Here is a 72089-nt window from a genome sequence, read left to right as displayed (position 1 = left end):
AAGACAGAGGCAAATAAGTGATCAAAATATGTAGAAGGCCAAGATTTGAGGAGCTTCTTGGGCAATGAGTATGTAGTTACGTTTTCACAGATGTGCTTGTGGACATGACCCTGCTAGAATAGAGGTCTCTGGCCCATAGTCAAATAAAAAGCTATTTCTTTGGGAAGCTGTCGAACAGGCTCCCAAAAGGAGCAGTCCTCTTTTGTGGACATAATAACAAGCATTAATTCAAGTTTATGTTCAACATAATAAAAAGGAAAGATAAAAATCAAGAGTATGCTATAGAATAAATGACTCTATTAAACCAGGTGGTGTCACAGCCAAAAGCCAAAAAATACAGTCAAAAATACAGATATGTAAAATCATATTTCTCCCAAAGAAAAGGCACTGCAGCAAGGAATGTATAAATTATAAGAATCTTAACTAAGAAGCCACTTATCTTTTGACCGAGAACTCAAAGAAAAGTTGAAGATGTGCTACCATTGCAAAGTTAAGTAAAATACATTGAGTGCACTGAATGCAGGGACATCTTTCATGCCTTAAGGCACAGACTGCCCTGATAGTGCCAGGATTACGGTGTCAGATGCAGTAAAATTTGAAAGCACATAATGCATTCACACTTGTATTTTTTGCTATGCATTTCTATAAATGTAATAAAATTGTCTAGTTCTGTCTTGTTTTTTAGTCATTCTAGATAAACCATCTAACTTGTATCCATTTCAAGTACTTATCTATAAACAGAATGGTAGTTGATTTTATGTGAGCAAATATTGCTCTTTTTCCTATGGCAAAACACCTAAGGTTGTAACATGTTTTCTGGGAGAGTCATTTCCAACTTTACAGAGAAACTCTGTAACAAAGAAGAAAAAACAGAAAGAGGAAGTAATTCAAAGCACCTCTGTGTTCTGTGTGGTATTTAGATGGTATTTTACTTTTGTTCTATAATACTTTAATTTTTTTGTCTCTAGGAAATTTCGTTTCAGCCTTGAACACAAAAGGGTCCACATGTGTGGAGAGGCAACCGTCAAGTAAGTTTACCATGACCTGGTCAAACTGTATTCAGTCATTTAAGGTGAAATAGGATTGTCCAATGAGATGGATAGGAACTGTTTTCTCAGCCCTCCATATAGGATTTATAGAGCTTTGGTACTCAAAGTCATAGATTCATGCTAGTATTTGAAATATAAGCATGTAATCCCACCCTCAGAAAGTATTATTTCTTAGAAGTGTTCACTGACAACAGTAAATAAAACGGAGGAGAGTCAACTATATATATTATGATGTAAAAGAAACAAAAATGATATCATTTGTGGGGGAGTAGTAAAATAATCTCTCAATAAAAAGTAGCCCTCTGTGTGAAAATACAATGACAGTCTTTGAAACTAATATTGCAAGAGTAAAAGGTCCTGTGATCTCACCCTTAGTACATATTAGTAGCTCCTTGGAGCTTCTTGGGCAAGGAGACATTCAAGAATATGCTAGATGACCACTCAGCAGGTATTTTATAAACTGACTCAGGCATATTTAATGATTAGGTATCAGGAATAAAGAACCTTCAAAATTTCTATCTCTTGAGAGATTATGATTTCATGACTATTCAAGTTATTTACCAATAATCTTTTATAATTACCATCTAAATTTGAATACCCTATTTTCTTCCAAACAAATCTTTGAAATAAAATGGCAAATTGAGACAACTGAATACCTAATGTCCTCGCCCATGAAAAATAAACATGTATGTCTTTATTTCCTTGATGGCTGTTTCAGTTCTCTCAATTCAGCTTCTGTTTCTGAATTTCCTCTAAGAAGATTCTTGGTCACAGAGTCAGTTGGTGACTCATCTCATCCATTCTTCAAAAAAAAAAAAAAAAAAAGTGGTTTGCCGTTGTGTATCACAATTTTTTTCTCTATTTTTATATTTTTATTTGCCTTTTCATTTTAAACTTACTGAGCTTTCCTTCAATTAAAAAAATGTGTTTAACCTGTTCAAGGAATAACAGGTCCATTTTTTTTTCCTCAAAAGTTCTCCCTTATAACCTCTGGACCTTCTGATATTATTTTCTTAAGAGATTCTGAACATAGGTCCTGGACTCTTTTTATAAAATGATATTTTAAAGACTCATAGACTATTAGAACTAGAAAGTAGAATTTAGCCCAAATACCACATGAAGAACTCAACACTTAGAAAACTTAAATGGCTTAGTTAAGACAAAATCTAGTAAAGAAAGAACTAGAACTCAAACTTCTTCATCTCTATTACAATATTCTTTCTAGAACACAATACTGCCCTCTATGATATACAATAATACCATTTGAACTTTTGAGAAATAAGTACTTGAATAATGTATTCCCTAGATTTGCAATCTATAATTATGTATTAAATACCAAATATAGCTCTCTTATCATTGTGAACAAAAAAATTGGATATCTTGCATGTGTAAATCATCGCAATGGGATTTAAGAGCTGCATGGAGACATGATCTATAATAAAACACTGTTTGAACCACTACAAAATAGGTACCTTACACTTCAAGATAACCACTGATGCAATATCGTAAGTCAATGCCTAACTGATTCTTACAGATAATGACTCAATGTTCAGAAGAGAAAGAAAACTCATGGAGTACAGTGATTAGAATGGATTCCATGGAGAAGTAGGTCTTGAAGGATGCATAAGATTTAAATTTTTTTCTTATTGCCAAATAATAAATAACAGAAACATAAAAATGCATAAAATTTAAAAAATTAAGGCAGATATCATGTAACTATCATCCTACCTGCCTCCTAATGAACGTTTATGTTCATTCCTTCAACCCTACCTTAGAGATGACTTCCCTATTAAATATGATGGCAGTCACATTCTTGCTTTGCTTTATGTATATATTTATAGTTTTGCTATTTGAGTGTGCCTCCCTAAACAGTGTATTTTAATTTTGCCTGTTTGGGGATTTTTTTTTTTTAATTGGAAACTGGCAGTATGCATTCTTCTCTATCTGACTTCTTTTGCTCAACGTTGTGGTTTTACTATTCCCCCGTGAAATCCATGGAACTTCTTTATTTACTTTCAGTGCTGTATTCTATTACATAATTATATCATTTATTTTATTTATTTATTTTTTTGGTGCTCATTCTTTATTTTCTTTTTTTTTTCCTTTTTTTAATATCATTTATTAAGTCATTGTTTCTTCGATGTGTTTTTGAGTTGCTTCCAGGTTTTTGGCTATTAGGAACAATGCTACTTAGAACATTTTTGTGTTTGAATCCTGGCCCACATAATCACATTTAAGAATTTAATTGCTGGGTCATCATTTATGTGCATATTTAACCTTACAAGATAATGCTAATTTTATACCCAGTGGCTTAATAACGTTCTTTCTTACCTGCTGGGCAAGTTCTTCTGTGGTTCCACATCCTTATTGATGTTTGGTGTTGTCAGATTTAAAAATTTTAAACAATCTGGTGCATATGTAGGGGTTTCTCGTTGTGGTTTTCATTTGTATTTTGTTGATTGCTAGGAAAGTTAAGCACTTTTTCATATGGTTATAGGTCATTTGGATTCTTTCCCTTGTGAGATGGCTGTTCAGGTATTTTGTCTATATTTTTTTGAGTTGTACTTTGAAAAATTTATTTGTAGGAGTTCTTTACATAGAGTAAAAATAAGCCCTTTTTGTACTGTAGATACGTTTTAGGGTCTATGAATTGCCTTTTCTTTCTCTTAATGGGGTCTTTTGGTGAAGAGACAATTTTAATTTTAATATAGTCTCACTTATCAATCTTTTCCAACCTGGTTAACGTTTTTTGGAAACACAGGGTTTTTACAGGCTGTAATGAGGGCATTCCAGCCTGGTGAATGGCATAGACAAAATCATGAAACTAGGAGAGCTCACGTTATGTTTGCATAGAAGAGTAGAAGAAAAATCTGGGGTTGGTCTTAAAGTCCCCAACTGTCATGTTAAAATGTCTAAATGTATCCCTTAGGCCTTTGCCCAAAGGAGTGTCAGGGGAAACTTCTGAAATGGGAAGATCCATGATCAGAGGAATGCTTTCAAGAGATAAACCCTATGGTATTCGAGTTTTAATTAGAAGGAAGAGACATTTGGGACAGGGAAAGCAGTTCATGCGACTGGAAAAAGGCAGAAGACTCAGAGACTGCTCAGATGGAACCCTCAAGGTTTATGACACAAAGCAACTAGAACCCTAATGTATTGAGGGTGTTTACACTGAAGGGCATAAGTTGTTTGCTACGTAACTGTGAGGTTTAGAAAGCCTCTGACACATGGGTGTTATGTAGTCTAGGTGGATATGAGGCAGGAAAGAAAGAAAAACATGAACAAACACACAAAGGCATAAACAAATGAGATGACTTATGAGTAAAAACAGACTGCATAAAGTCCAAGAGGTACATAAGATTAGATAACTATGGTGAGGCCAGAAAATGGAAAGATTCCAGGGTTTTAATAAGCTAGATAAAGCTACACTGTGGTAATGAAGGATCCTGAAATTCCAGTGGCTTAACATGACAAGTTTATTTCTTGCTCACATAAAATGTACTGCAGGTGCAGAAGATACTCCAGGGCAACTCTCCTCTATGACTCAGCTATCAGGTCTGCTTTGATCCTGTGGCTCTACCATCCCACTAAGAGGGCTCTTCAGCAACTCTCACACCAAACAAAAGGAGTATTGGAGGGTCCTGGCAACTAAACGCCGTGGCTCAAAAGTGAGATAACCAACTAGTCTTGCTAACTACAAGGGGACAAAAAGTGTAATCCTCTGATGCGCACAAAAAGGAGAATCACAGGTGAAAACTAGAAGAGAATTTATATTTCACATGATAGACAAAAGGGAGCCATCTGGAACCTGGAGGGAGAAGGATGAAATCATGTGCAGCTAGCATTCCATGAGGGCCCATTAGATGCCAGGATGTTTTTACACACTCTCTTTTTTAATCCTCATAATAATCCCGCGACTGAAGCGTTACGTCTTAACACATAAAGAAGCTAAGGATCAGACAAGTTAAGAAACATGCCAAGCTCACAGAGCTAGTAAATGGAAAAACTGGGATTTCACCTGCCTTTCCAGCTCTGTCTTCTTTCCACAACACTATTCTGTCATCACCAAGGTCATAAATATTCATTGGGTAGAAACACCTACAGGCTATTTCGGGAAAGGTTGTGGAAGTTCTCTGCCTGTGATGCGATAAAATCTATAGTAAAGTGTTAGAATGGGTGCATACAGTGCTCAAATATATGACTATTCAGGGAAAACAATTTTTTTTAAAGTTAGTATCCGAATGAATAGGGGAGAAAATAGTGGTGCTAAAAAGATTATTTCTATCTTATCATCCATCTTCTTGGGATAGTAAGAAGACACCATTTAAAGAGAAATGGAGGCTGAAAATAAGTACATGCTTGTAGCAAAAATCATAAATTTAGTTGCAGATATTTGAGGGAAATGAAACATCTAAATATGAATATCTAAGAATATGTATGGATCTGGATTTTTGGAGACAGACATTGAAGATATTAATTTGAGCTCTCCTTTATAAATAAATAGTTAATATTAATGAAGTATTTTAATATTATTTAAATAACCTTTTCAACAATTAGATTACTTATAAAAATCGCTATAATTACATGCATATTAAGTAGTTCTTCATTTCCCCAAAATATTCCTTATGTGTAAAAATATCGTCCTACATATATACACTGACAAACGTAAGGTAGATAGCTAGTGGGAAGCAGCCGCATGGCACAGGGATATCGGCTCGGTGCTTTGTGACCGCCTGGAGGGGTGGGATAAGGAGGGTGGGAGGGAGGGAGACGCAAGAGGGAAGACATATGGGAACGTATGTATATGTATAAGTGATTCACTCTGTTATAAAGCAGAAACTGACACACCATTGTAAAGCAATTATACCCCAATAAAGATGTTAAAAAAATAAATAAATAAAAAATAAACTAAAAAATATATATATCATCCTAAGATCCTACAATGAACTCTACTAATCCCCAACTGAAAAGATTCTATGACTCCCATTGCCCATGGAATAAAATCCAAATGCAAATCAATTAAGAAATAGGATATGTAACCTTCTAATATCTAGCCATCCTACCTTGCTTTTGCTGACACCACTGCCCTCTACACATCCTCCAAGCTGGTCAAACTGTCTTCCTCTCAGGATGAATGTGCCATGGAGTATTTGAATGAGTAATCTGAGATCCTTCATTGGACCCATAATGATAAAACACAAATTTAGCTACAGTACTAGTCATTTATATATTTTGATTTTACCTTAATGGTTACAAACTATGAGCAGTAAGTTGTAAACAGCACATGAAAATTTACTATCAGACAAACACAAGTTCACTTTATGTGAATAGACATCTTTTAGGTAATAATGACTATTCCTGACTCATTCAGACTAAAGATTTGTACTATACATGTGAACTGGCATTGCCCTCCCCTCCCCCAGCTAAAGGGCAAACAGAGTCAATTATTATATTATCAATCAAAACTGTTAATTTAGCCCCAAACACGCAGATCAGAAATCTTTAGTCAGTGGGAAGATATTCTGTGATTTGGGAAATCTATGTACTGTCTGACTACAAGACCATTTCTTCCAACTGTGCTTATCCTAAAAAGCAATTTTTATATTTCTTGTAGGCATATGTATGAACCCCTTGGAATTGATGTACACAGTGACAGGAGTTTTGTACATTCACTTTGCTGTTGAGTGATAGAAAGATTTCCCTCTTTGCCTGAGAACACAGTTGGTCCTCTAATGGATAACCAATTTGAAAAGTAAGTGAAGGATTCTCTTTCTATGGTTACTTTTTCTAGAACATCAATCACTCAGTACTAATGAGTGATCTGTTGAAACTGTTCTCCTTCCTTCAGGTAATAACATTTGCTACTTGGGGTTGTATTTATTTGTCTTCTAAGACAAATAAGCTTCCATTCTTTCATCGTGAATATTTACACAGCCACACTCTTGGACGTCTGGCAGACCTTTCGAACTCCACCTAACTGATATTTTGAATTTCTGATGTTTCTCCTGGAACCTACTCCAACTTGCCTGAAGAATGGCAACTCCATCCTGCAACTGCTCAGGCCAAAAACCTGACTTGTCCTGACTCTTGCTTTCTATCATAGCTCCACATCCAGTCTAGCAGGAAATCCTGTGGCCTCTAGCTTTAAAATAGACCCACCTTTTGACCACTTTAGATCTGGGCCATTTTTATGCCACTTAACTGATCTCCTTGCTTTTACCCTGGCTTCCCTTACAGACTATTCTAAAGCCAGCAGGCAGAGTGACCACGGCCGCTCTATACAATAGAAATGAGACCACGTCGTATCCAACTTCCTGCAGTGGCTCCCCCATTTCACTCAAAGCAAAGCCAAGGACTTAACCAAGACCTACACAATCTGACCTCTGGTTTCCTCTGTCACCATTGTCTCCTTTTTCTCTTCTCTTCAGTCACTCTTCTCTGGCTACATGGGCCTTCTGGTTATTCACCGCATATCCCAGGCATGGTTTCCCTTGGGACCTTGGCGACTGACTGCTCCCCCTGCCTGCAATGCTCTTCTTTCGAATAAACATATGACTTAAAAGGGTTACATAAACATGCAAGTACAAATATTTTATTAACTACAAGGTATTATATAAATATAAGGTTCTTTACTACTATTATTTTAAAAACAAATATCTGTTGGCATTAGGTCTTATTTCTTTAGAATGAATTTGATTTACCTATACGTTGAAATCTACCTAAATTACCACGTGTACTACACAGCTTTAATCATAGCACTGGTAAAATCATAATCTCTGAGACACTAATCTTTTAGGTATATGCCATGACTCTCAGTCAGATAATAATTGCCTTTTCTTAGTGCTCGCTATGAGCTCGGCCCTGGATTTAAAATGCTTTATTTGATTTAATCTTCATCTCAATTCTTTGAGATAGGAAATATTTTTTTTCCCAATTTAACAGATGAGGAAATTGAGTCCCCAAAGATTAAGTAACATAGTTGGAAGCCCATAATCAGTAAATGTGTCAGTACTCAAAGCTAGGACTGTCTGACTCCAAAGTCTTATACGGTGCTCCTTATACCTCACATCAGAGCTGGAAAGACATCACTGTGAATTTATACAGATTTATCTGATATATAATTCTCTTGAAAGTACTTGAACTATTTTGGATGCCAAAGTGATTTAAAGATGGGAGAAAATGATTCCATGCTCTTAACACAATAGCTACCCTGTTTCCATTTAGCAGTCAAGCAACTATGGAAAATTTCTGATATACAGTACAACATATGAAAACAAAGTGCCAAAGTAAATTAAAAAATTGAAAGAAAGAAACATGAAACATGTTTGGGCGGACCAGGAGAGTTCAGTTAAGAGTAAGGAATTCTAGAATGCTATAAGAAAATCAAAACACAGAAGGACCAGGTACTTCTTTTTTCCTGTAAGAAACGAGCTCTGATGAAGCTGGACCACATGATAGCAAATCCAAGCACATGGACCATCTAAAGGCAGATTCATGCTGCTATGTTTCTAGTTACCAAGCAAACAAATGGCCACATTATAGTTCAGCAAAAGAAGAGCTTTCTCCATTCTTTTCCTTTGCCTGGCATGTGAAAAGACAGCAAGTAGCTTTTGAGCCAAATGGGAGATACAAATGCATAGCAATGCCATGTGTGTTTTTCTATTTCTGGTCAAGAGAGTGCACATGCTGATTGAGAAGATACCAACAGATAACAGCTGTAAATAGTTACCCTAAATTAGTGTGTGTTAAGATCAAAGAAGAGAAGTTGTCATCTGGCTCAAGTGCTGAGGCCCTCACAGATGAGGGAATAGGTTGTTAGTTTATTACTTCTTACTGGAAAACACTGTTGACCAACTACCCAGTAACAAACATATCTATTCCACTTGTTCGAAGCCTTTTTAGAAATCATTAACTCAAAACATCTTTGTAATTGGTACACATCTGCAGACCATAATGTAGCTGGAACATAATGGTTATAAAGAAAGAATGATCAAGTACCAAAATGGAAGAGTACACCTTAAAATCTAGACATTATAAATATAATGCCATGTCTTATCCTTTGGATGGCCAGGGAAAATACACTTGTCTATTCACTGAATAAACTTCAGGCTTTGCTGAATTGTTTTTCATTTTTAAAAAAATCTCTAATGATAGGATAGGACATTAAAAAATAATTATAATCATGCTTGCTTTCCATCCACACAGAAGCAAATTGTTCATAGTGCTAGAGGGGAAAAAAAGACAAAATGATTAAAGTGGTTAAGGGTTCTTACATCTTGGTGATAAAATATTTAACCTCTCTCTGGCCATCAGAACTCTAACTTAGCGTGTTCTTCAAGTATGCCAAAGGTTAGCTTGGAATCTGGGAACAAACAATTGTTTTCCAAAGGGAAGACACTGTCTTAGTCTAGATTCCACGGGCACATGCTGAAATCTTCTGCTCATTTCTTTAATTTTATTCAACAAATATTTAATAAAGGCCTACTGTGCACTAGGCAATATTCTAGGCACTGCAATGAATAAGACAGAGAAAGCCCCTGCTCTCAAGGATCTTACATTTTTGTGGGGAAAGGGAACTCATAAAGGGATAAATAAGATGATACAATTATAAAACAAGACAATACTGAGATTGACTAAAGGGAGGAGGAATGTATATATTATTCAGGATGGACTAGGTTTGCTTCACTAACAAATAACCCCAAAGTCTGAACTGTGTTAAAAAAAAAAAATAAGGATTTATTTTTCCCTCACGATACATGTCATCATGGTTCATTGTGGGGCTCAGTTGCCTGTCCTCTCTCAGGGATGCAGAATGAGGGTGGCTTCACTGTTGAATGCCACCAACAGCAGTGACACGGGTAAGGATATGCAGCAAATTGTATGCTACCTTCTAAAGGCTTCCACCAGCAGAGTCAGGTCATATGCTGTCATATTTCATTGGCCAAAGCAATTCACATGGCTGCAACTAACGTTAAGGAGGTAGAAAAGGCAACCCTACTGCATGACTGGCAGGATGAGAACCAGAAGTATTGGTGAAGAGCAGTAATGATTGTCACAGTCCACTTTAATCAGGCTTATCACAGAAGGCTTCTCTGAAGTAATGGTATTTAAACAAAGACCTGAATGAGGAGCCAGTCATAAATAGATCAGTAAAGAGTAAGTGCACAGTGTCAGGAAGAAACAACTTTAGTGTGTTGGAGGAAAAGAGGTCAAGGATGGTGAGGCTGGATAATAACATATACTCTTTCCAGAGACACCACTACTTGGAAACTTTCCTAAGAAAATATTCATAAACAAATGCAGACATTCAGTAATATGTCACTATGTTGTTTCACAAGACGGAATACACTCAAGCCTTTTAATTAAACTATGTCATTAAAATGTTTAATCACATGAGAATATTTTACAATATGTGATAAGCCAAAATATTTGACCTACATTATTTTTTGTCTCATTTAAAAGAGCAATATTTAGTTTCAGGAGAATTCACACTCATATTCTGTTCTGTAATTTCAAATTGGTACAGAACCCTGGAAAGCAATTTGTTATCCAAAGACATAAAAATATATGTAACATTTGCATCAATTAACTATACCTCTGGGAATTTGTCCTAAGGGAATAATCAAGGATACGTTTGAAGATTAAACTATTAAAATGTTTATTGAAGTATTGCTTGTAAAAACAAAAGGCAATAAAAAATTAAGTGTCCAACATTGCATATTTTTGAAAATCAATTGTGTACGTCCACAAATTAGAATTCTATACAGCCAGTAATCATGATGGTGCAGAAATACACCTATTGATATGGAAAGATAATTATAATCTATTGTTATGCTTTACAAGTAGGTTACAGAATATCCTATAGAATGCATAAGCTATTTCACAAAAAACTGTATATTTGTGTGTCTATATAGAGAGATTTTGAAAGATCATTCAGCAAGATATTAACAACGGTTATTTCTGGGTTGCTGAGATTTTGAATGTCTTACATTCCTTTTTTATTGTATTTCCTATTTTTTTGGTAATAAGCATTTATTTCTCTTATTAACAAGAATGTTCATTTTTAAGAAAATAATTACACAACACATTAATAAAAACTATTGTATATAGAGCACATTTTTGTAACAATTTTTTAACAACAACTGTATGTATTTATGGGTGTGTTTGTTATTAATTTGTGGTTCTAACCACTCATACACCACATACACACACACACATATATATATAGATGTATACAAACAAATGTAAAAATACATATAATTTTGCTGAGCAGGAAAAATTTTTTGTTCGGGTTTTTCTGTACCTTAAAAGTTTACTGTAATAGTCATGTTACTTTTATGATATGAATTTTTATTAAAAAATATTAAATAGGTCTTACCTCTCTGCTCCTCCCATTTTCTACATGATTTTCCCTGAAAATCCCTCACACAATGCAGGGTTTAATTCTCCCAAAGCCACAACCCTCTCATTTTGACTCTCCTCCACCTTACGGGGATTAATTTCAATAGAGATGATCTATGGAGCTTAAAAAGATATTCTAGTTTTCTCTCACCATTATGTAATCACCTTTTGGCAACTGTACTTAAGTCTGATACCACAATAAAATTCTCACAGTTCGTTGATTTGTTAAACTCTAACTAGAGCATAAAAAGCAATAAATCCTGAAAACAAGTCTGTCAAACTTTAAATTATGGGTTAACATGTATTTATTGAGAACCTATTTTATGATGAGGTCTGTGAGATATACTTAGGTTCTGCTTTTCAAGAGTTTATAGACCAATTTGTAGTTATAGAATAATAAAGGGCATCACTGTATGTTAGAACACTTTTTAACTGACCAACGTCTAAACTCTGTTCTGTCTGTGGAGAAACTCCTTTTTGGTGAGTCTTGGTGGGAGGCAAGGGGATCAGATCTTTTCTCTCCTTAGCCCTTGAAAGACAGCTATGGCTTAAGAGTGTGGCAGAGATTCACTGAATACTTCTACCTAGAACTTTGACAATGAACATCTGATCAAAGAGAGAAAGAGAGAGAGTCAGAGCTGGGGAGAGGGAGGGAGGGAGGGAAGCGGGGAGAGAGAGAGAGAGAGAGAGAGAATTTACCAACGGCAACAGCTTACAATGTCCAGGTACAACAGTGCCCAGCCATAATGTTCTAACCCAACTGTCCAGCAAACCCTTGCTTGTGCTTCCTGCTGTGTAGCCTTTCTTACTTCTGATCTACATTTTTAAGCCTTGCTGTCAATACGTTTTTTTGATTATGTGAGCTACCCAATATAGTTCTGCATCAATTAGCTAGAATCTGTTTCTGTTGCTTGCAATCAATCAACTTGACTGATACAATAGTATATAATTACAGGCTCTGTAATGATGATATTGGTTTACGTTTATTGGAGGCTTAATATAATGTTTCTTTTTTTTACATTCTCTATCAGATTGAATCTTCCCAAGAAACCTATTAAGTAGATATCCTTATTTTTATTTTGGCAAGGAAAACCTGAAGATTGATTAGTTAACCTGCCAAACATAGCTGGCAGTCGATGGAAATGAGATTTGAATCTAGGAAGTTTGACTTCAGAGCCCAGGCCCTTGAACACTACACAGCACTGATCCTTCTTCATTATGTAGTTGGGGTCATCCATGTGGTATCAATCTGAGAAGGTGAAAGAGATCTTAGATTTATATCATAGAGATGGAGGAAGAATTTCCATTCATAGGAGAGCAAAATTTCTGGAGTAAACATGATGCATTTTGGGGTCATGGAGGCAGCAGGTGTCTATTAAAACTAAGATTGGTTTGGTGGCATAAAACCAGACCATAGAGAGCTGTGAACATCACAGTTTGAAAGTGGCTGTCTTAATAGAATGATAGAGAGTGTCTAAGCTTTGAAAATGGCATGAAAAATGCTATTTAATTTAACTGATTAAAAGACAATTGAGCTCAAAATGTATAAAATGGATCATTTTTAGGTGTTGCATTACCAAAATTTTGTAAAAGAAAACCAAAATGCATAGCGTTGTAGTTGGTGATTATTATCGGTGATACACGTGGAAGGTCATAACTTTACCTGTTCATTGGGTGAAGGCAAATGAACTAATATGTGTCATAATCACGGAACACAAAGATCTAACAAGTCCTTGGACCTCACCTACCCTGTAACCTCCTCCCACAACAGTCACTTTAAAGGGCTGGCTTGATGCCTTTAATAGGCCTTTGAGTTTTGTTCTAATTATATTAGAGTTAATTGACTATTCCAGAGAATGCTTAGCTCATGGTCATCATTATTAATATTTATTGAAGTTTTCCCTCTGGACTTTCAAGGGTATAATGATGTACTCTCTCAGAACACAGAGATGAAAAGACTCATTTTATTTTTTTCCTCACATCTTATATACAGTTATCTCTAGATTCCTTCCACTACTGCCAGTGTTATATCCCTTTTAGAAAAGATATAAGGAAAACTATATTCAGTGAAAAATTATGTTTCTATCATGTCGTAAGACAGAGGGACTGCTTTGGCAAAAATACCACCACTGCAAGAGTTATTTTGCTGGACCATGTTGCAACCGGGCTCAAAGCCCATTGGGCAGATTCACTGGACAGAGGTATAAAAAACCTCTCAGACTTTGAAACAATCCAACTCTATGTACCAGAATGTGGAGAGAACTTGGTTCATCTCTGAGTTGCTCTAAAGAAGTTTACAGATACTCTTAGGAGACCCCGTGGTAAAGAAAGTGTCTCTACAAATCATTCTTACAAATGAGGAACATACATCAGGCAGTACAGCCAGATGACAATCTGTTCTATGTAATCATCTTAATCACTGTCAAGGAAAAGTGTCCACACAAAGGTCATAAACTTCTCAAATGCCTGACAGGAAAAGGTCAGTAATGTAAATGAGCGGAACGGGCTGAGTAGGCAAACCGGAGATGGCAAAGATCAACGGAGGTAACCACACAGAGCTTCAGCTAAGTGTTGTCACGTGGAAAGGCCACCCTAGTGTTACTGGATCTTCCGATTTTTCAAGAGAAGTCAGAAGTCCAGAGTTTTATGTAAAGTATTTTGACTTCTAAAGGCTAGCAGACAATTAGTATTTTTTTAAATGTTGTGAGCCAAACTAAGTATCTATGGAATCGGAAATCAGCCTGGGGCTGCCAAATTAAGACCACTAATCTATAGACACACATAAAATCAGATGAGGTATTTCCTCTCAAATCTTCCTCAAACAGAAGTCACACTTGGTCTTTTCTCTTTAGACTGGAAATCAGTTGTCACCTCCCGATAATATACTAAGGGAAATTTCACCTACTCCAAGGTCCTCTCTCAAAGCATGCTGGCCAAGTGGATTCTAGCCAAACTATCAGTCTTAGAAACATGTCACTGAGGAAGGATCTTAAACCACAGTATCAGAGAGGCAATATAAAATACAAAACAACTTTAAGTTTGGACTCAGGGAAGTCTATGTTTAAATTCTAGAGTTGCTTCACCTTTAGTTCCTATGTTTTCTCTCTGAGTTTGCGTATTCTCATCCATCGTTTGAGCCTGGTACCACTGGTAAGGATTAAGTAGGGGAAAACATATGTAAAATACCTACAACATGTGTAATTTATCTTATAGAAGATTCTGAAAAGCTGCTAGTTCCTTGCCCACTACGAATGCTGAGGGACAGATGAAAAATCTAAGAGTTGGAAATAGAGACAGCTTGTATTTAGCCTTCTTATCAAGTGGCAGTATTCACTGAGATTATAAATGCTATTAATTATTCTTAAAAACTAATGTTACTTGAGGACAGGCTTTTATTTCCCTCATATAAAGGTCTAAAGGGAGGCACTCTAGAATGGCTAATGGCAGCTCTGTTCCATAATCTCTTCAGGGACCTGGGCTCTTTCCAGTCACCATTCTGCCATAGCTGGGCTATGACACTTGTCCACATAGTCCAAGATGGCAGCATCTGCTTTGCAGGCAGCATGAAGGAGGAGAGGCAGAAGAGAGGGGGAACAAAAGGGGTATAATCGTTGTCTCTTAAGGGAGGTTCCCCCGAACTCTTATAGGAGAGTCTGCCTATATTACATTAGCCAGAACTTAGAAACATGACAACATTTTGTTGCAAAGCAGTCTGGGATATGTAGTCTGTATTCTGAGTGGCCATATGCTATGCTAAAATTTATTACTATGGTGAAAGGGAAGATGAGTTATTGGGGGGAAAATTGTAGTTTGTGCTTCAGAGACCTTTCTACCTCAGGAGGACAAAAGGATAACTTCACATATTTCCAGTCTTATCTTACTGATTGTCCTCATCACAAGCAAATAAACTGCCTATTCCACCTTTCTGTTCTATTTCTTTTCATTGTTTTGGAAGAAATGAATGAGGGGGTTGCATAAATGGAGGGCTTGGGTATCCATGTTCAAATGCAAATGCTTTTCCCAAACTTTCTTGTCCATCTTTTGTTATTTTCATGAGTGCCTCATTATTTCCAGCAACAAATTTAAGATGTATAATTAATGGGGAAAAAGAATTTGTTTTCTTTAGAAAATTAATTTTTGAAGCAGTATTGCTAGTTTTTTCAGCTTTAATGTATTCTAAAGTTCTCATGGTGAGTGTGAAAATAGAGGCAAGTCCTTCTCCGGAGAAGCCTGGAGCACAATTAGATTAAGAAGTAAAGTATATGATGCCTCATAGGAGTTTAATACATGTGTGATGAATGAGTGGGAAGAGAGGAGAAGAGAAGGGACGTGAGAAAAGGAAAAGAAGAAAAAGGAAGGAGATGACAGAGAAAACAGAAGGGAGGAAAGGAAAAAATGCCTCTAACAATACCATTATCTCTTCTTTCACTCCCCAAAAATCCAGCCAAGAGACTAGAAATACTTTCTTCTTCATGAAGCAGGAATGCAATGGCTACTTATTGTCAAGCTCTTCCTCAGATGGAGCTCAAATCCACATCCATACAATTTCCACTTACACTTGTTCTACCCTGCCCTCTCCAGAACCAGAAACTTAATTTCCACGGCATGCATTTTAGGCAAGTACTATCTGACTAGTACAAGGATCGCTCCACTGGTACGTATGTGGTTTTTAAGTGGTGATAATGCTTGCGTATTTTACAATAGAGACAATAATGCGTGCACAAGTGGCTAAATTAGGTTCAAAGGATGAAAATGAATCATAGGAAAGCTCCCTGCCTCTTGAGAACTCACACAGCGGTTGAAGAGTCAGGTTATGAAAACAAATAACAATATGTTACGTTATGCAAAGATCCAAAAAAGAAAGTATATAAAAATAACTTGATTTTGGCAAAGGGGTTCATAAAGTTGAAACTCTTCCCTGAAATGTCAGGTCAATGTTAGGGATCTTAATCACTGCTCTCCAAACCTCTTATGACTGCAAAATCAGGTCGAGATTTCCATTGCGCACTCAAATTGTCAGTGCAGGATGAAGGGAAGTGGGTTTGGAGAAACTATTTCAGGAATAGGTATGAATATAATTTACACTCAGGCATTTGTTCTAACAAGAAAAAGCAGACATTTTGAAACTATGCTTTATTTATGTGCACTATAGCCAAGAGTAAATTACACTGAAAGTGAACAACATACAGGGGTGGCCAGAGCTATTTACTGCTTTGTCACGAAGAGATATTAAAACAGAGTTGCTGGTAAGTTTCAACAAACCAGCTAAGGCCACAGTTAATGTGAAAGTAAATCATACACTTTTCTAATTTAGATCATCAAAGTGGACCCCTAAAATAATAAGCTAGCCTTTGAAATCTCTTACCTGCAACATTTAGGATTTATAAACTTATTATTATTCTTTCTAGATTTGCTAAATATGCATTCCTTCTTGGAAGTGCTCCCCACGCATGTGCAATTTTCATTTTAAATAAACTGTTTAGAGTAATGCATTTTCTAGACATGTAAATATGTTGTGGGAAAAGAAAATAAAATATGCCTATCGACCCAGGTAGCAAAAAAGATTCATGACCAATGATTATATATAGACAAACTTCAAGCCATCAAAAGACATCATTAATGTCTACAGGTAAATCCAAAGTTTCCAAGGACCCAAAAATTTGGCTCCTCTTACTTTTATGTCTTAGGAAAACAGAGGTCACTACCAGTTGGGGAAGAGATATCTGACTGTGATTCACTCATTTTTTACAAAGGAAATGCAAAATCTGGATATTAAGAGAAATAACAAAAGCATAACACAGTTACCCTACAGAAGCTATTGTATCTCTGAATTTACAGACAACCATTAGAAAAGGCTTTCTTCTTTCTCCTAATATTGACCTACCTTTTTTTCTATCAGCCTGTCCTTCTGACAACCACATGTCTATGTACAATAGACAGGCACACGGACAGCCCTGTGTAATAGTTGTGTACATATATTCAGTCATTCAATTAAAACATTCTCTCACATGTGTATATACACAAAGGAAAGCAGTAAAAACTAGACATAATCCTTCCTCTCTTCCGAATGGTTATAATTATCCATTCCTTCTGAATTCCATTAAAAAATTGTCAAATATGAGTGAATAAACCCAGAATATGTTTCTAGTCTCAAAGCATAGGTCTCACAGAATGGCACAATGTAGCTAAAACATTCAGTCTTCTTAGAAAAATATACTTTTAACATAAAATTCATGATAAAAATGGGTAGATCTTTGTGTTAAAGTTCATTGTAGAGATTATTTTTCCAGGCCAACTGCTCACATTTTCCAAATGAATCTGCTTTGAGAAGCCCTGGAGAAATTCAGATTGACTCAATCTCATAAAATTGGTTGTTTTGTTTTGACTTTGCTGGGCTGACAGGCAGCAAAGGCCTGATTTCAACTGCCTTCTCAATAAAATTAGAAAAGCAGTCAGGCATCACTTCACTTTGATTTGGACTATCCCGCTACCTGTTCCTAATTGTTAAGTTATCTATTTAGTTCAGTAGGGATGTGTTTGTTTGTGACTTCTGTCCATCCAGTGGTCACCCTAAAGTGTACTCTTTTGTTGACAAGACATTTTACTTTATAAAACTTACTCTATTTTCTGTGCCAAAAAATTCTATTTGAAACAGAGCCAACATCTCATTCCAGGAAGAGGGAAGGATATTAAGAGTTTCCATGGCAATCAGTTGATGTAACTAAATTAGGCAGGAAACCTCTTCAGAATGCAAAGTAGTGTTGCAAAACAGAGGGATTTGAAATAGCCAGGAAGTGTGTCACAGAAAGAAATGGAGATATGAATACCTCCATAATGTAAACTCTCTAACCTTAAAATAAACAACTGAAAACTCGCCTTTGTCCTGTAAAAATAAACTCCCAAACAACTGTCATCTCTAATCAAATCCTTTGTTCCAGCTGGTTTTAGTTTTTTAACTCTTATCTCTTGAGATCAACATCATGTAAGAATATAAATCCAGGTGTTTATGTAGCTAGGGAAAAAATATCTTTTACGTTACTGACGTTAAATTTAGTTTCTATACCCACTAGTGATGAAATTGTACAAACTTGATAGTTCACCAGTGAGATCAGAAGGAACAATTGGAATTTATTTTAATATATAAAGAAAGAAGAAATAAGTAGATTCCTTAGTTTAGAGAAAGGAATTGAACTTTTAAAAATAGGACTCTTCGTGGCAATTTAGATTATTGATGGTTTAAAAATATCATTCTGCTTCCTGGAGCAGAGTGAAAAGAAATGAGTCTTGAAATTCCAGAAAACAGAAGACATGGAATAAACGAGCGGTGCTTCACCTCCTGGTCAACTGCCAACACTTTACAATAGTTTGCTTGGAAATATAGTAGTGACCTGTAACAGTATTTATTTTCAGGATCTTCAGACCATCTAAATGATCTGAAGCCGTTTTTGTCTCTTTAAGAAAGGGGTTCTCTTTTCTGAATGAATGACCTTTTTTTGTCTCTTGATGAAGAGGTTTGTTGGAGGAAACATTTCTAAAGCAGATTTTCAATAAAAAAATTTCAAACTATTCCTAAAAATCCATGAATCACTGGTTAATCTAATTTTTAGCTTAATTCAGTACTTGTTTTAAGTAGAATCATAGGATCTCTTTTGATAACATATAAAATAAACTTAAGAATACACATTATAGAAGAGGAAGGTTTTATAGATTTTTACCTCCAATATCCTGGCCTTAATTTCAATGTGAGCTTTAAATCGTGACCGCAATGCTTACTGTGTATAATATAAACATTTTCACACCGACTGACTTATGGAAATTTCCTAGCATCATTGGGCTCAATTTTCCCAAAATTTTTAGGACTAGAAACAGCTTTGTACAAGCACAACTTCGTATAAAGGTGGTGCATCTTCATCACACACACACACACACATGCACACACACACACACACACACACACACAGAATTATACATACAGAGAGAACACAGCATGTGTACGTGCCAGTACACAGCATGTGCCAGAGAGATGTCCACTTGAGAACATTATCAGAAATTTGATTCTTCTTGTCACTGGCCATTGGGTCCCACCACCACCATCTTTCCCACATCTTTTTCCCAATTCCATTACATTCCCCAAATCACTAATCTCACTGGTGACAAGACATAACAAGATCTCTTTATTTTATTTTATTTATTTATTTATTTTTGCGGTACGCGGGCCTCTCACTGCTGTGGCCTCTCCCGTTGCGGAGCACAGGCTCCGGACGCGCAGGCTCAGTGGCCATGGCTCACGGGCCCAGCCGCTTCGCGGCATGTGGGATCTTCCCGGACCAGGGCACGAACCCGTGTCCCCTGCATCGGCAGGCGGACTCTCAACCACTGCGCCACCAGGGAAGCCCAACAAGATCTCTTTAAACACAATTTCTTAAAAATCTACTTTAACTTGGGAAGTGTTCTTCTGTAAACCAGGAAGAAAAAGCAGCAGGAAGTTGTCTTAGTTTGGGTTTGCAGATGAAGACAGGAATTTGAGTGCAAGAGCTTTATTTGGGAAGTGATCCCAGGAAGAAGAGTAAAGGAAATGAAAAGGGAAAGAAGACAATGCAGGGTATGTGAATGAGCAGATGACTACGGTGGGAATCTGGCCTCATTCCTACTGAGATCTTCCAAGCTGTGCAGAACATTCCTTAGAACTGTCCCAGCAATAGGACGAAAGCTGGGGTTTTTATCCACCAGCTCCCATTCCTTATTAGTTGAGGGTCATTCCTGAGGTATTAATGCTCTCACATCCCCGGCCTGTACCTCCTGGACCTACCACATTCTATGGTCAGAGAATGCTCTCAGGCACAGAGACAGAGGATACTTCATTTATCCTGAACAGCTGAGTGGCTCAGAGGGTCTTAAGTGCTAAACTTCAAGTGTTTTCTGGTGTTGACTAGCCACAGTGTGGTGTCTAGAAAGTCTAGCAAAGCAGATCAAGTCTTACTTCAGTAGCACTGCATAAAGAGTGCCTCTTCTTACCTGGTCCCTGGGGACAATCAAATTTGGCCCATAATAATAAACAGAGGTCTTCCCGACCCAAACGTCTGAATGTATTTGAAGGGTGTTCTTTAACTTTAAGTTATACATAAAGGCAACAAAATGCAAGGAGACACAATGCAGAATGAGAGCTGTATGATTTTTCTGGTATTGTTAACTTGAACATAAATATGTATGCAAAAATTTGAATGAATGTAGGGTGCAGTCATGCTATTAATGTCTAAATTCTTTCATTAAAGGAATTAGTGAAACTGGTTTTGCTCTCACTCTGGTCCTTTCTGTTGTCTCTTGGTTCTTGCTTTCTAACTCTGTCTTCACCTGAACACACATTACATGGTGCTTGTGTTCCTCCATGGGACCGCATCAGAATGACTGTTTCTTTTGATGCAAAGCTCTTAATAATAACCTCAGAGAAATCTGTTTCCATTTGTTACTGCTGAAAAAATACAGTCTTTTCAACACTATTCCTAAAGAGACTGCTTCTCTTTGCATTTTTTTTTTCAAAATACTTGCTTGTCTATTTTACCTTAAGAATAACAATGCTTTATTCACATAGCATTGCAACTCCCAACTCTGTCTTTCTGACAAACCCCAAGATGCGTCATTGAGAAGAATTTTTTCCTACTTTGGCTTTCAATGGAGAAGGGAATTTTCCAACACTTTACCTCTGGGGTATTTCCTACGAGTCACTAATCTGTAATCTAATGATGCCCTGGGAGTTAGTTGCCTGGGGGTTTACTATTTAACAACTTCATGCTCACTGATTTGTAGGTTAGGCTAGCATTAAAGAAAAGTCGTTGAAGAAATGGTCTTATTTATTTTGGCCCACCTAAGACCAGGACTTGAACATTACCAAAAAAATACTATCTGAGATTAGCACACAAAAAAGCAGCACACAGTGCAAGACAAGAAGTTAGGGCTTGAAGCCCAAGTTTGTGACTTCCTAGTGATTGACCCAAGGCATGTTGGTAACTTCTAACTACCTTGCCTTATCTAACAAGTGCAGTACTGTCACCTTTGTCACAAGGTGTGTGGTGGCTCTACACTGGACAGCCTACACAAAGTGTGTCCCATTGCATCATATTATGGCTCTCAGCAAACATTAACTCCCTTTCCCCTTCCTCCAAAGTTTCATTTGAGAAAAATATGAGCTTAGGGAGTAGAAGACAAATGTTCAGTTGAATAGGAATGGAATTGAGTGCTTTTCCTTATTGGGATAAATCACTGAAAATTTATCTTCATGCCACATTCTATTTGGAGGGCGATGTACATTTCCTTTTCTAAATACCATTAATCAGCACATCCTTGCTTGTTTCTAAATAAATGAATCTTAAATTTCCCTTTACATAGTAATAAGACAGGTAGCTGACACAAATCCAAATCGGGTTGAAGGCTTAAAGGATATATTAATCAGGCTTGAGATTACTAGAAGGGAGAATAAAGAAAACTGTAAATAAATTGCTCTGAAATAAAATGACCCACCATGCGTTGCAATTGGAAAATCTAGGAAAAACATAAATTTAGCATTGTTTAATTACTAGCAACTGCACTGCTCTCTTTTCATGAATCCTCTACTAGATTTGCCACATAAGATGAAAGACAAAATATTATATGCTTGGCAATGTAAATACTGTCAGATGGAAAGCATGCCTCCCCCTTCTCTTTGGGTGTTGTATTCCATGGCTTGACTAACTGACTATGTTTGGGCATGAACAACTTAATCAGCTCATCTCTGTACTACCCAGCCTGGAAGAATTAATTAGAAGATCATACTAATATTTTTAGTTTTTAGGAGAAACAATTAATATAGAGAACTGATGGAGGAGTTTTGCAATACAGTTGTAGGAGAGGGGGAGTCAAGGGAGAACAACAATTCTCCCCGCTATGTTACAAGCAAATTCACCAGGCTTGGAAGGACTAAGTAATTTGACTGAAGTCACAAACTAGCAAGAGACAAAAGCAGAGTTTTAACAAGGTCTGTCAGGTTTCAAGAAAAAGCAGTCTAAATGTATTGAGAGCCTATCACATACCAGTCACTGTGCTCAGGAATTTACCTGAATTATCAAGACCCTTCACAACAGTTCTGTATCGTAGGTATTCTTATTCTGCTTTCATAAGTAAAAAACTGTGGCCTACCCATAGCCCCAAAACTAGTTACACTGCAAGCCTAAATTAAAATTCAAATATGTTGGTTGTGAAAGTCTATGTTTCCATTCACTATAATATATTGCTGCCTAGGAAGTACCTATGTGTGTGTGTGTATATATATATATATATATATATATTCATATTCTAGAGCTATCAGCAGCTCAAAAAATGTTGATTATCTCATCCCTCAATGGCTTCAATATTTCAACTGTGTGGACGTTTCTGTCTTGAATTTATTCTGAATCCCTCAATGTAGATGGGTAATGAATAATTAATTTGTGACCAAGTAATGACAGAAGTCCTGCCTTTTTACCAAAATAATAGGAAATAATGAAGAAAGCAACTATAGCCATTTAGTTCCAATTCTGATTTTTACTAATGGATGATGACTATGATACCATCCATGCAAATGCAATAACCAATCAACAGCATATAGTGTACACAAGTAACTTATAGAAAAGGAGTAGCCTAACTAAGATCACAGACAAGGAAATAGATATGCACATATGTGAACATAATTCAAATTTTAAGCTTTAATTTCCATTGCTCAGCTGTATGGCTTACTACAGCCAGGTAGCTAATTTAGAAAAAGTATGACTTACTAAGGCAAAAACATTAAAAGAACATGCAACATAGAAAAATTTTTTTTAACAATTTAAAGATGTGCAACACTATATAGCGACAGGGTTAGTTTCAAAGTAATCATTCCTCACTCTGGCTGATTTTAAATCCTGAACTTGGAGTCTGAAGATGTGAACTCCCTATTAAAATCAATAATCTTCCAGAAGTTGTTTAACTATAATCCTATTACTAACATTAAAAATAGAAAAGAAGTGTTATGAGCAGTGACACATATGTTTACCACTATGTAGCAGGACTGGGATGAGGCTGATGTCAGGTGGTCAAAGTAGTCCATTTGTCTAGGATTATTTTATTACCATAAATACATATAGAAATAATTCCTTCCTGTAAAGCAATTTATTAATATATTTGTGTTAATATATTTTAAAACAACTAAGCAATTTTCCCTCATTTTGTATTTATCATGCTCTTTTCTCCAAAACTTTGGTCATACTCTACATTATTAAACCATTCCTTTTATATCATCATTCTAATGTATCTTTGAATAGGATATTTTAAATAAATTTTAGAATAAGAACAATTGTTTACACTATGAAACGGGCATAATGTCTGCCAATCTAAGGGGTAACTTGATCAAATTAAAAAATTTTTGAGGAGAGGGCAGACAGCAGAGGCAAGAAGAACTACAGTCCTGCAGCCTGTGGAACAAAAACCACATTCACAGAAAGATAGACAAAATAAAAAGCAGAGGACTATGTACCGGAGGAAGGAACAAGATAAAACCCCAGAAAAACAGCTAAATGAAGTGGGGACAGGCAACCTTCCAGAAAAATAATTCAGAATAATGATAGTGAAGATGGTCCAGGATCTCAGAAAAAGAATGGAGGCAAAGATCGAGAAGATGCAAGAAATGTTTAACAAAGACCTAGAAGAATTAAAGAACAAACAGAGATGAACAATACACTAACTGAAATGAAAAATACACTAGAAGGAATCAATAGCAGAATAACTGAGGCAGAAGAATGGATAAGTGACCTAGTGAAATTCACTGCCTTGGAACAAAATAAATAAAAAAGAATGAAAAGAAATGAAGACAGCCTAAGAGACCTCTGGGACAACATTAAATGCACCAACATTCTCATTATAGGGGTCCCAGAAGAAGAGAGAGAGAAAGGACCCGAGAAAATATTTGAAGAGATTATAGTTGAATAATCTATATTATCTAGGGAAAACTTCCCTAACACGGGAAAGGAAACAGCCACCCAAGGCCAGGAAGTGCAGAGAGTCCCAGGAAGGAAAAACCCAAGGAGAAACATGCCAAGACACATAGTAATCAAACTGACAAAAACTAAACACAAAGAAAAATTATTAAAAGTAAAAAGGGAAAAATGACAAATAATATACAAGGGAACTCCCATAAGGTTAACAGCTGATTTCTCAGCAGAAATTCTGCAAGCCGGAACAGAGAGGTATGATATATTTACAGTGATGAAACGGAAGAACCTACAACCAAGAATACTCTAACCAGCAAGGATCTCATTCAGATTCGACAGAGAAATCAAAAGTTTTACAGACAAGCAAAGGCTAAGAGAATTCAGCACCACCAAACCAGCTCTACAACAAATGTCGTAAAGGAACTTCTCTAATTGGAAACAAGAGAAGAAAAGGACCTACTAAAACAAACCCAAAACAATTAAGAAAATGGTAATAGGAACATACATATCGATAATTACCTTAAATGTGAATTGATTAAATGCTCCGACCAAAACACACAGGCTCGCTGAATAGATACAAAAACAAGACCCATATATATGCTGTCTACAAGAGACCCACTTCAGACCTAAGGACACATACAGACTGAAAGTGAGGGGACGGAAAAAGATATTTCATGCAAATGGAAATCAAAGAAAGATGGAGTAGCAATACTCATATCAGATAAAATAGACTTTAAAATAAAGAATATTACAAGAAACAAGGAAGGACACTACATAATGACCAAGGGATCAATCCAAGAAGGTATAACAATTGTAAATATATATGCACCCAACATAGGAGCACCTCAATACATAAGTCAAATGCTAACAGCTATAAAAGAGCAAATTGACAGTAACAATAATAGTGGGGGAATTTAACACCTCACATACACCAATGGACAGATCATCCAGACAGAAAAGTTAATAAGGAAACAGAAGCTTTAAATGACAAAATAGACTAGATAGATTTAATTGATATTTATAGAACATTCCATCTGAAAACAGCAGATTATACTTTCTTCTCAAGTGCACATGGAACATTCTCCAGGATAGATCACATCTTGGGTCACAAATCAAGCCTTGGTGAATTTAAGAAAACTGAAATCATATCAACCATCTTTTCTGACCACAACAGTGTGAGATTAGAAATTACAGGAAAAAAACCATAAAAAACACAGACACATGGAGGCTAAACAATACATTACTAAATAACCAAGAGATCACTGAATAAATTAAAAGGGAAATCAAAAAATACGTAGAGACAAATGACAATTAAAACATGACAATCCAAAAGCTATGTGATGCAGCAAAAGCAGTTCTAAGAGGGAAGTTTGTGGCAATACAAGCCTACCTCAAGAAACAAGAAAAATCTCAAATAAACAATCTAACCTTACACCTAAAGCAACTAGAGAAAGAAGAACAAACAAAACCCAAAGTTAGTAGAAGGAAAGAAATCATAAAGATCAGGGCAGAAATAAATGAAATAGAAACAAAGAAAACAAGAGCAAAGATCAATAAAACTAAAAGCTGGTTCTTTGAGAAGATTAAAAAAATTGATAAACCCTTATCAAGACTCAACAAGAAAAAGAGGGAGAGGACTCAAATCAATAAAATTAGAAATGAAAAAGGAGAAGTTACAAAGGACACCACAGAAATAAAAAGCATCCTAAGAGACTATTACAGGCAACTCTATGCCAATAAAATGGACAATCTGGAAGAAATGGACAAATTCTTAGAAAGATATAACCTTCCAAGACTGAACCAGGAAGAAACAGAGAACATGAACAGACCAATCACAAGTAATGAAATTGAAACTGTGATTTTAAATCTTCCAACAAACAGAAGTCCAGGGCCAGATGGCTTCACAGGTGAATTCTACCAAACATTTAGAGAAGAGCTAACACCCATCCTTCTCAAACTCTTCCAAAAATTTGCAGAGGAAGGAACACTCCCAAACTCATTCTACGAGGCCATGATACCAAAACCAGACAAAGATGTCACAAAGAAAGAAAACTACAGGCCAATATCACTGATGAACATAGATGCAGAAATCCTCAACAAAATACTAGCAAACAGAATCCAACAGCACATTAAAAGGACCATACAACATGATCAAGTGGGATTTATCCCAGGGATGCAAGGATTCTTCAATATACACAAATCAATCAATGTGATACACCATAATAACAAACTGAAGAATAAAAACCATATGATCATCTCAATAAAAGCAGAAAAAGCTTTTGATAAAATTCAACACCCATTTATGATAAAAACTGTCCAGAAAGTGGGCATCGAGGGAAACTACGTCAACATAATAAAGGCCATATATGACAAACCCACAGCAAACATCATTCTCAATGGTGAAAAACTGAAAGCATTTCCTCGAAGATCAGGAACAAGAAAAGAATGTCCACTCTTGCCACTATTATTCAACATCGTTTTGGAAGTCCTAGCCACAGAAGTCAGAGAAGAAAAAGGAATAAAAGAATACAAATTGGAAAAGAAGAAGTAAAACTGTCACCATTTGAAAATCACATGATACTATACATAGATAATCCTAAAGATGCCACCAGAAAACTACTAGAGCTAATCAGTGAATTTGGTAAATTTGCAGGATACAAAATTAATGCACAGAAATCTCTTGCATTCCTATACACTAACAACAGAAGATCAGAAAGAGAAATTAAGGAAACACTCTCATTCACCATTGCAACAAAAAGAATAAAATACCTAGGAATAAACCCACCTAAGGAGGTAAAAGACCTGTATGCAGAAAACTATAAGACACTCATGAAAGAAATCAAAGATGACACAAATAGATGGAGACATATACCATGTTCTTGGATTGGAAGAATCAATATTATGAAAATGACTATATTACCCAAAGCAATCTACAGATTCAATGCAATCCTTATCAAGTTACCAATGGCACTTTTTACAGAACTAGAACAAAAAATCTTAAAATTTGTATGGAGACAGAAAAGACCCTGAATAGCCAAAGCAATCTTGAGGGAAAGAAACAGAGCAGGAGGAATCAAGCTCCTGGACTTCAGACTATATTACAAAGCTACAGTAATCAAGACAATATGACACTGGCACAAAAACAGAAATACAGATCAATGGAACAGCATAGAAAGCCCAGAGATAAATCCACACACCTATGGTCAACTAATCTATGACAAAGGAGGCAAGGATACACAATGGAGAAAAGATAGGCTCTTCAATAAGTGGTGCTGGGAAAACTCGACAGCTACATGTAAAAGTATGAAATTAGAACACTCCCTAACACCATACACAAAAATAAACTAAAAATGGATTACAGACATAAATGTAAGACTGGACACTATAAAACTCTTAGAGGAAAACATAAGAAGAACACGATTTGACAAAAATCACAGCAAGATCTTTTTTGACCCACCTCCTAGAGTAATGGAAATAAAAATAAACAAATGGGACCTAATGACACTTAAAAGCTTTTGCACAGCAAAGGAAACTATAAACAACATGAAAAGACCACCCTATTCAAATACTTGGACTAAGAAATTGATACATACAAACATGACTAAAGCTCTCATTCAGTGGTCATCAGGGAAGTAAACTGGGAAGACTCACCTGTCTTTGGGTGTTTTTCTGACTCAAAAAAAGGGCATCAAAATATGGTGTCCTGGCTTCCGTGGTGGCACAGCGGTTGAGAGTCCGCCTGCCAATGCAGGGGACATGGGTTCGTGACCCAGTCCGGGAAGATCCCACATGCCGCAGAGCGGCTGGGCCCGTGAGCCATGGCCGCTGAGCCTGCGCGTCCGGAGACTGTGCTCCACGACGGGAGAGGACACAACAGTGAGAGGCCCGCGTACCGCAAAAAAAAAAAAAAAAAATGGTGTCCTTGTTAAGTATTTGGTCATGGTCTCCACTTGACCTTAGTTCCATTTAAGTACTGTTTCCCCATCTAAGTAACCTGTGTCTAAAAACTTAAAGGATCTTCACTTTAAAAAATAAAAAGTTTTGAGTTTACTTTATGCAACCTCTCACTTTAAATAGTGGGGCTCAAATTTAAGTATAATTTACATAATTTTCCCTGCTATTTCCCAGAAACCCAAATTTTACCTCTGGAGGACAAAATAAATTGATGTTGAGCAATATATTCTAATGTTTTTGGTTTTATAGTGGATTTTAAGACAGTAGGAAAGTAAACGTACAGCCACATCCAGAGTCTGAATTAATGTCTTCCCTTTTAGGAGTAAACCAGAATTGATCCTAACACACTAAGAATAAAGAGCTACCCTCTTGATAACCATAAATTAAGTTCCTCATATTTTCTATAGTGTTTTAGAATTTCAAAACATTTTCCACATTATGTTTCAAAAATCCCATCTTATCCTCAAAATAAACCAATGAAGTAAGGATTATCTTTTTAACAGATGAGGAAACTGAGGTTCACATGATACACGTCTTGCCTCAACTCTCACAGTTGACAAAGTGGATTGAATTTTCACGCTTGATCTACCTTTCAGTTACACTCATTTTCTCTCTAATCATATTTGGTAGGAGGAGCTCCCAGCATAGGTTGGAGCCAGCATTTAAGGCTAATACTCTAATTTTAAACAACAGGAAAATCACAGAGAGACCATTGCTTACAGTTTGTAACATATATATCTTAATCGTTTTAATATAATTAATATGATGAAAAATGATAAAGAAAAACAAGATAATTTTCATGCCAAAAAAAGTATGTAGCTCAACCACCTAACAGCTCAATGCCAATCAGAACCTGACAAAAATAGAGTTGAAAAGTAGACAGATTCCTACAAGGGCCATCAGGGTACAGTGCTACAGTATCAAAAATTGTAGCCATCTCACTGCTCATTAGGCATTTACTATATCTTATAGATAATCATAGTATTTCAAATTGATTCTTGATTATCAAGATGCAGCATAGGACAAGGATTATGAATCCAGGTTTTAAGCTTTGGACAATTAACTTCTTTAAGACTCATTATGAGTGTGCTCCTTTATAAAGTTGGGACAACCAAGGGAGAAAGGTGTTTGTGAAAATTAAATGTATGTAATCTAACCAAGGAGGTGAAAGACTCTGAAAACTATAAAACATTGATGAAGGAAATTGAAGATGATATATAGAAATGGAAAGATATCTGTGCTTTTGGATTAGAAGAATTAATATTGTTAAAATGGCCATACTACCCAAAGCAATCTACAGATTTAATGCAACCCCTATCAAAATACTCACGACATTTTTCACAGAACTAGAATAATCCTCAAATTTATATGGAACCATAAGACTCCGAATTGCCAAAGCAATCTTGATAAAAAAGAACAAATCTGGAGGTATAACTCCCCTAGACTTCAGACTATACTATAAAACTATAGTAATCAAAACAGCATGGTATTGGCACCAAAAACAAACTCATAGATCACTGGAACATAATAGCCCCAAAATAAAATCACACATCTGTGGTCAATTAATCTATGACAAAGGAGGTAAGAATATACAATGGAGTAAAGACAGCCTTTTCAATAAGTGGTGCTGGGAAAACTGGACTGCTACATGTAAAACAATGAGATTAGAACATCCCCTCACATCACATGTAAAAATAAATTAAAAGTGGTTTAAGGACCTAAATGTAAGACCTGAAACCATAAAACTCCCAGAAGAGAACATAGGCAGAACACGTTTTGACATAAACCATTTTTCTGGATCAGTCTCCTAAGGCAAAAGAAATAAAACTGAAAATAAACAAATGGAACATAATCAAAAGCTTTTGTACAGCAAAGGAAACCATTGACAAAACTAAAAGACAACAGGCAGAATGGGAGAAAATATTTGAAAATGATGGAACCAGTGAGAGGTTAATATTCAAAATATAGAAACAACCCATACAACTCAAAATCAAAAAAATAAAAACAAACAACCCAATTAAAAATTGGACAGAAGACCTGAATAGACATTTTTCCAAAGAAGACATACAGACAGCTAACAGTCACATGAAAAGATGTTCAACGTTGCTAATTACTGGAGAAATGCAAATCAAAACAATGAGGTACCATGTAACGCTTGTCAGAACGGTTGTCATCAAAAGGCCTACAAATAACTAATGTTAGAGAGGGTGTGGAGAAAAAGGAACCCTTGTACACTGTTGGAGGGAATGTAAATTGGTGCAGCCACTATGGAAAACAGTATGGAGAGTCCTCAAAATTGTGAATCACTATGCTCTACACCTGAAACTTACATAATATTGTACATCAACTTTATCTCAATTAAAAAAAAAAGAGTAGGTAAAAAGAGAAGATGGAAGAAGGAGGAAAGCATAAAGCATAGAATGGTCATCAGATGGTCGTGGAAGAGAACAGAGAGAAAATGAATGGAGTTAAGCCCGCACATCCTAATGGGAAGATCTTCACTTGGTTTTCCAATAACCAAGGTTCCAATGAATTAACTTGCAGATCTTCAAGTCTACTTGATTGAGATTGGGCATTTGCTACACTGTAAGCTTCTTTAGTTTCTGTTCACTTCCATTGAAAACAAGAGGAAAGGGAAGTGGCTGACACAGCCACTCTTCCCAACTCTAGTCACATCAGCTGGGGCCAAAGAGGGGAATGAGAGAAGTTTTCTGATTTTTCCTTAGCAACAGACTTAGTGTCAGCAGTTTTCTCTCTAATCTCATTCTCTTAGCATACACCCCTCTCTTCCTGTACCGTTTCAGATGCAGGGAAACGTTTGCCTTCGGTGCCCTAAAATTTAAATAACTTACGACAACATAAATAACAGATACTGGTTTTCACAGAAGCAGTTTAAATTTGCACATCAGACCAACTTCTCAAAATTATAATTCCCTTGGCTAATGTTACAGAAGAAACTTTGGAGGTGGAGGAGAACAAGAGATGGGAGAATTGGACAGAACACCGAATGTGGAGAAAATGCTCTCAGATTCCTAGAGGTCCAGGGAGGGCATTAAGTCCTCAGAACTTCTACGAAAACGTGGTCAGTGTCCATTCTCGAAGGGAAAAGTTGCAGGAAACCTCATCCATCGGAAACCTTGAAATCCTGCCAGGAGGTTGGCATCTACCCTGTGCAGGGACAGGAGCAGTGTTCTGATCCCTCCCCTTCCCCAGCAGAGCTACCCAGTCTGTTACATGAATGGGGCTGTTTTCTTCAGGAGACAAGTCACAGCTGAGGACCGGGATTCCAAAGTCAGGACTGTCCCTATAACTGTCTACACAGTTGTCCCTCAGTAACCATGGGGGATTTGTTCCAGGAGTCCCCGGGGATACCCATATCCAGGGATGCTCAAGTCCCTGATATAAAATGGCAGTAGTACAATGAATACGGTTGCCCCTCCTTATCCATGAGGGGTGGGGAAGGGGTGTGTGGGAGGGTGGTGAGGGCCAACGGGATATCCCACAGAAAACCTAAAATGCAGTGGTGGTGTTTTCCTAAACACTACCCCAGAGCAAGATTCTGCAGTACAGTGAAGAGAAAATGACTCTATAGTTTGGTTGATTAAGACTTTGCCTCAGTCATATTTCAGTCATACTTCCTTTTGGAGACATGGAAGTCTTTAGGGTAATACTCTATTTACAATATAAATCTAATTTTCCTTATTAGCTATTTGGTTTTTTCTTGACAAATTAACATTTGATAGACTTGATAATTCTATTTAGAGACTTTGTTATGGGAAAAACAACCCTCCACAAATGACTAAATTCCCTATGCTTACCTCAGACATAATTATTTGATAGAAAGTACAGATTGCTTTGGTATTGTGGTAAATGGGATTAAGGTTTGTAGGATTCACTCTCTCATTAACAAGAAAATAGCAGAGGGCAAATGGGTTGAATCAAAGGCTCTTTTGAAATATTGAGTGCCCAGGAAATATCTGTCCTGCTGTACTGAAAATTTCCTTTTTGGCTTTTCTTTGCAGACCTCAATTCTACAGAGATGTATTCTGATACAGAAAAATAGCACTGTTTTTATTATCTCAGACTACATCTCTAAGCAGGGCTGAACAGAAAGAATTCTAATGCCACTTCCTGTCTCCCTGCGTTAGCTCTAATACTTTGGCAATGACCACAAAATAGATGGTGTAGATTATAAAGCGCTAGCTAGTGTAGGCCAGTGGATCCTGTTTCAGTTTGAAACAGCAAAACGCCACTAATCCGATTAAGAAAGTTCAGCTTCCCAGGTCACTGAAAGAAAATGTCTCTCAGGAGAGATTTGGACGTGATAGAATTAAGGCGTGATTCTCTCCAGTACATTTTGTGGACCTCTTAGTCAGGAAAATAATTAGAGATCATCAGAAACCCATATATATGTGCAAATGTGTTTACAAGAAATTTGATAGAGCATTGGCTTCCCCACTGTCTTATGAACAAACTAAGAGCACTTCCCCATACATATCTTTATGCATGGTTTTCCTACTCTCTTGGCTTTTCTGGTTAAAAACATATGCTACTGCTTAACCCAGATCCTACCTCTTTTGTGAAACTTTTCCTAGTCTAAGTTTTTAAATTTATCTTAATCCCTACACTAGCCACTCATACCATTGTTTAGCTTATCATTTGCTAACTTGTATTCATTCATTCATTCACTTATCCAGTCAACACATATGTATTCAAACTTATACTGTGCTGGTCATTATATTACTTCCAGGGTATACAATGGTGATCAAAACAGAGGCAGTACTATAGAGCTTAAATTGTGAAAAGTTCTAGCCAAACAAACAAACCAACAAAACACAACACCAGGCGGTTGTAGAGGAAGTGACATGGGAGAGGTAATTTCATTAGGTGATCAGGTAAGGCTGGTGGTAATGAACATCTGTCACTAGGGGCTGCCCAACATCTCGTGAACACCCTCCTTATACTGTGATAGTTTTCTGCATTGTGAAAAGAGCGCTCTTAAGGTGGAAACAAAAACCCTCCCATATAGGACAAAATACTGTCATGCATCTTTAGATTCCTTCACCTGCTTCCTTCCTTCAGAAGGTGCTACCCACTTCTGGAGTATGTCATCCCTGAGAGGAAGCTCTGGCCCACATGGTCCACATCCCTCAGATGTTAAAAGTTTCTCCCCTAAATTGCCCCTCCATTTACTTAGATGAAATGCCACAGTGCCAGAAGTGAGACCTGGCTTCCTGAATGGTCACCAGTGGGCTGAATTATATAACTTGGAAGCATGAGGAAACTAGCCTATCATGAGATTGACCTTGGCCAATAGGGAATGGATATGGGAAGAAGCTCCACATAAATTTTTCCTCCTTTTTCCTTTCTAAGGACTACCCTGAATCAGTTCCTCTTTTCACTTGCTCTGGAGAAGAACGAAATGTCAATGGACACATATACTGAGCTACTACTATAGCAGGAACCAACACAGAAATGCATCATAGCACTGTGCTCTGCCTCCACTTTTTCCCCACCTTCATTTCTGGATTTGTGCTTCTCAAATAAAGTGTTAGCATGGTAATCCTTGTCCCAGGCTTTGCTTTCTGGAGGACCTGGTCTAAAAGTCTTACATCTCCCATGCTCCTTTGCAGCTATGGATGGATCTATGTCCAGGTTTCATTAATCAGAGGTACCTGAGATTTGGATGCAGATAGAAAGAATATGAGTGAGTGACCATTAGTGGTAACATCTTTTAGTATGTGCTGTGGGAATAGTAGTATCATAGAGCTTCTGGAATCTAGATCCAAGGCCATGACTGACCGCTGCCAATCTGGGACAGTAGCAGCTGCGATGTTTTTGCTAGAAAAGTCCCGTGATGCATTGTGTATGATCTTAGCTATATCATCAGCCTTTGTAATCATTCATCTTAGTTCCCTGCTCCTCCTGAATATTCTGTACTCTGATATTTTATGATAAATATTTCTGTTTAAATTAAATACTGTGAATTCTTTTCTCTGCAACTAGTAATCCTGACCAATAGAACGTTGGTTCTCTGAACACCTATTCTCAATCTTCTCTTTTCCTTGCTATCCTCAAAAAGAGAGACTAAGAAGTGAAATATCTAAATTTCTAGTCTCCTTTACAACTGAGGATATACTTGGGATATAATGCTGGCTTACGAGAGAGAGGGGAAAATTCATGAGCAGGACTTTGCTTCCTGAATAAAAAAAAACGTGCCTTCAAACTTTCCTCTCATTCCTGCCTTAAAGACAAAAGTTATACCTCCTGCTGGGGGAGTCATCTTGCAACCATGAGATGACACAAGAATACAGACAGAGGCAAAACACTCACACATACAGTTTTTCAGAGTTACAAAGGTCTAAAAAAGAACCTATACCAAAACAAATGTATAATGGAGTGAGTATTTATTTTAATAAGTGAGATTACCCACATCCACAAAGAAGAGGATATGGCAATAACCTCTAGACAATGCGCTATGCTGTATTTGAGATAAGGTCTAAGAAAAATGTCAGCCCAGTAGAGCACTCTCTAAAATCTCCAGAAATTTACAAATTACTGAAATTTCCCATAAATTTCAAGTTAAAGATCTCTAGTCTCCAGGTAGTAGGTAATAAACCTCAAGATTTCACTTCAGACCTCATTTATACAACTCACAAACATCAGATGTACTCTCTTAGCCAAGATAGCAAGTAGTGGGCTTCCCTGGTGGCGCAGTGGTTGAGAGTCCGCCTGCCAATGCAGGGGACGCAGGTTCGTGCCCCGGTCCGGGAAGATCCCACATACCGCGGAGCGGCTGGGCCTATGAGCCATGGCCGCTGGGCCTGCGCGTCCGGAGCCTGTGCTCCGCAACGGGAGAGGCCACAACATTGAGAGGCCCGCGTACCACAAAAAAAAAAAAAAAAAAAAAAAAGATAGCAAGTAGTGAGAGAGGTATTTTCTTCTCTTATATGGGAGGAGGAAGTATGGCTGCCTGTTGTCAACAAATTCATGGAGCAGTGGACCAGAATCAAGCCATAGGCTGACATCATTAATCTCAGCAGTTTCCTGAGGCACTGAAGACTTGAAGTCCAGGTTCTCCCAAATGAGGCTCTGCCATAAGAATGAATCAGTACACTCCATATAAAAGTGCTGTCCATTAGTATCATATGTCTGTATAACTAGAATACATTTGAATTACTGATTATTTATTAATATTTGTCAGCCAAACTTCTTTTAAATTAATATTTCTTTGGAGATCAGTCACCCATATTATATTTCTTGCCTTTTCACTTTCCTTGAATAATGCATGAGCAGAATAGTGAAACATTTATTTTTAATTCAATTTCCCACTATCTACATTTAGGAGAAGGAATAAAGCAGGAGAAAAGAAATTTTTTCACTTGCTACCTTCGAGGTTTTCCCCTCTAGCGTTCTCCGAAAATAAGTTCGTTCACTCCACAGACACCAGAGAGAAAACAAATTCTTGTCATTAAGACAAGAAAATCTGGTAATAAAATTAATCTTGAAAACATACTTATGGTTATATTGATTAACACAGTCCAAGAACCAAAATTCCATTTGGCCTGGCCCCTAAAGCCAATGTCTGGAAAAAAAATAATAACTGAAGTTGTAATTCATGTTTTCTAGTACGGTAGAGCATTTTTAAAAACAGTTTATGCTAATTACATTCAGATGCATCAACATTATGATATTATTAAAAGTGAGAGGAAGAAGACAAGTCAAATCCCATTATCACAAATGAGGTTTTATGTTTCTATGCTAGAACAGTTAGCTTCTTCATTAGACATAACTGTAAATTCAGTGATGAGCTAAATTCCAGGACGGAGATGGAGCCTATCATTGAAATTACTGAGGCAGTGATATCCCACTGAACTATCTATGTACCGAATATGGGCTATGAAAATTAAGTATCAGGGTTCACAACTAAAATATAGTATGTCATATTGAATAACTAATGAGTTATATAAAATGTAGACTAGTAGAAAGCATAGATGTAGTAACATACTCTATTTATGCATTGTAGCAAAAAGCAATAATAGAATAATATCAATAAAACCTGTATCTCACACTACTGAAAAATATCAATAGAGATGAGTTTGCACAGAGATACAGGCATACACTCAAGCAGAGCCCTTTTTGAGAAGGGCTGAAACTAAATTCCTCCATTTTGTCCTGCCTCTTTAAGGCTCATTCAGTTCTGAATGAATCTGTGCCACCTAGATATTCATCATGCACTTATGTAAAAACAAAAGATTACTAGGTTTCCACATAGAGTCTGTGAGTCTTGGCCTTAAGTTCTGTTTTTAACTATGTAAGGCAGTTGTTAGAAAGTCTTTTATTATTAAGTTATATTGTATTAGGATGATTTGCCAGCTGCACTAGGACTATGCATGTGATACAAACACTACAGGCATGAAGCTGTATAGTGAGGTATACTGTGCAATAGAGACTCTACCTGGAAAGAGGAGAAAGAAGATTTAGGGCGTGGTAGGACTTGATCTGGATCTTGAAGGGTAGTTAGGATGTAAAAAGGCCTAGCAAAGACAAACTCGGCCAATTTGTTTAACTAGATTAATATATACAATGGAATATTACTCAGCCATTAAAAAGAATGAAATAATGTCATTTGCAGCAACATGGATGGACCTAGAGATTATTATACTAAGTGAAATAAGCCAGACAAAGACAAATATCATATGATATCACATATATGTGAAATCTTAAAAAAAAAAAAAGATACAAATGAACTCATTTACAGAACAGAAACAAACCACAGACAAAGAAAACAAACTTATGGTTACCAAAGGGGAAATGTTGGGGGGGGGCATAAATTAGGAGTTTGGGATTAACATATACACACTACTATATATAAAAAAGATAACCCATGAGGACCTATATATAGCACAGAGAACTATACTCAATATTTTGTAGTAACCTATAAGGGAAAAGAATCTGAAAAAGAATAGATAAATATGTATATGTATAACTGAGTCACTGTGCTGTGCACCTGAAACTAGCATAACATTGTAAATCAACTATACTTCAATAGAAAAAAATAGAAAAAAAAGAGATTCAGAAAGTAAAATAAGAAATCTAATATAGATAATAAAACACGATGATAAATTTAAATTCTATTGAGGTTTAACTTATTAGTGTAAATGTGATTTTGTGATAGCATGACGTCTTTATATATTTTATTTGTCTCCAGTTATCTTTATTTAATTTTCAAAGCACTTCTGTTTTCTGGACAATTTTTCTGTAAAAACACTTCCTAAACACCTTTAGTAATTTCGACCTTTTTTGTTAATGAATTTTAAAATTCACACATCTTGCTAAATCATCAGAGCCACACACATAGAGTGTATTTATGATCCCTTACAAAACTTCTTTTACTGAATCAAATTCCACACACTACCTAAAGGACATTATAATAATAGTCATATGAATATTATTATATTTGTACCTATTAGGGAAAAGCTATAGCTTATATACTTTATATGTATACTATACATACCTGCTATATTACACCATATCTCTTTTTATAATAAAGATACAATACAAAGGAAATGTTTCTCTCAGGGTTCAGCATAATAGAAATGCTGAACAAAAGATTTTCTTTCATTTTATAATCACAGCAAATCTAAATACAGATCAATGTTCCTCTCTTCTTTTAGAAAAGAATGGAAGAAAGGCTAAGTAGATTATAGACCATTATCTCAATAAGTGGCAGATGGTCAAAATATTTCACCCTACCTTATCATATTAGAGTAAGTTCAAATTCCACCCAGTTAAACTCTACAAAGAGAATGCACTCCAAATCACTAGCTGCAGAATTATCCTCACTGAATATGTGAAAACCTCATTTTCTTCCCCTGGTTCTTCAAAAGATCTAGAATCTACTTTATTAATAACCACATATATAAATTGTCAAATTAATTAAGTTGACATGCATCTCCTTGTAAATCATCTATTACAGGATACTGGAAAACCATCAGTAATCTTTTATCAAACCATGTACGAGGACCTATTGGAAAAATAATTCTGAGACTTCTAGTACCAACTGATAATCCATTTTTAGAAATTTAAAAGCTAATTATTTATGCATTAATTTTTGAGATATCCTCTCTATTTAGATGTTCTGCCTCTCTGTTTCAGTCCATGACTCATTTGAATAAGCTAGTAAGCTAAGAAGACTAGCAGGAGAACTGTTTTGCCCAAAGATCCAGTAAGACCTACAGGAAAATGATGTTTGGAGGGCATAGAACTTTGCAGCTGGCCCCGACAGCCTCAGTCCTCAAGTGAGATTTTCAGACTAACAAACCTAGACCTGGTACTTTGGCTGGGAGTAATGAAAAGACTTGATTTGGGATTTGGAGGATGGCTACCTAAGCTGTCTTATAGCTCAGCCCCTCAAAGACCCATGCCAGTTTCCTCAAGAGAGGGGAGATATATTTAACATGAATCAAGAAATGTACTCCATTAGTAAAGGTACAGTAGGAAAGCAAGAAAATGGGGTCACCCTGGTTTTTTGACCCACAAATAAGATCAAAGTATGTGATAAGAGGATAGTTACCACCAATCTCTGCACAACCACAGTTGGAGCAGAGCAGAGAATTGCTACTTGCCAAAGTAACAGCATATTATGCCTCTGTTCATTAATTGTACACAGTGGCTAATAGAGTGTTAGGAAATAGGAAATTACAAGTATGTAAATGGGTAATAATCTGCCACAGAAGGATTTTATAATTTCAAATTGTGAGATTCACAATAAATGTGAAAGAGGAGTTCAGAACAGCAGAGGGAACCAACACAGAAAATGAAAGAATATGGTGCGTTCAAGACACACAAGACTTCTGCTGTGACAGAATCACATGGTCAATAAGCTGGGAAGATGATATTGGAAAGGGAAGGTAGAATCAGGCTGTCAAGAGCCTTATAGACTCTTAGGAGTTTTGATTTGCTCCTAGAGAAATTTGGGAGTCATTAAAGATACCAGAGCAGGAGTGCACCTCTATATATTTGTGTCTGAAAAAATAACAATACTGATAGTTTGGTGAAAGGAGTCAAGGCTGATGGTAGGCGGGGATGCTGAGGGCCTCCTCCATGGACTAGACAGGGGATAATGATGAAAGAGCAGATTTGAAAGATACAAGAGGATTTACTGAGAGCATCCCATGTACCAGGGACTGTGCTGGTTTATGAGGATAAAATGGTGAATCAAAATAAATCTGACCCCTGAGCTCTTGGTAAACAGTGGGGACGTAAAAAATATAGTCATTTATTTAATAACCACTCAAATCTGTGCATTGCTTCAGGCTGTAATAAGTTCAGTTTTGAAACAGCTTGTGAAAAACAAACTTGAGAGAGCTTCGGCGATGAATTAGCATGAATTATGTAAGATGCTTAAGAGTTAAGTAAGTGAAGGAACATCTGAGAATATTCCAGGTAGAGCAAGAACCTGGGCAAAGTCCTGGAGGGAAGGGAATCTGGAACAGTCTAACTTAAAAGAGGTTTTAGTGGGTTCCATGAGAGATGGTGACGCTATAAGACAGAAAATACAGGAAGAGAAGCAGGTCTAAGGGCAGTGGTAGAAGAAAGTAAAAAAAAAATGTGTTGTACTTAGGACACTTTAAGTTAAAATGTCTGCAAAACATTGGGTTATTTGTGCAGGGCAGGTAGACAGGGCTGGCAATCAAATTCTAGATTCATCAGTGTCTACATGGTCCTCTGATTAATGACTTAGTGAAGTTGCCCAGGGAATGTATATAGAAACAAAAGGGTCAAGGGTTAGGGGACAAACCAATAATTATGAAATAAGTAAACCAAAAAGAGAGGAAAGGAGACTGAAAAAAGTGGTCAGAAATACTAGAAAAAGGACGCAAGGATGGTGTCATGGAAGCCAAAGGCAGCAATTACCACAGAGAAAACACTGATTGGGTGAAATGTCATAGATTGATCAAATACAATGCGTTATAAAGAGTCCAGAGTTGGGCAAGCCAGAGGTCAGAGATTACCTCAGCAAACCAAGTTTCAGGTCAGGATAGTCAGGAAAGCTGTTGAGGAACGAAAAGAGGGAATGTTCCATACACATTGAAAAAAAAAAAACAGAAAGAAAGAAACTAATGTCTATAGCTCTTAGTCGCACTTAAAATTTTTTTTTCTTATAAATAAAGCCTCTACCACCTTTGCTAAAAACTGAGGTCGCAAAGCCAACTTCCATGAATGATTAAATGCTTGATGTTCTCAATTTTTAAAACTAACCTGATTTTTTTTTTTAAACAAATCTGGTATAACTTGAGAGAACAGTATTTTTGTTTCTGCGATTTCCTTGTAGAATCATATTTGATTTTCAGAAAGGCAAATGTTACGTATGTGAGGGTAGGATACCATCTTATACACACAGCAGATTCCAAGAAAGCATTCTGTGCCATGGATGGTTAGGCAAATATTCTTCCCTTAGTTCCGGTACTTTCCTCTGGACTTTTGCCTCCTAAGTCTGAACTTGTCTATTGGGGGAAGAAAAGAATGTGGCAAAAACATGTGTCAGCAAGTGTATGCTTATTTCAAAACAGTACCAAAGAATAAAATAAGTAGATCTGATGACTTCGTATAAAAAATAAATGACCCCACAAAGTGATTGGTTAACACAAATGTAAATAAATTATTTTCTGAAGAAATAAAACGATACTTACAAGTGGTGATGTACTTTTATAAGAATATACTTTTAGAAGTGTTTTAAAGCTATACTTGCTTCTAGATTGATATCTTAGTATAAATTAATGCAAAAGGACTAATTTTCCTTCCCTTTACCACCAGGTACAAGGTAGACAGGGACACACACAGAACCCATCCCCACACACACACACACACACACACACACACATACAACAGTAAACCCACAGAAACCAAAAGAAACTAAGAGACCATACAAAGCTCAGATGATCTCCAAGCTAGTGATAAATGAGTAAGGCACATTATTTATCTTTATAATAATTATTTTTAGATAAATAAACACTGGAAAACTTCACTCACATCCCAAAGAGATCTGTTATTTAATTCAGTAGAACACAGATGAGTTTGAGAGTGAAGCTATATGGCATAATATGATATACGTCAAATTAGAGTACTGGACTGATTTTATTTTAAGCAGTTTCACCTTTGCTCCATATTGACCCTTTTATTTTATTTCATTCCCTTTTATCTATTAGAAAATATCACTACATGCTTTTTTATACTAGCTTAGCACACTCCCCCCTTCAAAACAGTAATCATGGTGATAAAAACAGCTACCATTTCTAATGTATCCTACGTTGCAGAAAACACGTAGTGGGTGTTTTACAGATATCTCATTTTACAGATGAGGAAACTGCGACTCAGAGAGTTGATGCAACTTGTCCGGGGTCATGCAGCTAGTAATTGTAAGAGCAGGGCTTGAAACTCAGGTATTGAAATCCAAGCTTTTTCCTTCACCACACTGTAATTCACTGTTCAACCAAGAGCTGAACAGAAGGCAAATTAGAGAAAGGCAGTTACGATGCACCATGAAACATAAATAAGTAAATAAATAAATAAATACTACTGCCAAAAAAAAACCAAAAAAAAAATCTGTTAAATATGTGAAGCCAAGGCTTCTTATGTGAACATTTGTTGAATGTTCAATTGTTGAACATTTGTTTGTTGCAGCTGAAAATGATTAAATTAGAAATCTCAATCAAGTGTTCACAAAATGACTTTCATCCTGGGATCAGTCTCCACGTCACAACCATTCTTCTAACTTTCTTAAGCAATATATTTTGGCTTGACCACTCTTAGCGGTTGAAGTTGGGCCAGCATGGTTTTACTCTCATCTTCCCGGCAAACCTCCCTACCTTTCTCTCCAACTTCTGCTGATTCTCCTTCAACTTAGCACCTTCCCCAGGATTCCAGCCTGTGCCCTTTCACTGGTCTATCTGCCAGCCTAAGCCACTGAAGGCGGAGTAAAACTCAGGGTGCACTCTGCACAACTTGGCTGTCCCTTATGGGGAAAAAACTGGTGCTTTGCTAAATTAAGCACAACTCAGAAGCACCCCCAGGGTGTCCTCAATTTTGTGATCCAATTAGGCAGCCCATGATGTGACACACAACTACTAGATGCTAAAAGGAAAGGAGAAAGAAACCCCTTCAAAGGAGTGTAAGGGATAATCTCAAACTTGCTGTGCTCGTAGGCAGTGGGTAAACCGTGACAACACAGAGGCTATTCAGTTCTGAGAAAAGTCTAGGCTAATCTGGAGATGAGAATGACAATAATTGCAAATATTCTTTGCAGCCACATCAAAACAAACAGCCAAGGTGCACAATGAGAAATTATTGCTGGTAATCTACGCCCACGGAGATAGCTATCACCACCAGGAGTGTTATCTTTGAAGGGCAGAGGTCTGAATGCTTGCTGGGCTAGCCAGGAAAAATATCATAGACCCTGAGACTTACTGATCAAAGCAAACTGAAGTTCCCTAAAGGAATCAGGATATGAGCTCATACACATGTTTTTAAAATGAGGATACACTCAGATTATTTATATATAACCCCTGGATATTGCCCTATGGGCATCCCAGTCTAGACCACACCCTATGAGCTCCAAAAGAATTTGGAGAAATAAACTTGGCATGGCCAATGCTCTTGTTCATGGTTTTAGGACTGGAAACCTTGAAATTCCTCACATTTCTTTCAAATCAAGATATTTAGATTGCAAACCCTTTAATCCAACTAAAAAGAGATATTTGGAATGTCTGAGCTCTCCACCCAGATTGAAGAGTAGTGTTTCAATTAGTACCATGGATTGAGGAATTCTTTGGCATCTACCATTAAGTGAGCAAACTCAAAGATGATAAAATAAACTTTAAAAGACGGAAGAAAGAAAGAGAGAGAGAGAGAGAGAGAAAGAAAGAAGGAAAGAAAGAGAAAACGTTCATTTTAATTAACTTCGAGTGAGACTTAAAAGTCAGCCTAAACCACAATAAGTCAGTTTCCAAAACGTTGCTCTTTTTTATTTTTGCCAGACAGCATGACTCCACTGCCACTTAATTAGTGCTGATTTTTAAATGCATCGCTTTTTTTTTAAGTAACTGATTCATAAACAAAGAGAATACAATTCTCAGAAGAGCCAAGGCAATATTAGCATCTCTAAGTTGTTTTAAATTAATTCACCAAAACTATAATATGAACATATCTCAATATCAACTGCCAAAAATCTAGGTCAAGGTCATGCTAAATCATTTTCCTCTAAATAGTATAATAAAATTCACTGGGCTTTCAACCAAGAATAGTCTACAAAACAGCTACCTCGAAACCCCTACATCCTTAGATTTGCCCCAATATCTTAAACACAGTATTTTTTAAACTATAAATTATATCTATTTACTGGCATTTTGAGAGAAGCTGCCATCATATTGTCACCAGGTTAGATTAATTGTTTTCTTTAATTTTAATTTATTTAATTAAAAATTTTTCTTTAATTTTATTTTTATCAGTATGGCCTTGGCACTTTGTTTAACCCTGTAAAATTTTTTGGTAAGTGCAACTTTCACAAAAGATAAAATCATGTGTTGGACACACTTTTCCTCATATTGGGAAGATCCTGCCCGGATCAGAAATCTTATTCATGTGAAAAAATCTATTCTTCACACATAAAAGTGGCCCAGGGGCTTCCCTGGTGGCGCAGTGGTTGAGAGTCCGCCTGCCTATGCAGGGGACACGGGTTCGTGCCCCGGTCCGGGAAGATCCCACATGCCGCGGAGCGGCTGGGCCCGTGAGCCATGGCCGCTGAGCCTGCGCGCCGGAGCCTGTGCTCCGCAACGGGAGGGGCCACAGCAGTGAGAGGCCAGCGTACCGCAAAAAAAAAAAAAAAAAAAGTGGCCCAATAAGCTGGGAGCTATTAATATGTTAATTCAGTTCTTGTCTTTAGCAGAGTTGGCAAAAATAAAATGTGTAGAAGTTTGACCCCAAGAAAATCGATTCATTAATCTGGCAATGACTCACTATTTCCCGAATCCATCTTGCCCTCTGACCTTAGTTAAATCTATATCTCCGTTGCTCTTAGTGATAATGTGGGATTGTTTGTCAATTAGCTGTCTGAAGAACTGTAATACCTATTATATTTTATTTACCATACTATATTGTATAGAGCAACAGTCCCCAACCTTTTAGGCACCAGGCACCAGTTTCATGGAAGATGATTTTTCCACGGACCGGGGTGGGGGGGTGTGAATGGTTTCTGGATGATTCAAGCACATTACATTTATTGTGCCCTTTATTTCTATTATTATTACATTGTAATATATAATAAAATAATTATACAACTCACCATAATGCAGAATCAGTGGGAGTCCTGAGATTGTTTTCTTACAACTGGATGGTCCCATCTGGGGGCGATGGGAGACAGTGACACCCAAAGTGTGTAGCTTATGTCCAGTCTACTCTGTAAGATGCAATTTAATTGTCACTTGCTACTCACTGATAGGGTTTTTGTTGTTGTTGTTGTTTGTTTGTTTGTTTGCGGTACGCAGGCCTCTCACTGTCGTGGCCTCTCCCGTTGCAGAGCACAGGCTCCGGACGCGCAGGCTCAGCGGCCATGGCTCACAGGCCCAGCCGCTCCGCGGCATGTGGGATCTTCCCGGACCGGGGCACGAACCCGTGTCCCCTGCATCGGCAGGCGGTCTCTCAACCACTGCGCCACTAGGGAAGCCCACTGATAGAGTTTTGATATGAGTCTGCAAGCATTTGATTTATTATGGTCTCTGTGCAGTCAAACCTCTCTGCTGATGATAATCCGTATTTGCAGCTGCTCCCCAGCGCTGGCATTATCGCCTCAGATCCACCTCAGTTCATCAGGCATTAGGTTCTCATAAGAAGCGCCCAACCTAGATCCCTCACATGTGCAGTTCACAGTAGGGTTCGCGCTCCTATGAGAATCTAATGCCGCCACTGATCTGACAGGAGGCAGAGCTCAGGTGGTAATGTGAGCAATGGGGAGTGGCTGTAAGTACAGATGAAGCTTCGCTCAATTGCCTACCACTCACCTCCTACTGTGCGGCCTGGTTCCTAACAGGCCACAGACTGGTAGCCATCCATGGCCCGGCGGTTGGGGACCCCTGGTATAGAGTTTACCTGATATAATTAGTATCTGTGTGTCAAAGTATAATAACTTTCTAAAAGAATGTGTTGAAAAAAGTGACATCATATAACCTGTATTCATTTCAAAGAAGAGTAGACATAAATCAGATATATGACACGTGAATTCTAATGGTATAATTGTTTACATCTTGAAGTTGTTCATGATTCTCTCAGTATTCACCTACCTCTTCAAGACTCAACTAGGAGGCCATCTGACAGAACACTGCATTGCTCCCATTCCTTCCCAAAGATACAGAGGCAAGAAAAGGAAATCACAGTCTTTCCCAAAGGCATTTGCTCAAGTGTCACACTTAAGGGACATGATCATAATTTCACATTTTTTAATGTGCTTTTGAAAAATAACAAACTCAATTTTGAAGAGTGAAGTGTTTTTTCTTAAAGGACAACATTATGAAAGCACTCAAAGCAACTATTATATTAATTGCCTTTTCTTTTACACTCTTTCCATCTTCTTTAATCATTGTTCCTAAATGAGTTTAAGGCAATCAGATCACATTAGCCTCCTGCCCAGGAGGCCAGCCTCAGAATTGATTCCACTCCTTCATGATTTTTCAGCCCGAGGGTCTTGCACACTTGAACCAGACCTATCAGGACCTAGCCCTCTCCTTATGAGGTAACTGACAAGGCAAGAATCAACCTCCCCCGGGTAGAGAAAGCATTTCCTCCTGCCTACCAGGAATATAGAAATAAAGCATACAATCTCTTGGCCATGATTCCAGGGAGAGTTGGTGAGATTCATAAAGGGATGGAACCATTTTCCTTGGGTACATGAGCACAGCTCATCTGCCCTTGGGCCTATAGGACAAGGAAATCATGGGTTTTTGTATATTTGTTTGTATTTGACTAATTTAACAAATTCTTACTAATTCTAATAATTCTTCAATCAAATTTTTAGTGAACAATCATATTATTTCCATTTAAGGATAATGTTGCCTCATTCTTTTGAAAAGTTACTTCAGCTGCAAAGTGGGTTACACTTGGTTTGAAGAATGAAATGAGTACTGAGCTTTTCAAGCAGTTTTGAGATATATGGATTTGAAGACAAAATGCTAAAGACAGAGCAACCAAAGAACCATTGTAGTAGTTTAGGTGTAATGCAGTGATGAATGAAATAGGACGACTGCTTAAAAAAATACGGACAGAAAGAGAAATAGCTGAAGAATATTTTAGATTTTAAAAACTGCTGGATGGGGAAGATGAGTAGGCAATAAAAAAATAACTCCAACCTTTCTTAACATGCACTATGAACGGTAACTAATGAAGAGTAAGCAGAGTTGCTATATTTTTATAGATGCCGAAATGGATTACAATAAAGAAATATGAAAAGAGGATTTAAAAAGTAAATAAATCTGACTTCTTAGTTTATAAACAGTGCAAATCAGACCAAGACAAATCATCAGATATTCTACCGTATCTTCACGATCTCATGTAATCTTGCTAATACCAGGAGACCTCACAATAATGATATTTGTATAAAGCTTTCACACTACATGAAGCAACTACAAATACGTTGTATGTAGAAATGATTCCCTAGAGCAATGCTGAGAGATTTTTGACACTAAAAATTCCTAAAAATAGTTACAGCTTATAAAATCTTTTCTACGATTTCAGTTGATAATTATAATCCATCCTTTATTTTCTTGCAAATTCCATTCTACCAAACGTGATCTACCAGTGGCCTCCACAGGCAAACATGCTATTCTACCCTTGTATGTATATTCCACCCTCGTTTGTCCACGCGTCATTCATCTTTCCACTCCTGTGCATATGGTGAAGCCCTATTTAGCCTTCAAAGCAATCTTTTGCCCTTTTCTTGAAGCAGGGGGATTAAGAGGCAGAGGAGATGAAATTGGGGTGGAGGCAGGAAGTTGCTAGAAAGGAAAAATTCAGTTACCTCGAGCTTCCTGGGCAAATGGGTAAATCAGAAGATCAGGGAGTGTGCTGGCAGCTCTCCTCCACAGCTGTTGTGGGCCTCCACAGATAGTCATTATTTCAGTTCTCTAAGCTCAGGAAACCATTTTACTGTTGATGCTGGTGCATCTGCCCTGTTTCCATCTCCAAAAAACAAAATACAGATTGTTCCTCGCGCCCTTCCCGTTGCCCTCCCCCACCTATAAATCTTTCCCATCCTTAGCCTAACTCATTTCCCTTATTCAAAGGAGGAAAAACCGTGGCATTTGTTGCTTGCAAAGGCAAACACAATGGAAGTTGCAACCCATTTTTTTCTCTGGTCTCAATTTTACTGATTATTCTCTTGGCCAAGTAAAAATTTTAAAGAAAGCAAAAGAAACTTTTATGAGAAAAGTTTAAAATAAAATGAACTAAACCACAAGGAATTATATTTATTACATGATGCCACTAAGGTTTTTACCATTATTTCTATTGTGAAAAATAGAAAATTCAGTAACTGCTCTCGATCGACTAGTTTATTCACTTTAGTAAAGTGAAGGTGTTTTCAATAGATTTGACTTAAATTACCTTCTGTTGCATCTACTAAAACACTGTCAACAGTTTAGTATAAATAAGACTGCTGTTACAAGTATAATTTTCCAAGTTATATTTCCTCACTTTCTATTCCACTTTGCTTTTATAACTATCCTGTTCTTTTCAAATGGTCAAGGGGTCATTAAGAGAGTGGAGTGGGGAAGAGAAAGAGGGTCTGGACAATGTTGATGAGCAATGAAAACCAGTTTTAGGTACCCTTTTTAAGCTCCCATAGTGATCATCATGTGAGAAACTGATGTCTGTTGCTAATGATCCTATCCCAGACTCTGATCTAATTCTGAAAATGCAAGAACAAAGCACACGCTGCTTCTACCCTTATTTGCTTACCCCATTCACTCTGACATCTGCAAAAAAAAAAAATGGATTATGAAATAATTTTCTTGGGCATAGTTTTTGAGAAGTATTTTTTCCCTTTTCTTAGTTTCGGGACATTGGTCTTGGGTAACTTCTCTGAGACCAGGCTCCCAGAGGTAGCAGTTGATCTGATTGATGTTGGATGCCTATTAAGTGGTCTCAATGCCCATTCTCACTGATTCCATCTGCCAGGTACTCCTTAATACACTCAATCATTTTAGAGTAGGTGACCAAAAACTGCCCCAGTCATGCATACATTTGCTCAACAAACACTCATTGATAGTGTGTGATGTTTGCAACATGAAAGTAATGATTCTGTGTTCAACTAAGAGTGAACTTATTACATCTAATGTACTCAAATCCCTTAGCTCCCCCTATAGGGAGGGTTGGGTTAAAGTAGGGAGTGAGGGGAGACAAATTTCACAGGCAGGTTTAATTTCACAGTAGAGAATTAAAGTCTGAAAGAGTCCATTCTTGTTGTCCCACTATGCCAAAGTCGAAAGAGCAACCAAGAAAAACAATCTTATTTGTACAGCTGATAGAATTAGTCAAGTAAGCGCACACTTTTGCTACTATATGAGAGAAGCAAGAACATATATATATATATATATATATATATATATATGCTATTATATATAAATATGCTATTATATATATATATATTTTTTTTAATCCCATCTCTGCTACTAATCATTCTTTCTATTCTCCTATTCCCTATATGGCTATGTATTGGCATTAGCAAAGGCTCTCATTGATGAAGCAAATACCCAGCATGGGTTTAATTTACTATTAGGCCAGGTATTTCTAATGCATTAATTCACTCATTCATTCAGTAATTCAGTAAACATCACCAAACAACTAATAATACATAGACTCACAATATCTCCCCTCTATGTTTATCCTGAAATAGAGAAGCAAAACTGTATACTAGTGTTTCGAATTCAGTGAGGTAAAAGCTGAAATCAGAGTGTGTATAACACACAAAGTACTGTGGTGGCACACCAAAAAATGATGTGATCGGTTTTGTGTGGTTGAAAAAAGGGATGAGATTTAAAATCTCAGAGATAGATCGGGAGAGGGGGAAGATGGCGGAGGAGTAAGACGCGGAGATCACCTTCCTCCCCACAGATACATCAGAAATACATCTACACGTGGAACAACTCCTACAGAACACCTACTGAACTCTGGCAGAAGACCTCAGACCTCCAAAAAGGCAAGAAACTCCCCACGTACCCGGGTAGGGCAAAAGAAAAAAGAATAAAAGGGCAAAAGACAAAAGAATAGGGACGGGACCTGCACCAGTGGGAGGGAGCTGTGAAGGAGGAAAGGTCTCCACACACTAGGAAGCCTCCTCGCGGGCGGAGACTGCGGGTGGCGGAGGGGGAAGCTTTAGAGCCGCGGAGAAGAGTGCAGCCACAGGGGTACGTAAGGCAAAGCGGAAAGATTCCCGCACAAGGATCGGCGCCGACCAGCACTCACCAGCCTGAGAGGCTTCTCTGCTTACCTGCCGGGGCGGGCGGGGCAGGAGCTGAGGCGCGGGCTTCGGACGGCTAGCCCGGAGGGTGTCTGGGGAAAAGTCTGGCCCTGCTGAAGAGGCAAGAGACTTTTTCTTCCCTGTTTGTTTCCTGGTGCGTGAGGAGAGGGGATTAAGAGCGCTGCTTAAAGGAGCTCCAGAGACGGGCGCGAGCCGCAGCTAACAGCGCGGACCCCAGAGACGGGCATGAGACACTAAGGCTGCTGCTGCTGCCATCAAGAAGCCTGTGGGCGAGCACAGGTCACTCTCCACACTTCCCGTCCGGGGAGCCTGTGCAGCCCCCCACTGCCAGGGTCCTGGGATCCAGGGACAACTTCCCCGGGAGGACGCACGGCGCGCCTCAGGCTGGTGCAACGTCATGGCGGCCTCTGCCGCCGCAGGCCCGCCCCGCATTCCATACCCCTCCCTCCCCACGGCCTGAGTGAGCCAGAGGCCCCAAGTCTGCTGCTCCTTTAACCCCATCCTGTCTGAGCGAATAACAGACGCCCTCCGGTGACCTACACGCAGAGGCGGGGCCAAATCAAAAGCGGAGCCCCGGGAGCTGTGCGAACAAAGAAGAGAAAGGGAAATCTCTCCCACCAGCCTCAGGAGCAGCGGATTAAATCTCCACAATCAACCTGATGAACCCTGCAACTATGGAATACCGGAATAGACAACAACATCCCAAATTGAGGAGGTGGACTTTGAGAGCAAGATTTATTATTTTTTCCCCTTTTTCTCTTTTTGTGAGTGTGTATGTGTATGCTTCTGTGTGAGATTTTGTCTGTATAGCTTTGCTTTCACCATTTGTCCTAGGGTTCTACCAGTCCATTTATTTGTTTGTTTGTTTTTTTGTCTGTTTGTTGTTTCTTTACTTTAAAAAATTTTTTTTCATATTAATTACTTTTTATTTTAATAACTTTATTTTATTTTATGTTACTTATTTTATTTTCTTTTATCCTCTTTCTTTCCTTCTTTCTACTTTTTCTCCCTTTTATCCTGAGCCGTGTGGATGAAAGACTCTTGGTGCTGCAGCCAGGAGTCAGTGCTGTGCCTCTGAGGTGGGAGAGCCAACTTCAGGACACTGGTCCACAAGAGACCTCCCAGCTCCACATAATATCAAACGGCAAAAATCTCCCAGAGATCTCCATCTCAACATCAACACCCAGCTTCACTCAACGACCAGCAAGCTACAGTGCTGGACACCCTATGCCAAACATCTATCAAGACAGGAACACAACCCCACCCATTAGCAGAGAGGCTGCCTAAAATCCTAATAAGTCCACAGACACCCCAAAACACGCCACCAGACGTGAACCTGCCCACCAGAAAGACAAGATCCAGCCTCATCCACCAGAACACAGGCACTACTCCCCTCCACCAGGAAGCCTACACAACCCACTGAACCAACTTTAGCCACTGGGGACGGACACCAAAAACAACGGGAATTACGAACCTGCAGCCTGCAAAAAGGAGACCCCAAACACAGTAAGATAAGCAAAATGAGATGACAGAAAAACACACAGCAGATGAAGGAGCAACATAAAAACCCACCAGACCTAAAAAATGAAGAGGAAATAGGCAGTCTACCTGAAAAAGAATTCAGAATAATGATAGTAAAGGTGATCCAAAATCTTGGAAATAGAATAGACAAAATACAAGAAACATTTAACAAGGACCCAGAAGAACTAAAGATGAAACAAGCAACAATGAACAGCACAATAAATAAAATTAAAAATACTCTAGAAGGGATCAATAGCAGAATAACTGAGGCAGAAGAACGGATAAGTGACCTGGAAGATAAAATAGTGCAAATAACTACTGCAGAGCAGAATAAAGAAAAAAGAATGAAAAGAACTGAGGACAGTCTGAGAGACCTCTGGGATAACATTAAATGCACAAACATTTGAATTATAGGGGTTCCAGAAGAAGAAGAGAAAAAGAAAGGGACTGAGAAAATATTTGAAGAGATTATAGTTGAAAACTTCCCTAATACGGGAAAGGAAATAGTTAATCAAGTCCAGGAAGCACAGAGAGTCCCATACAGGATAAATCCAAGAAGAAACATGCCAAGACATATGTTAATCAACTGTCAAAAATTAAATACAAAGAAAACATATTAAAAGCAGCAACGGAGAAACAACAAATAACACACAAGGGAATCCCCATAAGGTTAAGACCTGATCTTTCAGCAGAAACTCTGCAAGCCAGAAGGGAGTGGCAGGACATATTTAAAGTGATGAAGGAGAAAAACCTACAACCAAGATTACTCTACCCAGCAAGGATCTCATTCAGATTTGATGGAGAAATTAAAAACTTTACAGACAAGCAAAAGCTGAGAGAGTTCAGCACCACCAAACCAGCTTTACAACAAATGCTAAAGGATCTTCTCTAGGCAAGAAACACAAGAGAAGGAAAGACCTACAATAACAAACCCAAAACAATTAAGAAAATGGGAATAGGAACATACATATCAATAATTACCTTAAATGTAAATGGATTTAAATGCTCCCACCAAAAGACACAGACTGGCTGAATGGACACAAAACAAGACCCATATATATGCTGTCTAGAAGAGACCCACTTCAGACCTAGAGACAGATATTATTATACTTATTTTTCAGTCTGGCAACTCTCATCTTTTATTTACTGTCTTCTTTATCTATCACCCTCTCTCTCAAATGAGTGGTGGTCATTTAGACACTATTGGAAAAAATAAGCTTGGATGGGAAAATGTGAACTTTTAGTTCCCATTGTCTGTAGAGGTTTGGTGGCACAATTATCTCTAACTAATAGTGGCACTTTGCAGCCATCACTTACAATTGCTTTAATTTGAGCTACAGAAGAAGGGGGCTTTCTCAGATCTTCAACACCTCGAATTACAGGACTCAGAGGCAATTTACGCCCTAGGCTTCTCAAGGAAACTCTCTAAGAGAAGGGGTGTTTCCTTCTCTCTCTGCTTGAAGTCTGACCTATTCTGAGCTCATCTCACACTTTCACAAGACTTTGCTAAAATGGCAAAAAGTACCCAACACAGACACCGACATTCTGAATTTTTCCTACCATTTCCCCTTGTGCTTTAGCTCCAATTCATATGTGGTTTGTCTTCCAAAGGACAACAGATAACAATGTGACAAATAGTTTCCCATCCTATAATAGAGTTATTAGTTGTCCAGTCTGCAATATCTGAATTTTTGCTATATAAATGCCTCCTCACCACCAAGACAGGTCCTATTTTCAAGTTGTTATCACACCCTACCTCCAGATGCTAAATTCTATATTAAGTAGGATTCAGTTTGGCTGTGGATAAACAAAAAAAATTAAAAACACACTACTACATATAAAACAGATAACTAATCCTGACCTAGTGTATAACACAGGGAACTCTACTCAATACTCTGTAACGACTTAAACAGGAAAAGAATTTGAAAAAGAATACATGTATATGTATAACTGAATCACTTTGCTGTACCCCTGAAACTAACACAACATTGTAAATCAACTATACTCCAATAAAAATTAAGAAGAAAACAATATATCAGAGTGTTAAACAAGATAGGGTTTGGTTTTTTTTTTTTTTTCTATCACAGAGAAAAATGCTAGAGGCAAGTATGCTAGAGATTCTGCTGGAACAAAGGGCACACATGCTTACTGTCCAGTATACTGAAGACAATAGCTCTGCTGAGCGCAAAGCTCAGGCATTCTTATCACCCATTATAAAAATTTTTGTTCCTTAACTTTGGGGTTCATCCCCCATAATGCAACCCACTGTGGGTGACTGTATCATCTGACCCTCTTCATGTTGCCCTATGGGAACTGCAGTTCGAGAAACCAATACAGGGCTTCCCTGGTGGCGCAGTGGTTGAGAGTCCGCCTGCCGATGCAGGGGACACGAGTTCGTGCCCCGGTCCGGGAAGATCCCACATGCCGCGGAGCGGCTGGGCCCATGAGCCATGGCCGCTGAGCCTGCGCGTCCGGAGCCTGTGCTCCGCAACGGGAGAGGCCACAACAGTGAGAGGTCCGCGTACCGCAAAAAGAAAAAAAAAAAAAAAGAAACCAATACAAATGCTCGTGATCTGGCTACCGCTGTTACTGTGAGTAATAAAGCCTCCTGTCTCTGACCAGGAGTCACCTGTCTTCTACCAGCATCCATGGAATTGTGACCGGCTAACATGTTAGCTTGCAACTAGGGCAAAATCTCACACCCTTCACAGTTCTTGACTGAGAAAAGAGACCGTTAATATTATTTCTGTTTCCAGGGTGAAAATGACGCTGGTAATCAGAGTCACCTCAAATTGCACAATGAGAAGAGTCCACTTCTTCTCACCCCTCATCCATTGCACCACCCATAGCTGCTCCTGGGGAACCAGAAATGGTCTTGGGGCAAGTTGGGGAAAGTGGCTATTTGTCTTAGAAGTAGGACTGGGATTAGGATGGTGCAAGTATGGCTGCCAGGGTGCAAAATTTAAGGAGGTACTCAGTCTCAGGTGCCAAGGCTGCCCTTGCATGAGCCTGAGAGTCAGTGCCTCCTTAAATATGATGTCCTGAGACATCATGCTGGCTGAAATAGGCCAGGCACAGAAGGACAAATACCCAAGCTTCCATTCATCTAGGGGTCTAAAATAGTCATGCTCACAGTAGCAGAGAGGAGAATGGTGGATGCCAGGGGCTGGGAGAAGGGGGAAATGGAGAATTGCTGTTCCTCGGGTGTAAAGTTTCAGTTACACAAGATGGATAAGGTGTAGAGACCTGCTGTGCCTATAGTTAACTATACCATACTGTACACATAAAAATGTGCTAAAAGGATAGATATCATGTCAAGTATTCATATATCCGTATATATTATTTAAAAGATGGCCAGTGCTAGAACTCGAACGATAAATGATAACTACTAATATTTCAGTTCTCAAAAAAAGATCACTTGGACAGCCACATGTGAAAAGGAAAATAAAATTATTCTATTTGGAATGAATGGTTCATACTTTCCCCTTCCAGAGCCAAGTAGTAACTGAAATAGGATCTTGATTTTCAGGAATCAAAGGTCTAAGCCTCATTTAATTATCTCTCCTTTTATAAGAGACTTTCTTTCTGAGTTCTCCATCCAGTATTTCCAATATATGGGAATGTAAACAATTGCTATATTTATTATATATTGGCCAACAATGCATCTTTCTGCCAAATGTACATTTAGAGAAATTTGAAGTTGTTTTAATAAGAATTTAAACCATTTGTGTTTCCATATACCAATTTATGATTGCAAACACATTTTTTTTCACAGTTAATATCTTAAAGTACCAGAACCTGTACCTGTCATTTTCCCATAAAGTTGGTGTTGGGATACATCAGTTTTATTTGAAAAATATGTATCAGACTTTGAGCCTCACTTGCCTCACCTGAATACTGGCCTTGCTTAGAAGTCTCCGGATCTAGCATCTTTCTTTTCTGACATCAGATTGATTTTCTTCTCAACCACACATGCCTTTACACTTTATGATCCCACCAAAATTGTCCTCAAAACCTATACTCTGAAATAGATCTAAAACATATTCACACCAGCATCAAATAACTGGTACCATCTTAACACTCTCCTCCCACGACTACTGGAATTTCAAAAGTAACATTTTGCCAAAGGAATGCATAATAAAAGTAGAATCTCAAGTGTTCTAACTAGAATTTTACCCTTTATATGGGATATTTGAGGGAGGATTTCTACTTGCGGGGAGCACTGTTAAAATGTCTTTATGACATACAAAGATCAGACCACTCCACATTGCCGGCTACCTGCTACGTTTATCCCTAAAGTCTACAGTCCAGTATATTAGGGTTATTAATCACAAAAAGAATCTTTTTTTTTTTTTTTTGAGAAATCCTGTCATTTAATTAACTCCAGAAGCAGAGACGACCTTATTTGTCCCTTTAATAATGGAGGCAAGTGAAGGCCGAAAGGCACTTCCATTTGCAGTCATCCTCACTTTGTTGAAGAGACAGGATGAAAAGAAAGACTTCACCATCAGCTTGCTGGTGCTGGGGAGGAGTCAAGTGAAGACAAACCCCCAATTCTCTGTCTGCCTGGAAGCCGCTGGCATCTCCAACCAAGTGCCGAACAAACGAGCCTTTGTACGCACTCATGATGGGGCCCTTTGAAGCTCTGGCATCCTGATTGGCAACTTTTCATATCTGCCCATCTCAGAGCATGGGAGTTTGGGAAACGAGAAGGGGAAGGACCAAGAGAAGTAGGCAGTACTGGCTCCGAGCCCCCTGGGTAAATATGCATGCTCCCTTCTCACAGAGATAGCTTTTCAAAAATGAAAAGGGAGTGTCCAGCTTCATTTGGAATAAAGATGAGGAGATGACTCTCAGCTGTCCACACACAACAAAACAACTGACCACTACGGAGTAGCCAGAGCCTTCCATCCAAGGTAGACCAGATGGAATTTCTCTCCCAGACCAGAAGTACACGTTCCTCTTCAAGAATGTTTACCCTGCCGGGGATGGGGACATCCTAATAATACCCACAGTTTTAACTTTCCACAAAGAATACACAGTCACAAACTTTCCTTCAGGACAAGAGCAGCTTTACTTTTCTGAATGCTTTTCTTAATCTAATTATACTGATGAAGGATGGGTGACCCTTTGTTTTGAGTTTAGGATTATGAGTTTGAAACTCTGAGGCCCAATTTTCGTTCCATACCTAACTTCTTGTGTGGTCCTTCACAAGCAATTATTTCCTGTCTTATTTTTCTGAACTATTAAAGGGGCTATGGTGATGGCTGTGGGCAAGGAAGGAAGATGGGTATATATCTTGTTTTAAATATTTTCAATTGATTCCAAGGCAACAGAATATTTATCAAGCATCTACTCTCGACTTAGCAGAAAGAAGAAAAATACAAAAGAAGAAAAATATAGGTCCCCTGCATTCAAGAAATTCCTAAAGTAAATGGCATATATAGACACAAGAATTAGCAAGGCAGTATCCAGTCAAATACATAGTTCGTTAATATTAACTATAAATACTGTAAGAATTTGAAAAAGAATATATCATTATTAATGGGGTTAGGTTATTTGGGATAGGTTTTATAAACCAGAAAGGACTTCAGATCAATCACAAGAAAAAAAAAAAAAAAAAATATATATATATATATATATATATTGCCTTGTCAAGAGGGAAGGTTGTTTAACAAAAAGGTAATAATATCTTTCACACATAAAAAAAGTACCAAGTACCTTTATCATGGTGAACATCAAGGTTTACCAAAATATAATCTGATTCTCCTCAGTAATTCAAAGACATTAAATTAGAAACAAATGCTTATTAAGAGATAATTTGCTGAATTATTAGGGAGGTTATAGCAGGCTTACCACATGATAAGTGACTTTTAGGACACTGAGCCATTGCATCTGGTCCACAGACTCCTAACTTCACCCAGAAGTATTTTTTATCTACTGTTTCTTCATATTTCTGTCTTACATTTACCAAATGGCAGCCTAGGTTAAGGGCTATAAAAACTAAACTTGACCATTTATATGTTCGTATTTCATCCAGTAACAAAGTCATTAAAAGTATATTTACATGAAAGATATAGCAACAACATTTCTCCCATTTTTCTTGTAACTTTTTTAGAAACCAGCACACGCCTCACTTTGTGCAGATTTGTGGCTTGTGAAGAGAAGTCCTTTTCTTCTACGATTGTTAGGAGTTTGCCATATTTGCAGTGTTCCTCCTCATGTTATCTATGGGTATTTACTTGACACAAGTAAGTTGAATATATATTACAAAAGCTTCCAGTGGAAATCAAACATAACTTAAAAGTGTAAAGTACATTCAACTTTGTTGTTGAATGTATTGCCTTAATTTCCATTTTTATTGATACTCGTCTAATTTCTTCCAGATCTGTGGTATGTGAACCAGGGCTTATTTTTAAGACTGAATAAGGCAAAACACAAGCCTGAAATGAAGTGCCTTACATTTACATTCACAGATCTGCTAATGATTACATATCCCAAAGGTCACCCCACTATGTGTCCTAGAGATGCAGCTGTAAAACAGAAAGAGAGATCTCATCAAATGGAATACATAAGTTCCTTCTGCAAATTAGATTTTATTCATAAGTCAAATTCAAGACCAGAGTTATTCATCACAGTGATCAACCATAGTTAATTAATTCTAGAGACACCTTCATTCCATTAACTCCTGTCTGACACCTATCTTGACAATGACCTCCCCTAATGCTGAAGACGATAAACTAACTCCTCAGTATAAAAGATAGGTGTTTGGAGTCAGGAGCAATTTTTAATGGAGAGAGCAATAAAGAAGGTTTTGTAATTTAAAGATCTATGTGGCTGTTTCCAGCCAAGACGAAATAACAGGGACTGGATTTACTGTCTCCCGTGAAGCAACTTTAAAAATGGACAAAATATATGAAACAATGATTTTCAGATAATGGACATCAAGCAGCATAGGATAGTGACCTAAGAGATACGATACAAAGAAAGGGTTTTTTTTAATATATATATAAATTTATTCATTTATTTATTTGTTTGTTTGTTTATTTTTGGCTGCATTGGGTCTTTGTTGCTGCACGCAGGCTTCCTCTAGTTGTGGTGAGCAGTGCTACTCTTCGTTGTGGTGCGCAGGCTTCTCATTGCGGTGGCTTCTCTTGTTGCTGAGCACAAGCTCTAGGCACGCAGGCTTCAGTAGTTGCGGTGCGCGGGCTCAGTAGTTGTGGCTCATGGGCTCTAGAGCGCAGGCTCAGTAGTTGTGGTACACGGGTTTAGTTGCTCCGCGGCCTGTGGGATCTTCCCGGACCAGGGCTGGAACCCGTGTCCCCTGCACTGGCAGGCGGATTCTTAACCAGTGTGCCACCAGGGAAATCCCAAAGAAAGGGTTCTTGTGGTTGCCCAGCTTCCTACCTGGATTGAGTTTCTAGGCCAAAGCTCAGGGAGCTGGAATTCAGGTGAGCCTAGTAGAGTCCCTGAGATGAAGAAATAGAACTAGGAGTATGGGGAGGCCAGGAATTCACAGGCAGATTCCCAAAGAAGAGAGCTGTATATATACACACCACTACATATAAAATAGATAACTAATAAGAACCTACTGTGTAGCACAGGGAACTCTACTCAATACTCTGCAATGACCTACATGGGAAAAGAATCTAAAAAAGAGTGCGTACATGTATATGAAAAACTGATTCACTTCGCTGTACAACTGAAACTAACACAACATTATAAATCAACTATACGCCAATAAAAATATTTTTTAAATAAAAAAAAAAAAGAAGAGAGCTGTACAGAGAGAGAGAGAGAGAGAAAGCACTTAGGAGATCTGAAGAGGATCCCTTCTGAGTCATTAGCTGAATTCTGACCAGCACATGAGTGAGAGGAAACTACATGAGTCTGGGGGAAAAAAAAAAACAACTAAGGGAACAGTCATCAGAGCTCATACAGAACATGAATAGATTGTGCTCCCCTCAGTCAAAGTGGAAAAACTTGGTAATTCATGGTACGTCAAATTGAACATGCAGAAGGGTATCACCTCAATAGCGGGGAAAAGTTAGTCTTAGACTACAGGCTGTTCTAATTCCCCCTACCAGAATTTAAAATCTACATGGTTGAAATTACTTCCCATCTTTGGGGATGGTTTTCTTTCCATCTGGCCCTTCAATAAACGTTCATTAAATGACTGTAATGTTGAATAGAGATTTTGACTTTGTCGAGATCTTGGTGTCTGACTCTCCCGCTATACAAGTGCAAAGGAGGACACAGGTGAGAACCTCACAAAAGTGGAACAAGGCATATCATTCAATTTCTACTTTCTCCTCTACCTTGCTTGTTTTCCATTTAGCAGCAGATGAATCCAAATCTGAATAGAGTAATAAAATCTAATATCCCCATAAGTTCAGTAAGTGTTTAGGGAACTCGTGAAGGCAACACTGGAAACTGTTTACTTCCTCATTTCGAACAGACAATGTACCGATTGTTCAGTAGCACTACTGCATCGTCATTATGCAACTGTCCACATAATACCATTCAGGCACTGCACCTCCCAGACACCATGCTGTTGATCTTTCTACCCATGATATTTACTCCCAGCTCAATTTCACCATTCATTAAACCACAAATTTGATAAGCTTAGCAATATTGCTATTGGATTGTAAGTTAGTCTTCCAAGGTTGGTCTCATAAGTCTTTTGCTAAAAAAAGATTTTTATTTTTTGAGAGGGAGACTTCCATAGTCTTACTTGGAAAATAAAAAAAACAACCAAAGTTGTGATTTCCCATAGCATTTCTCAGCTGCTGTGATTAAAAAAAAAACCTTATTTTCTCAGAAAAGCCCTGGTGACACGATGCTAAGTTGGCAATACTCTCCATCCCAAACAAGCATGTGATGGTACAAGATCCTGTGACAATGTGGCTGGTGTCCTTTGACTTCTGAACCCAGTTGCAATGGCCAGAGAGTGTCTTCGGACTTCTCCCTTAGTTGATTCTATTTTGAGGGACTGTCTGGGAGACAGTTGCCTGCAAGATTTCAGTTGCTGCTTGGATAACATCTGAGTCCAGATGCTCCTCTGCCATCCCTCTCACTGCTAGTAATTGTTTACCCCTCTCTGAGGGTCTGCACAGGATGAGAACAAGTCTTAGGTTGGAACCACTTTCTTCTTTGTTGATATATAACCATCTGAAGAAATGTCAACAGGTGGCTCTATGACCATTGTCCTGTGCGGAAAACCACGTCTTCTTCTCCTTCCTGGATTTAGCCATAGACCAGAGAAAGTCATAAAGTCCAAATATAAATCATATAGGGAGTGAAAAAGAAAAAACTCAGATACCATCCTCTCTGGCTTTAATTCAGTCCAGCCCTTATGAGTGCCTATGACTTTCTGAGGCAACTGTGTGAGGCAAGAACAAATCAGAGTCTGTTCGCTCCAATCCAATATGGTCTGAAATGTTACACTCTCTTAGGCACTTGTCGATAACACTGGAAAGATATGTCTTCCTTTTTCTATAGGGTGCAAATAGCACTCTCTCTTGCAAAAGGAGAGGCTCACACTAATCCTTTTCTAGTTAAGAATTCATTCCAAGGGCACAAGGGAAAAGAAAAATGTAAGAACAATTAATCAAGCCCAGAGTTTAAAATAAATTGCCAACTTGATTTGAGTTTCTTCCATAGATTTCTTAAAATGTATTTTTTAAATATCCTGGAGATTCTTTAGAGCCTAGTGCCTTTGATGGTGAACAAACTTTCATCAGAAGTGTGGCATTTTCTTCAGTTTCACTTCATATTTTTTTCTTCTATTAAATTGTAGTAACTTTAAATGTAAACTCATTATTTTAAAAGATCATATTTATATAATTGTATTTCTATCCATCTACTTATCCAACTTTGTAGATAGATGTAGATATAGATAGACATAGACATATACATAGACAAAGACATAGATATACATAGAATATATACATAGAGAGATGTCTGGAATAATTTTCACCTAGTGTTACTTACGGTGATTTCAAGGTAGTAGAATTTGGGTGGGTTTTTTTTTTTTATATCTTTACACTTTTCAGTGTTTCTTAAAAGGGTTCTGGGTTTTCTTTGGTTTTGTTATTTGGGGTGATTTTTATTTAATTTATTAACATCTTCCTGTTTTCAAATTCCTGTTCAAAATACTAGAATAAAATGAAACGATGTTATTTACTCCTCAAAGCATTTCTATAAGTTCTACCAAAGAGTAGCTCACATGTTCTGTAACTGTCAGAACACACAACTGTGGGACGCTCAGTCTGTACAACACAGGAGTACCCACAACATGTGTGGTGACACATTTACAGTGTAAACGAACGTTGGGTACCTGTCTTCTTTGAGCTAGCTCCAAGAAAATCACCCACAGCCACAGAGCAATCGCTTCCTGTCGCCCAACCTATTTAAAAGTGATTACAATTAGGTGGGGAGAGGATTATGCTCTTCCTGAAGGTGCGCCCCCCGCCCCCCTTGTTTCCAACCGAGTGTGAATTTTGAAGCACGTGGGAGTTTGTCCCTTTTATTTGTTCTCTTCTGCAGATAACAGACTTCATTTGTAAATTCCAGGAACTCTGATTTGGGATCAGATCTCTAAGGAAAAGTCTGTTCATCTGTAAAGATGTTTTTGTGTGTAAGACTCTGATAAAGAGTCTAATTGGCTCCATTTCTTTTTGAACGTTCTGTTTATCCACCTATTTATCCTGGGAAAACTGACATGTTTATCAAATTAAATTAAACAACTACACAGTGGAACAGACCAATAAAACAGGGGTTTCAGGAGGAGCTACAGCTCTGTTGGCCATTGGTTTGAGTTGAATTTGTCTTACTTAAAAGACTGTCATATTCAGGAGTTCGGGAGTTGAAAAGAGAGAATTAAATTCTCATAAAAGAAAGGGTACATCATTAAACACAGGTATTAAAACGAAGTTTGTTATATGAGCCGTGTGATCCTGACAGTTTCATGTAAATCACCATAATGAAAATGCAGTAAGCATTCGTGTATGTAACAACATTTATGAGCCTGTTTTAATCTGACTTCTTTAATACCATCAGCAAATTATCTTTCAGATACTTGAGTTCCAGACTTGCTGCGGAATAGTGCCCTCTGCTGATCACACGGACGCACTACGTCATGAGAAAAAAATCGATAACGTGGAAAAGAACAGAAAGAAATAGAAGGAAAGGGAGGGAAGGGAAGGGGTGAGGTTAGAGGAAGAAAGGAAAAGGAAAATTTTCAAAAGGAAATGCAAAAATAAAGAAAAGAAATAAGTACAATTGGGATATATAATCTTTAACTGAGGCTTTGGCATACATTAAAAATAAAGTATGTTTGCCTCACAGTTATGATTATTTAGTAGAGATTGTGTTTTCATTGCAGAAAATGTTTGCCATACTTGAAAGATTTTTAAAATGTTATTGTTATTGAAAACTGTTCTGAAATTGTCTGGTGATGTTAAATTAATTTGGAAGGTTTTCAAATTAATTTAAAATTTAATTTTAATTAATGAAATTAATTAATTAATTTCAGTGAAATACCAACTAACCTAATATTAGTTATTATTTAAAACTAATATTATGCCCCAATGTCACCCCTGAAGCCAAGATTCTCATATTTTAATGGGCATCAAGAGCCTCCTAGGGAGCTTGTTAAAATTACAGTTGACCAGGCTTGACCTTTAAGAATTTTGATTCACTAGTGCTGTGGACGTAGGAATCTGTATTTTAATATTTACACCCAGAAGACCATTATAGGTATTTTATTTTGCTCAATTAGGAACCCAAGGGCCACTGTGGACTTCGTGTCTCATTCAGGGTTCTAGAACCCCAACCTCAGTGCTCTGGGAAGGCTTACCTTACCCAGGTGTCCATATACCATCATCATAACCATGACCATAGTCGCCATTAGTTATTGAATATTTCCTATGTACCAGGGACTATCTTCCTATTTTCTTTAGACAGTTATGGCTTTGAAAATGCCTTCTTTCTTTTTAGTATAAAGTTCTGCATAAAAGGAGCCTGGACCATGCCTCGCACATAATTGACCCTCAATGAATGTTAGGTTTGCTTCCCTTTCCCTGGGTCCCTTGCCATTCTAGGTTGAAATGGCTGCTTAATTATATCAGAACCTTTAATTAATCTTGGAAAATTCCTAGTGGCTCAAAGTTCAAGTTCTGGAGAACCAAGACATCATTAACTGATTTCTTAAGAGGTTTTAACTTCCTTCAAAACATTCTGAAAGCTGCCGGCTCCCAGTTGGTCTCTGGAATGCACTTAATTTGTGCCTCTTTCTACTTTCCTGTCTCTGGTCTACAGCTACATTCTGGTCATTTGCCTCTGTGTTCTTTATGTGCTGAGATAAGGAGAATCAGCAGAGAAAACTGGCGAGGTTGAGTCCAGGTTGAAACCGATCCCTTTATTTCATACAAACAAGGAACCTGATGATTTCTCAGTAGCACCATTAAACAGACACTGACAGGTTAGAGGTTTTAATGTATAATTATTTCACACCCACTTTAAACGCAACTAGTATATGTAGTGTCATCTATATCATATAAAACTGGTACATTTTAACAAATAAGTTGAAAGCGTCTGGCTAGTGGAATGAACAAGAATCCAGAAGAGGTTACCAGACTGAGCTGAAGAGGAGTCATTTAGGTACAAGTTGCATAAATTAAACTCAAACTGGCTCAAAGGGAAAAAGGATTTTTATTGGCTGATATAACACAAAAGTCAGGAGTGGTACTAGAATTAGGCAGGGTAGATTCCAGTTCTCAAAAGATGTCCTCAGAAAGCTCATGCCATCCCTCTAACTACTGTGCTTTCCTTTGTGTTGCCTCCATTCTCAGACAGGCTTTCTCTCCGAGGGGTGTTAAGAGATGGCTCCTAACAATCTCCAAAGGAGAGGCAGAGCCCCCTGCGGTGGTTTCAGTAAAAGACTTCAGCTGGATCACTTGCCCACCCGTGAAGCAATCACTGTGAACAGGAAGAGAGCACATGCTGACCAGGCGAGGGTGACGTGCCTAGCCCTCCCGGAGGGGTAGGAAGCTCCAGCCGAATCCCATCGGTGGGAAATCGGGCCAGAGACTGGCAGGAAAAGACCAGCGTGTACCAGTTACACGCACTCTCTTGAAAACATACAGAAGACAAGTTTTCAAAAATAAAGAGGAAAAAGATTTGTAACTCCATGACCTAAGCATCTGGAAGTGAATGTGACTCGACATGGTTGGAGAGGAAGAAGAAAATGCTGCTCTGATTGAGGAACTGCAAATCTCAAAAGAGGAGTAGAGAGAGGAGGAAGCTGAAGAATCCAGGATGGCTACACAGAAACAGCAACAAAAACAAACACAAAAGCATGGTAAGAAGGCTGAATTTCAAGACGTAAAATGTCTCTATACTTCTGTGGTCAGTAAAATGCACTTATTACTGATGTCTGAAGCAAAAAGGTGGTCAAAGATACTAGACTGGTTTCTAAGGACAAATGTTTTTCTGAAAGACGTTAAGAAGGAATTCGTGGATTTCTATTTAGCCTGTTGTCTCCTTAATTTTAGCAGAGATCACTGATTGCCACCCAAAGGCTGTTCTCATCTCCAAAGTAACAAATCAACTTTCACTGAGGTTGGAATGCACCCAGTCAACGACTGTATTTTCAGCCCCCTTACAGCTATATGTGCCCATTTCACAAAGTTCTGGCAAACATGAATTAGCAGGTTATTTAAAGAATGCTGGCTCAGCAGTAAGTCACCTTGCCCCTCCTACTTCCAGCTGACTGGAAGATGGAGGTGATGGATGGAGCTCCAGCAGCTTGTTGGACCTTGAGGCTGAAAACCAAATATGAGAATGACAGAGTAGAAAGAAAGGAAGAGCTGGATCTCTGCTCACTTGGAACCCCCTTTACCTCTATTTTGTTGAAAGTGCTGTGATTTTGGGTTTTCTGTTATTTACAGCCAATTGTAACAAGTAAAAAGATCTTCTGATTGAAACATTTTGAATCAACTTTGGTAAGCTGAGATAAGGAAAGAGATTCATTTGTTCAAAACAGCCAAATATGCCTTGTGACCAAGGCCCTGGTGGTTGAAGACCCTGCCCTAGAAGGACTTCTACAATTATGTAATGACTCCAAATTAATTAAATATCACAGCAGGGAAAGCCCAGCTAGGGTAACTGAGACTTGAAAGTAAGATATGACGATAATAATCATGAAGTATACAAAGATGCAGAAAAGTTGGATGTGAGGAATTCATTCTAATTCTAGTTTTTCCAAAAGGGGAGATAACTTAGAAATAGTAGCTTTGTATGGCAAGGTTCCAGGACAGACTATTAAAAAGAAGGTTTCTAAACAATGGACAGGGAAGAAGTCACAACTGAAAGGCATGGCAGATTTACTAAAAATCAGTTATAAGGAATTACCTTTATTTTCCTCTTTGATAAAGAAATGCAATCCATGGATTTTTCAGCAAGAGTTTGGTTGAGATATTTCATAATACTCTTTTGGAAAAGGTGGAAAAATTGGGCTGAGTGTTCAAATAACTAGGTGAATTTTTAACTGATTGGAAATTATGAATGGTTCTAATTAAAAGATAGATATCAATCCAAATAGAGATTTCTACTGGCAATTCACAGGGGTTTCCTTTGTGTCCTGTTAACTCACTTTCATCACAGCTTTTGATGAAGCTACAGAAGGTCCATTCACAAAGCACAGAGGCAACGTGAAGTCAAAAGAGACTCATTGGATTACAAATTTAGAATTCAAATTATTTAAGTAATGGGCTCTAAGGTAAACATAACATGGATGAACATAATATACGGATGTGAGGTCCAGATCTTAGAAATAGGAAAGGGGGCAGAAACTGACTTAGCAGTATCTATTTAAAAATTCAAAATTTTATGTCACAATTTTAGTAGGAACTAATAGGATACTATGTCCACAGCTGCTCCAAGGTGAATTCATTGTTCGGCTGCAATATAAAAGCAACAAGACAGGGGGGAAGTGGTCAGCCCTCATGTTTGGGTCTGAACCACACATTTTAGTAGAATTAGAGACAAAATAAAAGAAAAATTGAACAGCCAGGAGGTGAGAGGACTTGAAATCATCTCAGAGGGAGAAGAGTTGAAAGAGCTGGGAGTATGAAGGCTAAAAAGAAGCCTGAGGAACATCTCACAGTTTCTCCAAACATTCGAAAGGGGGAGTTGGAATTGGTGGTCTCAGAAGCAGAACCAGAACCAAGGGATGAAAATCCCAGGGAGACAATTATCAGTTGAGTAGGAAAGAAAATCGAAGAAATTTCTGTTAGATCTGTACAAAGGCAGCATGAGCTGTCTCGGGGTGTGATGTGTTTCCTCGAGAGATATTTAAGGAGAGGACATTTGCACATAGAAGGCATAGAAGGGATATATATCCCTCCCAACACTGAGGTTCTGTGATATATGCTTCTTGAAGTATTAAATGTTACCTGGGTTTTAGCTTATAAAGCATCTAATTTCAATAAATAAAAAATAAAAAGCAGATCACTGCATACTAAAAAAAAAAAAAAGGGGGGCGGGGGAAGCACCTGATTTCTGTGAAAGCAGACCGTGAAACTCAGGTCATGACTAAAATCCCTGTTGAAGGTGTCAGAATCTGAAAGGATCCTACTTATTTGAAATACTAACCATTCATCCACATCAGAAAGGATCAAGCCTGCAAGTCTGTGCATTCTTTGTCACCGTGCATTTTTTTTCAAAGAAGTTGCTCGAAACCCATGGTTCCAAGAAATCATATTTCAAAGGAGCAAAGGAAAGCAGTCCTTACCCAGCAGGCATGATCTGAGCGCATAATGACAAACTATATGAATCCTAGGGACTGGTTCGCCCAGCACCTAGGAATTCAGATGATACAAAAGCATAGATGGCTGCACCTGGGGGATGATTACAAACTTAGAGGGAACCATCCAAAGCAAAGAGAGGATGGACAGAGGCTGGTGACAACTAAGAATCATTAAAGAGAGAAACTGCAGAGTAATTGAGGTGGGGAGGCTGATAAGTGACGGACAGACTCTGCAAGTCAATCTTGCCTAAAGAAAAAATACATACTGGTCATCTCCCTCTTGTTAGGGATCCTGAGAAATTACTCATACATTCAGTTACTGACACATTGGTTATTTGGTGACCTCCCTAACAGATTATATCAGCACCTTCTTTTGTATCTCCTCCAGAACGTCCAAGCAGGAGACAAAATCAAATCACAGATTTCTGTCAGTGCCTGGAATGACTCTGCCTTTTCCATTGGAAAGCACCAAAAAGCATCCCTAAGTGGAGAAAAACAAACAACAAAAAACAAAAGAAACTCTCATTTTGCAAGTACGGGAGATCTAAACAAAATGAGTGGCCCTACAGTCAAACAATACTACTTTCCTAACAGAAAAGAAAGAAAAATTCCGAAGGCGAATTTGTAGGGAAAAATGCCTTTACTGTTCAGATCAAAGCCATCAACTTATTCAGCCATCATGAGAACACACACTCCAAGTTTCTAAAGCGGCCAGTAAGCTGAATCATTGCAGATTAAATAAACATGCTGAGTTGAATCAAAAAGTAAATAAAAGGCCTCTTCTGACATAAGTTTGTATTTACAGCAATCCTGTGACTAAAAGCAACTTAACTTTGGATCATTAAAACAAAACAAAACGAGACAAAATAAGGTTCCTCCAGTTTACATTAATTATACAATGTATCCAGAAACCCAGGGCCTGACAAAAGTCATAAAAAATCAGTTGATAAATCAAAAAGTATTTTTAGCACAAATGCAATTTCTTTTAAAGTTAAGCCTATTTTCAGACTAATCCTAAGTATTGATGAAAAAAATTATCCATATCGTCATATGGTACCAGTGATTATGACAAAAGTTAGTGACACTATTATATGCTGATTTTTAAGAAATTCGGTGTCACATAAATGAAAACATCTCTGGTTATTTTGCAATTAAATACTATAGTGGAATTAAATAATGTATACTTCTAAATAAAATAAATTTATGTCATATACCAATATTTAGGGAACAGTTTGATCTGACCCCTCAATCTTCAATTATAGGGGTTTTTTTTAGTCTCAAATAACAATTAAAAAGAAGAAAACAAAATCAACCCTTGAGGAGAACACTCTTGAGAAGTCTGTTTTAGACTGTCAGATCAGGAGAATTGCCTTTAGGTGCCAGGCAACTTAGTGCCCCCGAGATGCAAAGATGATAAATAAGACATAATCAACTGGACTCAACAGGATTTAGCAAGTGAGGGAATAGAAGACCCTGGTCCCTACTGGGAGACAGTATGCCATGGGTCCTTAGAAACTCAGATTCTGGAGTTATAAATGTCTTTTTGAGTGTAGTTGAACATTAAGTCATTGAGAAGTTATACTGAGGAAGTGATAATGTCTGATGGGCAGTAGAGATTGTAAGGGGGACGAAACTGGGGATACAAACCCAGTTTTGTAAGTGACCTGGAAGATAAAATAGTGGAAATAACTACTGTAATAGTCCAAGCAAGAGAGGCTAAGCATCTAATCTAGACACTGGCGGTTAATACAGAAAGGAGGGGATAGACACAGGAGAAACATCTGCAAACTCACATGTTGGTGGCTTTGTTGCCATAATAGTACCAGACACATATAGTGCCCTAGATACTGTCAGTAAGCCTTACTTTTTCTTGCACAATCAGGCAAGTAGATTGTATCGCACTTATTCCTTAGAAGTATCAATCCCAGAGACTTACTAATTTGTCAGTCTTCAGAGCTGAGAACTGTCCTAGGAGAAAAGTAAGTACCACATAAATATTTACATGTATACCTGCATACCAACACTCAAAGAAACAATAGCATGAAAGCAATCTTGAAAGTGCTCAGATGTCACTGCACATATATAATAATCTGTACCCTCATACACGTTACTGCACATTTTTGAAAGCTTTGAGGATTTCAAAACTCAATCCCTCAAGCTGTTTGAATGCTATTTCCAAGCAAAAAACAGCCCAAGTTGCTTTTAAACTAGTTCCAAATTGTTAAGACAAACTCTCAGCACAGCACAACCATCTTTTCTAATTACACAATTTAGACAACAGTAATAACAAAGCTTTTGCCTACAACTCCAGCATGAATGTAAGAAGAATCTTCTGTCCGCAGGATAATCAAACACAACTTTCAAGTTAACACCACTGGCAGTCTTCCAGAGAAGTTTTTCAAGCTTCTTGCTCATTTGTTGGGCATAACTGAAATCAAGCATTTTAGGAAAAGGTGGAAAACACATTTTCCTTTTTGTCTATGAGCCTTTGAAAATTGCTCGAAGGCTGTCCTCTGACGGTTACCATACTTATGAAATGGGAGGGCACTGTTGTTGACAGCGTCAGGAACAAATGTTCAAGGTGCAGGGAGCCTTCAGGGGAAGAGGCATCTTTCCTTGATCCTCACCTTGAGGAGGGTTCCAGAGAACATCCTTGACTGCTCTCTCTTACCCTTGTGTTTGCTCCTTCAGAAGAAAGGGAGAGTAACCAATCTGATGATCCAGAGCTGGACATTCATAGGCCATGTTTTACCACTGGAGGATTGCAACAGCTCAAGAGCGAGAATTAGTGCAGATACTTCCTCTTTCTTGTCTCACCCTTAGGCAAGGTGTGGCCTCTTTCTTCTTCTACTGCTTCCCCGTCAGTGGTTAGCAAACCTGGACTGTGCTTTCTCCTAAGTCTGGGAGAAGGAGACCGTTCACCCTCCTTCCACTCTCAAAAGTAGTAATAACTCTGGTCTGTGGGCTTGTTCCAACTGGACCCTGTACTCTGCTCTGCCTACATTGTCTTCACCCACCCCTCCAACAGGCATTCTGAGCATTTCTGTTCTAAGATTTAGATTCAGTGCAGGAGGAAGAAGACTTTGCTTGAACCTCAAGCCTAAACCACACTCTCTTTAACCAAAAAGCCTGGCATTGAATGGTTTTTAGTCCTTGCCCTAATGCTGTGCCACATCGTTATTCAGCTGTTTGGTAATTTTCATGTGCATTCTCCATATGAAAACCCCATGAGAGGAAATGCACATGGTAAACCAAACCCTTGATCAAAAGTCTACTCCAAAAATAGATGTTCTCAAAATTTAGTAATGAGAAATGTTGATGATCAAATGAGAATGTGATTTGCAAATTGAAACAAACAAGTTTATTTAGTATGTTCAATTTCTACTTTGTATTATAACCTGAGTACTAAACTCCAAGTTACTTAAAAGCAGGAAACTTGTTTCATGCTTTTAATTTTGAAAAATCATGTGTATGTAATTTATTTTTAAATGCATAGATAAGATATTTTATATACTGGGTGGGGTTTTTAATGCAGTCTTTTTTTTAAACTTTTTTCAAAGTTCTCCCCATTCTATTTTTCTCTGTGATAATATTATACACACTTCATAAACCCACTTTTACATGTGTATACATTGATGGGCATCCACTTTTCTTCTAGTTCTTTGCCATTTCCAGCAACTTCACAGCAAACATCTTGTTTTTATATCGTATGTACTAATCTTTTTTCTTTTATATCTGTGGGCTAGATGAACAGGAGTAGAATTGCAAGAAATAAAGAGTGTTTATAACTTTAAGAGATCCTATCAGATATATTGGCCAATTTGCTATAATAATTCAGACATGTATCAGCAATTCATGAGTATTCATTTCCCTATGTCCCAAGCAGCAAACTTTTTTTTTTCATATTTGTCAGTCCAGTGGATGTGAAGTGATATCTTGATTGTTAATTTGCATTTTTCTTACTAGCAGCCAGGGTAAGCATTATGCATATATATCTCAGTGACTGAACTAACACACCCAAGAAATCTCCCTTCATATTATTTGCCCTTTTTCCTATTGGATTGTATTTCTTCTAGTCATCAATTTGTTGTTGCTTATGATATTGTCTTTCTATCCAGAAATATGGTAATGTCTTTCCATTTATTCAGATCTTTTATGTTCTTTTTATAAATCAATAGGATTTAATTGTTTTTCATCTATATCCTATGCTTTTCTTGTTAATTTTATTATAAATATTTTAATATTTGTCAATATTTTAATGGAATATGTTCTGTATTCCACTTCTAGATGCTTATTGTTAACAGAGAAAACCTATTGATTTTTGTATATTTAAATTATACCTATATATGTATTACACTCATAAAATTTTTGTATTAATTCTTAACTTTTTAAATGTAATATCTTGGCTTTTTTATCATCAGCAAGCATGTTTTTGATACTTTCTTTCCTATGCTTATATTACATATTTTTAAATTTGACATTAAATTTAATAGGGAAATTTCCATCTTTTTCCATGATCTGGAAGAGTTAGTAATACTGGAAATATATGGCTTCTAATTTTTTTAACTTTTAAAATAAACTTTAGAGTAAAACCATCTGATCTTGGTGAAATTTGGGGGGATAAATATTTAGTCATCTTTCCTACATCTTCTATGGCAAGTGCTTCACTTGATTTTTCTGTAATTTTCTTGGACCAATTTTTGATAATTTATATTTGGATAGGAATCATCTGTTAAATCTAGATTTTTTAAGCCTTATGGGTATAGAGTTGCATGTATTCCGTTACACTTTTAAAAATTCCCTTTATCCCATATCAAATTATTCACAGATAATATAATGCCTGGGATTAG

This window comes from Aethalodelphis obliquidens, unplaced genomic scaffold, assembly GCF_003676395.1.
Source record: "Aethalodelphis obliquidens isolate GAN/ISIS:26980383/991018 unplaced genomic scaffold, ASM367639v1 scaffold5, whole genome shotgun sequence".
In the NCBI taxonomy this organism is placed as follows: Eukaryota; Metazoa; Chordata; class Mammalia; order Artiodactyla; family Delphinidae; genus Aethalodelphis; species Aethalodelphis obliquidens.
The sequence above is the reverse complement of the archived record's forward strand: the minus strand, read 5'-3'. Positions refer to the sequence as shown.